Genomic DNA, 71,201 nt, shown 5'->3' on the forward strand with positions numbered 1-71,201 from the left:
TAATGTGGATTTTTACAATGACATCAGATCATGATGATCACATTTATTATCATTATTTTATTTTACATTTCCATGCTCATTTTCAAATTCATTTTTTAATGGTTGTTACTCAAAATTATTAAATCTTATTTGAGGAACTCTATGTCACAAACTCGGCTATCGAATCTAAGTATTTTAAGTATAGAACAAGCTACTGCTCGTATTTTAGACATCGATTCGTTAATAATTGATAATTTTGCACATGCAAATTCACAACTTGCTAAACTTAATACTGTGTTTGCTGAACTTGCTAAATGTAATACTACAAAAAATGTAAATGGAAAATAAATATTCTATATATAACTTTTTATTATTACTTTGCTAAACATATTTTAGTAATTATAATTCTTTTAATATTTGCTTATTGTTGTGTTTATAGTACATGCCCACAAAATTTGTGGCGGTGGGAGGACGCCCCAATGATCAGCTACACCACTGAAAATTATACGAGAATGATCTGGTAAATAGATTTTTTATGCAAGGGTGGAAATAGTGTGAACGTCGGACCTAAATTGAATTAAAATTTTCTTATACCATATATACACCTTAAACAAGCCCTCTGGACTCTCAAATTGAATTGAATTCATTAAAATTGTTAACTTTATTAGCCAAAATTATATCACTTTCTCAATCTCTATTTTTTATATTAAAAAAAAATTATTTCCATTTATCAGAGTAGGGACTTTTTATTGCTGGCTACCGTTTTTGATACTTTTATTTTTGGTTTAATTTTTTAGTGTGGCTTATAGTGGCAGAGTAAAAAGGTTAAACAATTTTACATAAAAGTTTTCATATGTAAAATATGACGAATGAATGTTATCTCGAAAAAATTATATATAATATTGATAAACACCCTTGTAAAATAAGAAAAAATTTAAACGTAATATGTTTTTTAATAAAATTATTAAAAACAGAGAAATTATTACTAGATTTAACCATATATTTAATTTAAATTCCAGTCTAAACCTAAACCCAAAATTGTAATTTATGCCTGTCTACCCTCGCTGACAAGTTGATAACTATGTTTATGAAACACTTAAGATAATCACACACACACACACAGACTAAAGAAAGTACATAAATTATTGATTTAAAATGTTAATTAGATCGACTTATCTTAATTACTTATCGGGAGGCTATCCGGAACACAAAGAAATATAAAGGATATGCACGTGTGCGGCGTTTCCGGATGTTAGGCCCAATTCTGTTTCCGTGTTTGAACCAAGTTTGCTTGGTCAGTTTTTAAGGGGCCTTAATTAATTATTTGATAATGATAACTAATTGACAACAGATTAAATTCATTAGTGGCGATCATATGATTACGTAAGCCTTATGCAATTAAAGTGCAATGCTCAATGGATTTGAAAAAAAAGGCGGTAATTATAGAAAGCATGGTGATGTCTATAGGCAACCCGCTGCGCTTGACCAGGTTGGAAATTCTATTAATACAGTCCTCAAACTATTTCTATAATAAAAGTTAAAATTTTAATGTTTTGTAAATGAGAAATGCTACAATAGTATTAAAATAAGTTTAGGAAAAAACGCTCCACTTAAGCCTGTGAGAGTTTTTTCTCATTTCTTTTAAAATAGCGTAAGGAAATGAACGTATATATTGTGCAATTTTCCTATATTTTAATGTAATTGCTTTGAGATTTAATATAGTTTTCCTACAACCAATTCGGACTAAAATTACACTCTATATACAGACACCTACATTTAGTAAAGTGGGTTGCCTATAAAACAACACGCGAACTTATAGTGGCCTTCACCTCTTTTGACAATTGCCTTAAGCAGTCATGTGTCACTGTGAAATCAAACATAACCTAAAATAACAGTTTGTTTATATTTTGTTATTTGTTTCTTTTATTCATCCTTATCACTTTATATTCTGTAAAATTGAAAAAAACTCTTTATTATTTTTACTCTTTAATAACATACCTTCAATAAAATGACATACTTGAATTAATTTTTGTGATATACATAAGAAATATATGCCCCAAACTTTGTAAATTAATAACCCTAAATAAGTGTACCTAGTTTAAAATGTACCTCTCAACATCCTCCTGTACTTTATGTAAGGAACATATTACGAGTAAAGTGAAATATAACTTAAAAACGTCCACAGCGGAAAAGTCAAATAAACCACTCCTGAATTTTGTCGAAGTGTTCAACAAAAATATAATTTTTTCACACTGCAATATATGTGCCAACTGCTACAAGTTAATCAACGAACTAGACGTTTTACAACAAAGAGAAAAGGAGATTTTGGCTATTTTAAAAAGATATGTTTGTTCTAAAGAAGGTAATTCAGACAACTCAGTCGAAACCACATCAGAAGCAGAGACAAATACAGTTTATGTGAAAGAAGAGATTCAATTACCTGATGTGGATCTTAAAAATCTACCTATTAAAATAAAAAGGGTGCCACCTAAGCAAGAACATACTTCCAGTGATTATGATATGAACAATATTTGTGACTTTGATGAGTATTTATGTGATAGCTTACTTACAAATACAGCTACTGATAATGGGAATGATGCATTTGAAAGAGTAAGATATCTAATAACTAACTTTGTTCTTGAATGAAATATACGCATAATAAATTATTTGTTACTTAATTAATAATACAATAGATATTTCTTATTTTGTAGATCCAGAATTCAATCAAAGAAGATCTTTTCAGACATGCTGCCGAGCAGCAAAACAAAACCAAGCCGTCATCTGCCCTATGTGAAATTTGTGGGCAAAACTTTAAATCGAAAAATGGTTACGAAAATCATATGAAAAAACACAACAGTGCAGATGATGACTTTAAGTTACTTACATTGAATAAGGGAGAAGAAGAGGATTATCAATGTCCAATATGTGGAAAGGAGTTTAATCAGAAGATTTCAAAGAAAAGGCATATGGCCATTCATACAGGTATATACCTACCAATGTTTTTTAAAGGAAATTTCATGTTTGGTTAATGTTTTGTAAACTCATATTTATTTATACAATACAAATATTTGTTTGTACAAACCAGAATTAAAATTGATATTTTGAATAACGTTGCGATCTGGTTAAAAATTAAAAGCATAGTGGTATTTTCAATACAAAATGTCACAATTGGTTTTTATTATGAATTGGATTATACATTTTTCGAACCATAAATGAATGATACTTTAAAAACCTGAACTTCAACAAAACAGATCTAGCAGCAATTACTAATAACATCAGAAGAGATATTTCCTGTTTAAATCTTCTTATGGTATAAGGGATTTTGTTCTCTAAAACCCCATATAAATAATAAGAAACAAACATGTCATATATAAGAAGAGAAAATATTTAAAACATCCAAATACAGTGTACTCCGTCTATAACGTACATGGGATGTAACGTATTCCGGTTATTACGTACTTATAATTCGGAACCCGCCCAAATAGTCTTGTCATTTTACTGGTTATATCCAGTACTAACTAAAATTTTAACTCCGGCTATAACGTTCAATATTTTTGCCCGATTGACAGTAATTTTCCGGTTGTAACGTACAAAGGTACGTTATAAGCAGAGTAATTTTCCACCTCTGTGGGTGATTCCCATTAATCGATACTGAGAAGTTTCTCTGTCGCGCGTTGCACCGAGGCCGCCAGATGTGGATCAAGCTCTTATTCGATGGTTTGAGGTGAGAAGAACCGAAAATATTCCTATAAGTGGACCACTTTTAAAAGCAAAAGCGGAAGGTTTATCTAAGGGATTACACGGTGGAGATTTTAAGTGCTCTACGGGTTGGCTCGAGCGTTTTAAAGTTCGTCACAACATCAATGTCGGCAAAGTGTCCGGTGAAGCAGGAGATGTTAGCAGGGAAGCTGTGGTGAACTGGTTAACCGAGAAATAGCAAGGTATTGCACAAAATTACAGCTGTGAAGATATTTTTAATGGGGATGAGACCGGACTATTTTACAAGATGACTCCAGACCATACACTGAAATTTAGAGGAGGAAAGTGTGTGGTAGGCAAACAATCAAAGCTAAGATACACCGTTTGGGTTTGTGCAAATATGACAAATAGTGAAAAATGTAAACTTCTGGTCATTTGTAAATACGAACGACCGAGGTGCAAGAAAAATATTAAAAACCTGCCTGTTATTTATAGTAAATCGAATAGACGCGCATGGATGACTGCAGACATTTTTTTTCAGACGTCAAAAAAGAAAAATATTGCTTCTAGTGGACAATTGTGCAGCTCATCCAAAGAATGTAGATCTGACAAATATCAGATTAGAATTTTTGCCTCCCAATTGCACTTCTGTCATACAACCAATGGATCGAGGCATAATAAAATGCCTGAAAACCTATTACCGTAGATATTTTATGTATCGCCTAATTCAAGCATTGGATAGTGAGGAAACGTTCAATCTAACAATTCTAGACTCGATAAAAATAATTGCGAAATCTTGAAATGAGGTTTCACAAAAAACGATTCAAAACTGCTTTCGACATGTTGGTCTAGTGAAATCGATCGAGGAGTTTGATGCAGATGATGACTTGCCTCTGAATCAGTGGTACGAGAAATATAAAAGTGTTGATGATGATGATGACTGGGATATTACGCTAAGTTATTGGTTGCAAAATCACTGCCAAGACGAAACTACTGTAGAAAAATATCTTCCTGAACTAGATAATTTTACGACCATCGACGATAATCTGGTAGCAACGGAGACTTTAACGGATTACGACATTATTGTCGAAATTATAGAATCAAACTGTTCAAGGAATGATTTAAGTTCCGATAACGAAAGCGGCGATGATGATGGACCAGTGAACGAATCCATTCCAAGTTATTGTGAAGCACTTTGTGCAATTAAAACTGTTACGAATTTCTTACAATATACTGATTACGGATCTGATGATACAATTTTACAAGCCTCGTTAAAAGTTGAGAAGCACATCGAGAATTTCAAATTGTGTAAAAAAAATCAGCAAACACGTTATTTTTTTGAAAAATCGTAACTAATAAATAGTACAGATTTATTTTGATTACATATGTATATGTATCCTATTTCAATGTTATATTTTACATATTAATATTATATATTTTTTTGTATTTAATACTTAGAATGTATTTTTTATTAATTTAGTCCTTTAATTAAAACAAATAAATCTTTACATATTTATTTTTATGGGTTTCTTTTATAGCGTACCTCCGGTTAGAAAGTACTGATTTTATTCACCCTAGAGGGTACGTTATAACCGGAGTTCACTGTATATCTGCCAAAATGATAGCAGTGTTATTATAATTGCAAACAGGTTTCACTATTTGTACACAAGCAATACACAACACTGAAAAATTAATATCTTATGCCGGGATGTGTAGCCTCATTATTTTCTCACATTTTGAGATCTGATTCATACAATATACCACTAGGTATAAAAAGTATATGGAAGGATCCCAACTCAACATAACCTCTCATAATCCAAGCTATCCCAGCCTCTGATTTTATTAATAAAAATAAGAGCCTAAAAAATAATTTCAAATGTTTCCAAAAAATCGAGAAAAAATTGTTCATCTTCAATTAAATTAAAAAAAAAAAACAAAAAAAGTTTTATTGTCTGAAAAAAAGATAAAAGTAACATAACTTGGAGGCAACCAAATAAATGTCTTACTATCCAGAAGCCAAAAATTGTTCATATTTAAAAAAAATTGAATAAAGACAAAACTGCCTGGAAGAAACAAAAAATGAATTTAACTGCATGGACAAAACAAAACTTTTTCTTTATATAGTTGCCTAAAAAAATTAAAAATTAACTGACTGAATAAAATTTAAAATGGTTTGAATTTGCCTGAAAAAACTAAGAAAATACTTTAATGATTTTAAAAGAAAGAATAGTTTAACTGTACAAAAAAAACAAGACATTATATCTGGTGCCTAGGCAAACCCATATTCATTCATTTCCATAAAAGGAATTGTATAGAAAATTAAAAAAAAATTATTTCAAGTATCTAGAAAAATTTAAAGTGACTTCAAATGCCTGAAAAATAACAAAAAATTGATTCAACTGCCTGATATAAGGAACTTAAAAGAACTTTAAGGAAAATTAAAAAGTATCTAGAAACGTGTAAAATAACTTTCAATTCAACTGCCTGGAAGAAATACAAAAATTCAATTCAACATGTCTTTATTCAGGTAATAATAGAATACCCCATTATTGCCTATGAAGGCGAATATTAGCTAAAGCTACTCTTAAACTCTTCACCTTCTAAAATAGTGACAAAGTACACTTAACAATAACAAGTCTTAACAAGAAGAGATAAAATTTATAAAATGTAAAATATTTTAATGACATATGATTTAATTTTTTTATACAATTTCGTTCACCTATACAATTCCACCAAAAGTAAATTCTTAAAGTTTCTTTTAAAAGTATAAAGCTTAACACAGGCATCTATAAGATCTTCCAAAAAGGGCCATTGAGTCAAGTAGCCTAGTTAAAGTATTATATCTAAGATTGCAAACATGCATTTGCTATATTGGAATAAGTTTTTCAAATAGACATATTAGACTATTTTTAATAAAAAGTCGATATAATAAAGTAGATAGCAGAAATTTATATATATACAGTAACTTTAACCATTTCAAGGAATGAGTAGGTCCATTCTATATAACTTTTCCAAAATCTTTGAGAATAATATTTACAATTCTACATTTCCTCAAGTTTAATCGAAACTATCGATACATTAACGTGGTTTCTTTACCAAAAAATTATATATAACCAATCTTTGTACCTTGTCCTGATTTCTCTTCTGTGCCCTTGATGAAAAAAGTCAGTTTATCAAAAAAGTTAATAGTTCCACCGGGATCCAATCTAGCTACTGCTAATACTACTCTATATCCACTGCTATTTAACCTGTATATCAGTGACCTGATTTTAAGTAGCTCTTGCTGCAAACTAGCCTATGCTGACCATCTGAAAATCTTCTGACGGACGAAATGGATACCATTGCCAATTTCACTTTATCCAGAACGAAATTATTTAAGGATCTAGAAATTATTTTTGACTCAAGACTATTGGGAATTATTATTTGGAATTGCAGGGTTTTTAGCAATTCACTTTCTATTATAATGCTCTATTTCTCTTTGGTTCGATGCAAGCTCGAACAAGAGACATATACTCTTGTTTGGTATCCATCTTACGAATGTCATATTAGCTTCCTTGAATACAAATAAAGGCGCTTTTTGAAATATTTTATATTTAGAAAGGATGATGCCTATCGAGTTAGAGGTTATAATCACAATCATCTGTTTTCCTAGTGAGTCTCTGGCATTCTTGTGGAAACTGCTCAAGAGTAACATAGATTCCTCAACTCTTCTTGGTCGAATTCCCGGCACCTACCTCCCTTTGGTCTTTATCGTGCCAGAACTAACATTATAAATAAAAAGATCCTATTCATAAATGTGCAAAAATTTCAACAATTTTGCTTCCACTTGTGATATTATTAAATGCTCTATGAGGCACCTAGTTTTACAGGTGATTTTGAGGATTGACACTTAGTGTTTTTTTTATTTTACTTTGTATTACCTTTTATAATTTAATTTCAGCTCTGGCTCTATTGGATAATTTAGTTCATAGTTTAGTTTTTAATACTTTGTGTTTTAGATTTTACCATTGCTAATTTTGATTTTCCTGCAATTAGGCTCTGGCCTGTTGGAAATAAATATATATATTGTATTACAGGTAGTGATAAATTAAAACACATGTGCAAGATGGTAATCCTCCCACAATACTTATGACTTTTCTCTGTAGTTTAAAAATTCTGTCAATAACAAGAGCAAATTCAGTATATTATAAAATGTATTATATTGCTTGCACAAGAAAACCTTAATCTTAAAGAATGTTAATGTCCTAAGAATGCCTCTAAATTTTTATTTTACATCCTAAATATCAAAGAGAGAATAGATATTCTTTACATCTTTGGTATAAGGGAAATCTGGAAAGTCTTAATGATGTTCTGTTCTATATTTAAGAAGAGTAGTTTTTGTAAAATAAATTCATTAAAACAGGCATTAACTGTGCCTAGATCTCAGCAGACAGAATGTTCTATTTAAAATTATACCCTATTTTAGGTGAAACTCGTTATCAATGTGAACACTGCGGCAAAAAATTCATACATCATAGCTCTTTTAACATGCACATGAAAATCCATGCAGGTGTGAGAAACTACAAATGTACTCTCTGTCACCGTGAGTTCCTTAACAGCTCTCACCTAAAACGTCATGTGCGTTCATTACACATCGGAGAAAAACGTTATGCTTGCGACATTTGCGGGAAGAAATTCGGCGAACGGTATAATCTCGAAGCACATATACGTGTCCTCCATAAGGAAATTGAGGAAGAGCCGATGGAGAATTATGTAGAGGAGGAAGTTACCGCTGTGAATGAAATGCCCAATGTCAAGACGGAATCTGCTACAGTGATTTATCAATTACAGGATGATGGAACTTTTTTAGGTGGGGTTACTTTGTTGAAAAATGACGCTGAGTTGGTCAACAGTGTGGTAGTGAGTGATCCCAACATTTTGTACTCTTTATAAGTGGATTTTAGAATATAATTGTTTTTTTTTAACTTAATGATACCAAATGATAATTTCGATAGTTATGCATAAGTTTTTATTTATTTTTTTTTAATTAAAGGAAGACATCCAATAAAAGGAAACACAAGTGAAGTGATTTTTTACAAAACAACTCGTCATAAATCCTTAAAAACATTAAGTTGGGAAAACAAAAAATTTCAATCTTTTAAATATTTTATTGAAAAACAGAATCGCTTACAAAATCTGTATTTAAAATAGCAAAATGAGTATAATATGTAGTTTTTCATGGAAAATTAATGAAGAGGTTCATAATCTGGACGCAATATATAAAGTTCTACGAATAAATTATAAATGACAATTCTTTATATAGTTTGAAATACTGAATGCTTAAAATAGCACTTTTGCAGTCTTTTATGGTACGTCTTAAAGATCTTACAGTTCTAAGTGCTGAAACACCACTCAAATAGATGATGAACTCAGCTTGTAATCACTTAAGAACTGGAAGACTGATGCTCGAATAGCCTATCCAAACATCGATCATCCATCCTAAAATGATGCCATTTTTCGTGAATAGTCATATCGACTGCACCCAGCCTCTTATAGAAATCAGCCGCGGGATTCCATGATAGCACGTGGAAATCTAATCTCTTACTTGGTGTTGCATGAGCTATCTTTGCTACAGCGAGGAATAGCTGCATACCAATTCCATTTTTTCTGTAAGCGGTTTGTACATAGAGATCTTCCAAGAATATGGATCTTCCTAGCCAGGTTGAGTATGAGGTGTAATAGAGGGCATAGCCCACTATATAACCGTCAGATAGTTCAGCCACTAGGCAAGTGAATGCCGGATCGTCGCAATCGAAACCGTCGTTTTCTAACGTTTTAAGGTCCAAGGTCATCGTGTGTTCTAGTCGTTCGAATTCTGCCAATGCCTAAAAAATAAAGAATAAATTAGGAATGTGTGCAAGCTTGGCTAATCAGGGATTGGACCTTGACTTAATAATATACAAAATTCGGTTCAAATATTTTAAGAGCGTATTGTTGGAGTTAAAATAAGACTTTTTTCCTATAAATATGTGTCCTTAAATATGTATATTCACTTCTATTTCGAAGTCAAAGTGATCAATTTGGCTTTGAAGTAGAATTCAATGTAAATCCTAATGTGATCAAAGTATTTTTTTTAATTAAACAATTACATTAAATTTCAAACTAAGAGTATATAGAATTTTGGTTTTTGGAAACTATATGCCGAATTGAACGGAAAGTGTCGCAGGTTTAGGAGTTCAAATAAAACTGTGTAAAATATCCTAAGGTAATTTAATATATTTAATAAACGTATATTTTATAAACACCCTGTTTTTCGTTTAAAAGTGTCTCAACCGCCCAAGAATTATCTTACATCCTTGAAAATCTATACCCTAAACATAAATAATAATATAAGCAGAGATTGAGAGAGACCCAAGAAAGTAAAAGAGTCAGTGAGTGCTAGCACTTCGGCTTATAAAGAGCCATGTATGATTGGTCATAGTTGACCAGGTGTAGTGGTGTTTGTCCACTAGGTGGATATCACAACCATTCTATGGTTGTGATTGTTTTGTGCACAGGTTAATCATGTCGACACGTGAGTAATATTTTATATTTTTGTTGTATAAGTCCATGGCTAGAGTTTTATGGGATACCAGAGTTTGTCGCTGTTTAGCGAGGTATTACCAAATTGTCCTCGATTGTGTTGCAACAGACAGGGATGCCCTCTGAGCGCGCATTTCCTTCGAGTTAGTCTTGTGAGTTATAGAGGGCCCTCACTTGTCTTCTCGACTGACACATTTGGATTCTAAGATCTCGGTATATGTTATCTTAGTTTCCGAGTGTTGAGATGCTCACTGCTTAACAGCAGTGGAGCGTCTGGGTTAGCCTTAACTATTTTAGGGGACACTAGCTAGTCGTCGAAGAAAGAAGATATATATATGTAAATTATTAGCAAACATAAAGTAACTATATTGATGGTTGTTGGCATGACTGAATCAAGGGGATTCACCGAGGTTCCCCGGTGAGTAAACTTAATCTTTATTGGATGGGTCAGTACAGTAAATCGTAAACATTTTTGTTTCATGGTACTTGGATGGATCTTCAAGGCTGGAAATGACATGTTACAGTTTACAATTAAATAAATAACTAAATGAATAAATTAAATCATTAAATAAAACTGCATTATTTTTCATTTGGTCACAAGTTCGATTTTTCTAAAGTTGTGATGTTTGATAGCAAAGTATAAAATGTTTTCAAGCGAAATGTCTCTGAACATTCATTTTAACGTCACAGTAAATTTTAGAAAATTTGGCAGCAGTGTTCTGTGACATATCCAAAGAATTTGATTGTGTAGATCACAGAATAGTGTTGTAGAAATATGGGTTTAGAGGTTCTTCCTCGTGCTGGTTTAGATCATAGGTCTCTCAGGTCGGGTTCAGAAAGTGCATTTTAATGGATGTTTCTCAGATGAACAGCAGGTTTCTTGTGGAGTCCCAAAGGGCTCTCGAAACGAAGTCTGTAATTAGTCTAGTCAGGTCCAAAAAATAGTTTTTCCAAAAGATGCAGAATGCAATACGATGATATGCGGTAAAAAGTCAAAAAAGGTACTTTTGACCTTTAAATCGGTATAAATACCACTCAGTGATCCAGAATTCATGGACGATCGCTATGAAAAGATGTCTCCCGTCTGTAATTCGTCTTGTCACGTAAAAAAATAAAATTTTTCCAGATCGTCCATGAATTCTGGAACTCTATCCAATATGGCATGAAAAAATGTTGACCAACTTAAGGTAACCCTAGAATCTGACATAGTAAAGATTAAGGATTGGTGTGATGCACACAACCTTTGCTTCAACACTTTTAAAACTAACTTATTGTGCTTTAAATGTCAGATAGATAATTTTAATAGTTCTGAGACAGATACTTGGGTATAAAAATTGATTCTGACCTTAGGTATCCAGACCATATTAATAGGGTGTGTAATATGGTTTCTTCTGGTTGCTATGCACTGAGAGACATCTCTAAAAACTTCAATTTTTCCATAGCAAAAAATGTATATAATGGGTGAGTCATGTCGTCCCCCTTTTGTTAGGTATAAGATTTAAACATTGTGTTCTTTATGCATTTCGAAAACAGCCATTATGAATTTTGAAAAACACACTGAACATGTTAAAAATTCTTTTGTTTATATAGGTAGCCCCACATTGCCTCAATAGACTTCAAAGAGGTTTTAAAAAATGTAAGTTAGTAAGTGTTATTATACCATTGAGCACTATTTTAGTGATGACCTGACCTGAATAGTTGTTGGCTTTTCTTTATTGCTATGACCAATTTTGTGGTGGGATTGTTAATTTGTATATATTTGTTTAATAGACCTAATTACTTGTCAGCCATATTGAGGCGTTTGATTAAATTATTAATGTTCTCTTTTGAATATATTTTGGGTTTAGAACGGCTTTGATAACTGCCTGAAATAAGAGATAGAAATAATTGAATAATTTTTGGGTTTTGATGGATAGGTACTAACTGTATATAAAACCTTAATTTTATGTGGAAATTAGTGCCAGGGAGAAGAGAGATAACTGAATACAAAAATTGCCTGAAAATTAATTGTTTCAACTAATACGAATTCTGAGTTTTCGAAGCTCTATGGAAGTTTATTTATTAATCTCAATAAATAGGACACATGAATTGAATAAAACATTAAATGTATGGGTGAAAATTTGAATAAACCTTAATCAGATTTTAATACAAAATCTGCGACTCGACGGGATTTAAAATGCTATATAATATTTGTCAAGGACAAAATTAAGTAGCGAGAAACATTGCACGTCGACTTATAAAAAGTGCTTTATTAGCAGAATCAATATAATATATGAATTGTTAGGAAACACATTTGCTATTTTATGCATTATAAATGAAAAAGTGACATTTATTTACTTAAATTATTGTATAAATACCAGCAAAGGGTTGATTATTTTTAAATTTACAAAAATAAATTTGATTATTTCAGATTATTAATTTTTGCTTTAAATAAGATTTGTTGTACGTTTTTGCCATTAAACTTGTTGGTTTTGTAAATAAAAGATATACAATTTTCTGACAAATTTTAAGACGAACCCAATAATAAAAATAAATTGTATAGTTATTTTAAATGTATTAATTTTTTTTTCTAATCCAAAGAATGAATTATCATCATCAAGTAATCATCCCTGATATTGATGACGATGCGATAAAAATTCTTTAAATATTGTTTTTATGGTGTGTACGCATTTGAGACTAATGAATGTTCAACATTTATTTTGTTATCATTGTAGCCAATTTAAAACCAATTAAATTTCATTTGGTAAAAGCGGCAGTCGACTCATTATAAAAAAGCCTTGAAATAGTAAAGTATATTATAATCACCGTTTAAGTTTTTATCAAGATCATAATATATATAAACTTATATTTAATTCTTTAAGTTGTTCGTTAACAGTTTTGTTTTTTTAATGATTAATTAAGTTTGTGATAACAGACATTTGGTTTTCATGACCTCTTAAATAATATACAAAAAAGAAGCGAATAAATAGCTTTGGTCCCTGGGTAAAAAAAAAATTATACCAAATATTGTAAATGTGAAAAAGTACTTTTTCGACGAATCCAAGTAATTTGGTACATCGAGTCGAGTATTCGATGGGCTCATCATAAAAAAATTGCGTCCTTGTATCAAAAATAGGTAAACAGTGGACTGTTCTTAGCTAGTTCAATAAATAGGAGTCAAAAATCACTTTCGACCCTAGGACAGGAAAATAAAATGCGAAAATGCCACTATTCTGTCAGAAAGTTTCATTTTTGTTACGTTAAGCCATATCAGTAGGTGAATTCTTATAAGCAGTTAACTTCGTCCCTGGGGCATAAATAAATTGCCACTTTCGTTTAGAATACTGAAGTGAAGGTTTTTCTCGCGCAGGAACAGGAACGCTACAGGAATAATCATTTTTCGCCCTCAATATTAGTATATATTTAAATGAGCGTCATGATCCAAACTAGAGGAGATATAAACCTTAAAACTTTACATATAACCTCATACTATCACTGCATATCTTGGCTTAGATATGCAGTATGAGAATACACTTAAACTATTACAAATAAATTTATATTTTAAAAATATTATTTGAAAAATATATACGAACATCTTAGATGTAAACTTTTTAATGAAAAAATCCTACCTGTAAGATCAATTTATGTTTTAAGTGTTGTCTTTTTTCATGTATTAAAAACTTGTTAGGAAACTATGCTGATCATTCATATTAAACTAGAACTGTGGATCGAAACTTAAGAATACCAAATATGGTGTGTGAAATTTCAATTTTAAATCAATTGACTATCTTGGTTTGGTTGGTCCTAAGGTGTATAATATTAATATTTTACCTGGTGAAGTAAAAAAATAAATAATAAAAAAACCTTTATCCATAATTACTGTAAGAGATATTTGGAAAAAATTTTAATGTTATTATGGATCCATTTAATCAGTTATATTATATTAGTTATTTGCTTAATACTCAAATAATTATTTACTTTTTTATAGTAACCTTAATTACCTAGTTGTTAGATTGTTGTAATAGCTTATATACAGCTGTTGTGTTAGCTGATTTTACAGGCCGAGATAAATTGAATTTATGTTTTTTTACATGTAAACAATTCTCTTTTGGCACAAACAGAAATTTAGTTTTCTTGGTGCCAAATACAAGAAAAAATTGTCTGGCTCTGTACTGAGTATTGAATATATAAAAGTAATATTTGTAGACAAATACGTCGAATAGGAATAATAGCTTTTTTGATCCGAATTTTTGCTATTTTTCGTTCCACAATTTAAACCATTGAACTGTGGAAAACCCACGAATTAAGAAATCATCGCTTTCATCGCTAATTTGTAATATGTATTTAATATAATTATATTATTTGTAATGTGTATAAAAAAACGATGTCAAATACTCCTATAAAAAATTCGTAATTATGCACATTTTTAAGACATGAAAAAATTAATCCAAAAATTTGGCAATCATGAAACTATACCGATTCAAGATCATTACTAGACCAAAGTTGCTTTTGAATTATAGGTAAGTTTGTAAATTTTTTTGAATGTTATTTTTCCTAAACTTAATAGAGTATATGTACTTTAGCAGGGACATTCTGTAGCGATACTGGATATAATTGAAATTGAATCTCCTTTTTGATCAATTTTACCTACAATATACCTAAAAATGTGCCGCAAGAATTTAAGCAAATCAATTGTATGCGAATGGTCAGTTAAATTTTTAGGATGCATAAGAGACCGACATCTATCTTTTCTTTCTCAAATTGACGAGATGTGCAACAAACTATTCGGCCTCTATTTTTCATTTTTACATTTAAAAGACATCTAAGAAGAAGAGGTCTATTAAATATATACGATATAATAATATATACACTCTCTTAAGCTCATATGTTTTCGTTTGGCGTAATAGATCAGAGTTTAAATTATTGTTGTACATGTATAAAAATCAGAAACATTTCTCCCAGGTAAGTGATTTGAATGAATATAATGTTACATGTGAGGATGCTTATTACTTTCACTTACTAACTAGGAAAAAGTTTATTTATTTATTTAACTAGTACCTGTTACGTTACTTACAATGTACCAGTTGCTCTCTTCCGACTTTTCTTATTCTATTGTATATGTAGTAACAAATTATTTAATAAAAGAGTAAGCAAATTTGGATATAGAACTAGAATTTAAAATGACAACAAAAAAAAACCTTTACTATGATAGGAGTGAGTTTAAATAAATTAACAAATTTAAAATATTGTGCTTGCAAATATATTAGTTTTAGATTTCACCTTAGAGTCTGTACAATTACATTTTTTCCAAAGTGATTTGTTATCTTGCGAGTCACTACAGCTTCATGCGAAAGATCATTAATGAAAGTTTATTATAGTAAATTAAACTTTGACTGGGTAGAACGGACTTACTCATATAATATAGCCCTTTTAAGTATAGAATACAACATTTTCTTCTCTATGGACTTTTACCGAAGTAATTCACCCATTGACCTGACTCTGACCGCGGGTTCTAAATTCCTGTCCTACGGCACTGCTTATTATCATTAAACCAACATTTTTATTGTTTAAGCGTAATTAAAAATTCCAGGTTAAAAATGAAAATATGTAGTATTATTTACTAATTATGTAAATTGCAAAAATTAAAGTCACATTAAGCAAAATGATCATTTTAATACCCAAAAAACGTAACACTTTTTAACATAATATAATACGTGAAATTTCTTAAGCCTATCATAACTTCTAACACACCCTGTACAATTACTGATTAATTAAAGATTATACTGTATAATTAAAGATTTTACGCAACGACCACAAGGGTTGTAATGGTTATCGCAATAAATGGTGATAAAATACTCGCATTCTATATTTAACAATAATTACAATGTTAATGAACTTACCCTTATCATTTTATAAACCTGAGCCATATCTTCTCTTCTGGCCCTTCGTATGGTAACACTAATTTCTCGTTGTTTCATCATTTTCCTTATTATTAGAACTAGTTACCCTATATATAAAAAATTATACTAATATGGTAAAGCCCGTAACGAAATCTCAGTTATTCTTGGCGACTATTCTTAAACTGATAAGATTACATTACCGAGAACAAGAGCAGCATAAATAAATTAATTTTAAATTTACGCAACGATATCTTAATTGACGACACGTGAACATAACTCGGACGTTTTATTGGTCAACAAGCGATAAGCATTTAAGCGAATAAACTATTGATTTTAACATGCGATGTTATCAATTGAATTGTTTTTTTTTGAATTCTTAATGAAAAATAAATATAAATACAAGGCGAAATAAATTGGCTTCTGCATAAAAATGGCGGCAAAACGATGTTTATTATTCCGTTCTACAATTCGATTGTCATGCAAATTGGCCTTAAGCGACGTGTGCGTAGGTTATGTTGTTACGTCACAGAAAACTCAGAAGTTAGGTTATGTCTAATTTTTTTTTATTAGATTAGACAATTATTTTAAAAAATTCATAATTATTAGTAAAAATTGGAAAAATGTGGGCCGATACATTGCTTATTGTGTTTATATCCATTTGTACAGCTTTTATGGGTGAAGGTCTCACTTGGTTATTAGTATATAAAACAGAAAGATATAAAAAACTAAAAGCAGAAGTAGAACGGCAGTGTAAGAAACGTAAGCACTTTTATATTTTAATTCTAATGCCTAAAATATCAGTTTTGTGTGATGCTTTTTTTCAGTTTGCATATGATGTGAGCAATCTATCACTGTATTTATTTTAATAGTTAAAAGTAGGGCTTTAGCCAGGATCATTCATCGGGGGGTGCTCAATATTTTTGATAATTGATTAAACATAATTTGTATTCAGTTTATTGTAGCAAATATATAATATATTATATCTAATCCTACAAATCGAGAACTACAATCATATTACACATTGCTGCAATAAGGCCTTAAAAATGTTGAGATTCTTAAAAAGAAACAAAGAGGTAAATTATCTGATTATTAACATTATTAATTATTGATTAATATTATTAAAGATTTTAATTGAGAGGCAATCAATTAAAACAATTTTGAGATATTCGTGAAAAACTGATGGTGCTAAATCCGAACTGTTTTTTTGGTAATTTAAATTTGCTTTGGGTAGGTGCTATAATAAACATTTTATAATAGAAAATTTTAAGTTTTTCAGTTTATTTATAAAAAAGTTATTGCAATTTAAAAAATGGATTTATCGGTTTTTGCTTGAATGAAACAGATTTGTCTACTTTTGCTTGCCTAGTACTAACCAAAATAAGTCTAATCAAACGTAGATTTTTTATATCATCTTCTAAAAATTATTTAAAAAAAAAAGAAAAAACTGTTGTTCCATTAAATGAATTAAACTTTTTTTCTTCTTGTCAGGAAATGGACGACTCAGCGGAAGTTCATTTAAATTAAATGGATCTGTCTTTCACGCTTTTAATAAAAGTTGAGGAGTTTCATTTAAAAGCACTACTTTGTAATTTTGATGGCATTGAACTTTTACAATATTCTATGCCTTTTTTTTGGTTTTCTATAAGTGTATCCTTTTAAAGTTGGAGATGCCTGTAACTTTTTTCAAACTTCCCTGCAGCTCTTTAATATTATACAACTTCCAATCAATTCCTAGTTGTTTTACACTACCAAACTGGGAATATATCTCACAATATTCTTCTTTTTTCACCACTGTCGTATTTTTTCGCAGACTCTTTTCCACGCGGCCAAAGACCCTATCGGCTGGAAGGAAACTGTGACCTCTGACAGGAAATGTCATCCATATTTCTTTAAGTCCCGGGGGAGATTTAACTTTCAGCCAATAGTAAAGGGCATGAACGATGTGGGAATTCTTATTCTGCCGCCCACATATAACTTATAACACATATACCCGTCGCAGAATAATCTTAATACTTAAAAATATTCTCAAGGTTTAGAGTATCTAGGTATGTCAAAAGTGCAGAACCAATTTCAACTGAACCTTGTCCAGCCTGATCTTCTGTCCAGATATAGAACGTAGGATCCTTAGAAGCCATTCCAACGCAGCAGAATACATAATAGCTAACTTGATGTGAGTAGAAGGCGTCCAAAATGGAGGTCCGGGGTAAAGGTTGCACCTGCTGCATATCGAAGCAAAGGCTAAGAGAATTTTCTGGGTTTTCTTTAGCCAATTGGTAAAAAGCATTTGCTCTTTTTTTTATGAATACGGCGTTATTAAGGTCGGACTTTTTCTTAGAGTCCTTTTCTTTTCTGATATTATGTTTAAGGCGTACACAAAGGGAACAGACATCTGCAGCAGGCGAAGAAAATCGGATGTTAAATTCCCTAGAGAAGATTCTAGCAAACATGGATAAACTTGATTGGTACACTTCGTCATATTTTGAGTTGTATATCTTATGTAGTTTTGCAATACTTAAATTGGATGATAAATAAATCCTTTGGGATTTCTTTCTGTTGTAATGACTTTCGGTCCCCTTTAGCTTACCGATAAATTACCTTATTTTGGTTTTCTTCTCTTCTGATTTTTGCGACACTTTATCACCACCGCGTTTTTCTTTGGGTACTTCTCCCTGGTGTATGACTTTTGCGACAGTGTTAATTCGTCTTTTGTAACAGAACAGTCCGGAATATCATAAAAATTTTGGCGAATTAATTTAATATCAATTAACTTAACATTGTTGCACTTAAAACTTGGCGTATTATGGATTGCATAGAACGCCAAGAATAGAAAACTACCTTTTAAAAATAAAAATATGCTGCACATGGATTTATCGTATTTTGCATGAAACAGGGTAAAAATATCTTTTTTCATGGATTTAACGTGTTTTGCTTGATTTGGTTGCCTTTGATGCCGATTTTAAATAGGATATATCGGGTTTTCGTTGAATCTGATATGGCCAGTCGATGTATCGGACCGAATGTAATAAGATTCGATGGTAAACTCGTTTTAGCCAAAAAATTGATTTATCGGTTTTTGTCTGATTGCTCCTCAATTACCTGTACGTTTCCTTAATAAGATCCTATTTAAAGTTTAGCTGTCTTGTCCCCATATTATGCAGTGCCATTCCTCAGAATAAGTTCAACATAAATTCTAATTACTCAGTTTTGATTTGTTAAGATTTGTGGGTTATAAGTGCATGAATGTGCCTTACAGACATTTTAAATGTTCTGAATGTCCAAACTTTGAGTGCTAGATATAGAACGTGTGAGCAGGTCGTGGTGTAAAAACTTCTTAACAATCAAACTTATTCCCCAGAATTGTTGGAAGAATAGTGAACACATTTAATCTAGAATAACATTTTAATAAAGTATGCAACAGCATAATGCAATGGCGGTAGTTAATTAAATGAATGTAGGTATTTTCAATCCATGTGTCAACCAAATAAAATGAAATGTGTGATTTATGTACTTACTTAGTCTATTAGTCCATTGAGTTTTTAAATAATTATGTGCTTTTTATTGTTTACCTCGTACACCTACTTAGTCTGGGGTGTATGGGTCTATTTGACTTGACCCCTAGTCAAAGTCAAGAATACAACAATAAGTCCAAAAGCATTTAGAACAGATAAAATAGGCAATTAAATTCTAAACTGTATTTTTGATAAGGTAAATATATATTATCAAAGATAAAGTTAATTTAATAAAATAGCAGACAATTAAAATATTACGACAAAACAACAATAAAAATGTATAAAAGATTATAGATCTTAAGGCCTTCAAAGATTATTGACTTTTTAATTAGACTGGATGTAGGAATGGGTAAATATGACCTACTAGTTTTAGTGTTTATATGTTTTATTTTTTTTTTTTTTAATTACAGTATAAGGAATCTTTGTAATGGGCACTGTGCCCATAAATAAATCACAAAACCGTCCTCACATGTAGGCACTTTTGCACAAAAAATAAACTATTAAAGTCATTATTTCTGTGAATAAATAATAGTCTTTTTGAGTTCTTGAATAGGAGTGGGAACTTGTTGGATTATATAAATCACAGGACATTGAGCAAGAGTTCAAATTTGATGAATATTTATTTAAAAAATTATCCAAAGGCTTTCTGCTTAGCTCAGGGGTAGCCAACCCTCCCTTGCACTCACCTGGCTACAGCCCTGAGTAAAAGATTATTTTTAGGAAAAAGCAATGCTGCTAAGCAAATCAATTGAATAGTATAGTAGATTGTAATTTGTATTTATTTGAATTTCCTATATGCATATTATGAAATTATTTGCCATAAGTTATTGTGTAGATCTTGCTCCTTTTTAAAACTTTTGGTTCACATAATATTTTTTATCTTTAGGTGAACTTAGCAATTGCAATAGGGAATTGCTAAGCTGGGAATCTTCTCACTGTTTGTCTACCTGCTGTAAAAAATATTGTAAGATTTATACATAGCTTAGAGCTCCTTGTATAGTTAAATCAATTTTTGTTGCCATATCTGCTCTGGTTTTTCGTACTGTGTTTAAGTAACCAATTCTATGTTTAAATAACCATATTCTCCTACAACAACATTATTATAAAAATGATATTATGATTTCTTCAAGATCCTTTAAAACTAGTTTAAATCAGAAAATAAGCAAAATCTCTCTTATAATGGGTAACTTTGCTTATAAATGACTAATTTTTAGCTCACTAAAAGGAAGGTTCCATTTTAAATGAGCACAACTTCCAACAATCTTAGATTTATTTAATAGTGAACTGATATTAACATTTTCTTTATTGCATGCAAGTTTTCATTTTGTGAATAACAGAGTTATTTAAAGTTAGGGGAAATTTTGGTCCCTAGCATCCCATATTTAGTCACCCTATTTATTTCCAAGTAGAAACATGTTTAATGGGTATGGATACTACACAGAAATATTCCACTTCTTATTCTATATCTGGTATTTCATTTTCTAAACCTAGAGCCTATTCATCTATTATACAGGGTGCGTCATAACTGTCTCCCTATTTTTAACCTTCCCTCGTAATGCCGTGCGGCGTCGCAGAATAGTGGGGGTACCGCCACTAAGAGCAATATGGGAAACAGTTTTGTTTAAACGTATTTTAGTCTGAACGCAAAGCGCGCATTCGCCGTGGAAGTGTACCTCCGCGAAAATCGGTCAGTTATTGCTGCGCAACGAGCGTTCCGGATAAGGTTCCAAATTCCGCGAAATGAAGAAGTCCCGGACCGAAAATCAATTGTGTTGTGGGTCAAGAACTTCAGAGAAACTGGATCTGTTATCAAAAAAGGAGGTGGACGGCCACGGACAGCTCGAACATCCGAAAACATCGAGACTGTGAGACGCTAATTTTTACGGTCACCTAGACGTTCTGCACGGAGACACGCAGCTGCCCTTCGTTTATCTGACCGCACTGTGCGAAGAATTCTTCACAAGGATCTTCGTTTTCATCCATACAAGATGGTTCTGGCACAGGAATTATCAGAACGTGATTGGAACAATCGACGTGCTGCATGTGAAATTATGCTTCAAAATTTACCTCAGGGCGCAGTTTTTTTTAGTGGCGAGGCACATTTTTACTTGTCTGGCTGGGTAAACAAGCAAAACTTTCGGTATTGGGCCGCTGATAATCCGAGAGAGATACACGAGAAGCCTCTACATAGTGAGAAAGTGACAGTTTAGTGCGCCGTGTCTGAAATGGGGATAATCGGCCCTTACTTCTTTGAAGAAGAAAATCACGCTGTTACTGTCAATTCGGAACGCTATATAGCGATGATTCACAATTTTTTCGCCCCAGCCTTTGCAGGACTCAATGTGCAAGATGCCTGGTTTCAGCAAGATGGGGCAACAGCTCACACATCTCGAGCTTCAATGCAAGTATTGAGAGAAATGTTCCCCGGACGTTTGCTCTCCCTGAGAGGCGATATTTCTTGGCCTGCACGGTCGCCCGACTTAATGCCCTGCGACTTCTTTCTGTGGGGTTACCTAAAAGCTGAAGTCTTCAAACATCGTCCAACGACTATTAGACAACTAAAGGATGCAATCCGCCTGGAAATTTGTAGAATACCCCAAGAAATGCTTGCAAGAGTTATGTGAAACTTCAGAAGTCGCTTGCACCAGTGGTTCGATAATGGTGGACGGCACTTGCCAGATATTCTCTTCAAAACCACTTAGGACAAAAATGTTTTAGTTGTACTTTTAAAATAAAAAAAATAAAATCTTTGTATTTCAAATAACATTTCTTTTATTAAGCCTTAAAAACAGGGAGACAATTATGCCGCATCCTGTATAAGACTGGCTTACATGTCCCATGTAGATTTTCCATATACCTCATTAGGCACTTATTATTAACTTTTTTTAAGAACAATGCACCTTTATGACACTCAACAAATACTTATATATTAATTTGTACTTATATATTTAAATATTTAGTTCATATTCATTCACGCATAACAGCTTATGTTCAATTATCACAACTTTTTTGTCATTGCAAAAAAATGCATTTTTTTTAAATTCAATTTTGCTTTAGTTGAAAAAAAGAAGGAGATCCATGGAGACACTCTGGACCGGCAACAGAAAAAAAAGATTGAAAGGGAAGAAGATAAACTAAAGCACAACAACAGGGATCTATCCTTTGTTAAAATGAAATCAATGTTCGCCATTGGTTTTGCATTCACTGCTTTATTAAGCATGTTTAACAACATGTAAGATGATGAAACCTTCATTTAACAATATACATTATTTATTTATACTGTTTTTAGTTTTGATGGAAGAGTGGTTGCTAAACTCCCATTCTTGCCTTTAACCTGGATTCAAGGGCTGAGCCACAGAAACTTGCCTGGTGATAACTATTATGAGTGTTCATTTATATTTTTGTATATTTTATGCACCATGTCCATAAGACAAAATATTCAGAAATTGCTTGGGTTTGCCCCATCGAGGGCGGCTTCTAAGCAAGGAAGCAGCATTTTCGGACCAACTCCAGGACAATTTAAATAAATGTGTGTAGTGAATTGATTAGAACAATAAAAATTAACGTTTTTTTTAACTGTGCTTTATATGAAAGGTTAGGATAGTTTAATAGACCAACACTGTTTAAAAAGAAAACAGCTTTTAAATATTTAAACACTATTTTATTGCAACTTACAACTATTTTTCTTCAAACAAAATGGTGGGTTCTGAAAACTGATGAACATTTTCATCGAAAATATCTTCAGGAATTTCTTCATTATCCTGTTCGAAATAAGTAGGGAAAGGCAACGCGCTCGTTGGCTTCCTCAAAGGCAACTTAGAATCAAAAACATATACAAGAGAGTTCGTCTCCCCAGGTATAGCGAGTCCAGAGACCCAAAGAACATTGTATTTGGTATTTATCCTCCAAATTTTTAACCCTTTGGCAACCCTGTATCTGTTACCCATGTGACCGGGCATTTTAGTACCTGGCCACACTCTACCTTTTTCCCCACCACCTCCAATGTTTCCACCTCTCCTGTGAGTTTTAGTCACACCATGTGAAGCAGGCATACCTTTAAAACCATGCCTTTTCATTACCCCTTGAAAACCTCTGTCAATACTAAAGAAAAGAAAGGATTTTACTCAGTGAAAATTTAAATGAAAGTAATAATTTCTTACGTTTTCCCTCTAACATCAACATAGTTGCCAACCTGGAAATGTTTTGCAGTGATAGTTGTCCCAATGGGGGGTGCAGCACCGGGGCTTACGAAAAATCTACCAAGCCACTTAGTGGGCAACACCCCAGAGTCTTTAAATAAGCCACAATAGTCTTTGGTGAACATGGAAGGATCTGCAATTTCAGCTCCTATGAGGACACAACCTTTTTTGCGGACTACTCTTGGTCTTAGTTGTCTAGTGGGTTCATACTCTTCAGGGGTGAAATATTTAATTACATGATTGTCCAGTACCTAAAAAGTAAATTGATTGTTGATACTTTTTATTGAATTAATAGAGTAAAGGCTAATTTGATTCTTTGCAAAATAATGTTATACCTATTCCATTTTTTATTTATTTAGTATGACAGTAGTATCAGCAGTAAGTATGTGTCAATCGACTAAACTTTTATTTTTTAACTTGACCTAAGATACTATATTTTTATTTAATTTAAAAAAGTGAAAAATATTAATTTTGTTGACAAAGCATGGTAAGTATGTAGATTTAAATAACATTGAGCTCAGCAAATTATTAGAGCTAAAATCTGCTTAAAGACTAAATAAAAAAAATAACAAACTAATCATGAATATGCAAAAAATATCACAATAATAATAATTCTCAAACAAAAAAAAAGTCTTGAAGTCTCCAGTATGAAAGGGGAGGTAAGAATTTTTTTTTTGAGTCAAATGTGGTCTGCATGATTCCCTTCGATTGATATTGACAATACAGCGTACTGCTTTATTGTCAATGTAACTCAGTGCCAACTAAGCAGTTATAAATCTATCAATAGAGAGTGGTTAAGTGACAAAAAGCTAAAAATTGTGGCCTGTACAAAAACATTAGAAAAATGTGTCAATGAAAAGCTTCTTTGTTATTTGTATAATAAAGTTTTTTTTTTGTAAAAATCAATATGGGTTTCTCAAGAATAAGAACACTGAAATTGACCAAGAATTGACGACAAAAAGACGAAATTGCTGCCATTGGCCTCCTGCTAGGCCAAGAGTGCTACCCTATGGTACGAATTATGCAGATTTATGTTTATTGTACTGAACAAACTGTTTATGGCTAAGCAAATATGATTTTAAAGAAAATATGCCAAAAGCCTTGGGGAAGTCAGTTAACCCAACATCCACCTGATCCTTTCTATCCAAAACATCATCAACAATTTGCACAAAACAAGCCAGTTATAATTTTGAAAGATTAAAGATAATTGCAGACCCTTTTCTTAACCAACTTTGCTATGACCTTTAATAAGGTTGGAAGTAAAGAGATTGTTTCGTAATTAGAGGGATTGTTTGGCTTTATTACCCTTGAATATGGGAACTACCAAAGAAGACTTCAAACAAGTAGGAAACAATGTTTCAAACCAAGAAGTGTTGACTTTAAGGGCATCCAAATCTTTAGCAGGTAGCTGCAAGAGCACTCCAGGAGAGACTTAATCCTTCCTTGCAACTTTCAGAAATTGTTTTCCTAGTTTCTTACCGGTTTGTATCACAAAAAAACAAATGTACCATGTATACAATTGTAAGATGAAACAAATGGTCTGAAGTTGATTGCTAGAGTTTTTGTTAAATTATTTGCTACATTACAATAAAAATTATTCAACTGATCTGGGCTGAGTTTTTATGAAATTCATCAATTAAATACCAACTTTCCTTTGGCCTGTTTTTAGCCTTATGAAGTTGTTCCCTATAGTACATTCTCTTAGCAGACTTTAGGTGTTAAATACTATGATAACTATTACAATAATTAATAAATATCTTGTTAACCCTGAATGTTTTTTTAATAGTTTAGACAGTGATGGTTATTCCCTAAAATTTTCAAACCTGTAGTAAACAAGAGCTTCTATTCCTTATTATTTCTAACCTTCTTCTTAACTAATAGGAAAAATGCCTTATTAAATACATCATACAACCTGTAAAAATCACCAATAGGATCCACACTAATATTTAAATTTTGCAAATCTACTCTACAACCTAAAACATATAAGTTATTAAAATTTGCAGTACTGATTATTTAACCAGGACTACCCTTGGATGTTTGCCTTGACATTTCTAAAATAGTACATCAGAGATGCCTGCATTTAAAAGTGAACAGGATACGTTGTCACATTTTGAATGAAAATAATTAAAGTTGAAGAAGTACCAGTAATCCGAGCTAGTGCATTAACATGCATATTTAATCCATTTGTCACAGGCATATTTGCATTGCAAGAATAATTAGTTGACATTGAAGCACGAAAATCAGATGAAAACAATTGTTGAGAAGTAAAAAGTTGGAATTGCTGAAAAATATAGAAACAATCTAATAAAATCCCCCTTAAACAAGGCTAGGTAAAATGCAGCCTCAAAATAGTATTCTTACAGGTTTGTCACCAGAAAGAATGAGAAAATATTAATTTTCTCAAATCCTCAGACCTGGGAAATGGATAGAAAAGTCAGAAAATCAAGACAAGGAAAGCAAAAGAATGTATGTGCATAACAACTTTTATGCACAGACCTTACCTGATGGTCTAACATTCAATCTTTTCTGAATCTTTAAAACTGAGAAAGGGTGCTACAGTAATCTCAGGCAGAAGACCTAAGAAGTCTTAATTTTCTTTTTTACACAGACTAATCATCTAATTTTAAGAGTTTATTGCTGTATTTTTCATTTTATGGATTTATTTTAGAAGTATAAATTAATTAGGGCATGATAAACTTACTTGCAATAATGTCGTTTGGATTTTCTTGCCATTTTTAAACCACAAAGGATAAATACCAATTTTTTTGGCAATAACTCCTGTTCGTTGCATTTGTGGAGTCCACGGTATAGTAGCTGGTACCTGCACAGTTTTACTTGTACATTCTATTATTTTGTCTTTAACAACCTCTCTTAGAAAACCTTTGTTTTCTGGTGTTACTTCGTCTTCTCTGTACTGAAAGCAAAGTAAAGTAAATAATTATAAGCAGGATGAATATACTGATACTTACTGCCAAGTTTTTCTTTGTCAGCCAACTGGGGTTTCTAAGGCGAGGTCTTGGATTTAAATGTTTGTCTCTTTTACTATTTAGGGTAACCAAACTAAAATAAGTTTGAGTGTTGGCAAGCGAAAAGTTGAATAAAGAGAAATTAATAAATCCTATCAGTCTTAGGAGAAAATAATCTTTTTTTTTAAGTTTCTAGTACTAACTTACCTGAGCAATTTAAATTTCTCTTCCAATATTCTTAAAGCACCGATTTTATTGGAAACACACAGGGCCATTTTATTTTTAATATGAAGCTAATTAGTTAAGTTAAATTAGCATAATAATGTTTCTTTTTCTTATTTTTAATAAATTAACGAGATGCAACAAAAAGAGGTTAATGAGAAAATTTGCGTCACGCATGACAGGTTATATTGACGTGACAACGTTGCCAGATATAATAAGCTATAAGGCACATGGGAATGCCCTGAGGAAGGCATAAATAAAATATATCAAAACGTCAATTATTAGGCATTAAAAGGTATGATTTATGATTATTACCTGACAATTTTTTATGAAAATTTACCTCTACGTGGCAACGTTGCAAAACTCTAACCAAACTTCTTATTTTTGACAGAACCACAGCTGAACTGTCTCAGCTTGCTGGTTGATTCTAGTTCTTCTTTTATATCTTGTATCTTGTATTAGTAAACAATTTTTCACAAATCTTCTTTATTTTAATAGAGTCGTAAAAGAGACATGGATTTATTATCCTGATCTTCACACCCAAGGGTAAATACTTGTACTTTTTAATTTATTTATTTTGTAATTGACTTCACTTTAGTGGAAGAGTCTAGGGAAAATTGTTGTTAGTTCAAAATTGTTCAAAAAAACGTTCAAAGGTGCCCTATAAGTTTCCCTAACGTTATTTATAGATTATTATATGTTAAGGTTGATTTGTTTTTCTTAGGGTAGTTTTATGATTTATGCCTTAACCTAAAAGTGCATACCATATAACTAACAGTTTACAGACCTTAGGAAATGGTTTATATCCTTTATTGAATTAAACTTTTTAAGTGTTAACTTACTGAATGTCTGTGGATGTCTTTATGATCTTTATCTATAGGAAAAACTATACAAAAAGCTTATATGCAAAACTTTATTTCTTTTAATTGTATATATTACAAAAGATAAACTTTTTTCATTACAATAAAAATACAAAATTATGCAAAACATACAATGTAACAATGTCATATAATTCATACTTTTGGCCACAAACTAAAAGTATGAATTAGCTGTTCTGCCGTCCTTAGTTAAAACATCCTAACTCGCAATTCGATAAAGCTGAGAAAATTGAGATTTTATGAAAACTAATAGGTATGCAGTCCTCATGTTTTAAAGCAATTCCCTGGTTCTTTTTATATGCTTAGAAATTTGCTTTTTACATTTTATGGGTAGTTTAATAAGGGACTAGATTCATTATTTGGTGAAATTTTCGAAAAAAAAGTTAGATAGGACTTTTTAACTTAGTAAAGTAATTATAATTAAAAAAAAATAATAATATAAATATATATATATATATATATATATTTGGACTGATTTTTATTAAAGACACAGGAGTTTGTTTTCTTTTTAATTTTACACCTCGACATTGTGTTCGGCAAGTAGGTTTTGGTTCTTCCGAAAAGGCATTTTTGTAGTACAACACATTTTATCCCCTTTTAAAGTGCAAATGTATCATATTCTGCAAGTAAGGTTTGAGAACATTTTTTTGAAGCTTAAACTTGGATGAACAATCTTTCCATTCAAAAAAGTTGTTTTGTATGTTCATCTCTTTTACATGGACCTTAGATGAGTTTGCCATTTCTACGGATGATTTAAAATCATTAAAATCGATCACCTTACCGTACCTTTTTAATAATTGTTCTACTTGGTGATGGAACGCGCCCGCTGACATAAAAGTGTGGCCAGATGAAAGTATTTTATTTCCAGATTCTGCAGTTCAGTTTCGATAGAGTTTACAATGTAAACAAAATGAAAATAAAGCCCAATTTTTGTTTTGAGCTGCACAGTCGTCAAGCCAAATCGTAACATAAGTCTCTGTTATATATAAAAAAAAATTAAAAAAAGGTAAATTTAAATCATCCTTATTTCGACCCGCAACCCCTTTGCTTAGCACTTTTCGAATATGCCCCTACTGGCATATTCAAAAGCATTTCATAGAGTTTGAAACCTGGACTATAAATCCAGTCATATTTTCATTTAGGCTCTTTGTTTAAGACTCTTAGAATTTTTCTCCTGACTTTTGTTGGCTCTAAGCAACCCTTCCTGTATACCGATTTTTTCCAAAAACCAAACAGTTCTCAAGCCTCTATTGAACTTTTAGTCCTGGAAATTTTAAGGGGTTTGAAGGTTTCGAATTTGAGTTATTGCGTTCCAAAGAATTTGGCATTATGCCTCCTGTTTTGAACAACTTTTAGATTCTTGTCTTCCAGAGACACCTGAAATCCCTAATTATAAAAAAAAGACTTAAGAGTCAAAAATCTAGGGTAAGAGTAGCCATTGACAGGCTAACCTTATATTATACTTCTGAATGCACAAGGTGTGTCTCTCTCATCTCAACGATGAATATTCTACAAACGGAAAGCTACTTAGGACATTTAAACTTTGAAAAAGATAGATAGGACATTTTAATTTAGGATTATCGTCTTTTCTGCACATCGAACAATATATTTAGGTGAATTTATGGCATAAAAAATGTAGTTAGGACTTTCTAATTTAGCCAAGGAGGCAGATACCATTTGATAGGTCAATAAAATGTAATAAGCCAAAAAAAAAGAATTTTGTAGTTAGGACGTTTTAACTAAGGAGGGCAGTGTTACTCTAGTTAATTCTGTTGATGTTACTTTAGAAAAAAAAACCTACTTACAAACTATATTATCTGGAAAATTTATATTTATTCTTTCATTGTATTACAATGTAATTCATAAACTTCTAAATTAGATTGAGGTATATAAACACAAATCAAAACAATAAAAAACTTATTACTTTTGACTGCAACATACACACACACAATTTGATATACCTATATTAATATCCTCAAGGTCTTTATTCAACCCTATTTCTTAAGAGTGATATATCATTTAATTTAGTCCCACCTACATTTTGATAATAAATGATAGGGTTGGAGGAATTTTTTTTGTGGTGACAATTTTCCTTTCTTTATTTTCATTAAACAATTTTTGTTGACCAGTTGGGTAATCATTCAAAAAAAAATGATTAATTGTTTAAAAAGTCATGATTATCAAAGATAAAAAGTTTGATTTTTGCATTATGCGGTCAGAATTTAGTATCTTTAAGATTAAAGGGAACAATTACTACAAATCTTTTTAATTTTGAAGATTCAGGATGAATTTTTTTCACCAACACATTGAAGGTCTTAAAATTAGGTTTTTTAACAATATATTCCTTGTCCATTTCATACTTGACATTTTCAAGTCTATTAATATAAATCCATGCCCTTCGTTTAGCCATAAATCCATTTGATTGAGTTTTCTGTTGCATTTTTTTTTACTATACATAAATAATACTATAATATTTATAGGTTTTGCCAAAGGCTCTAGGACGGAATGCCACCTAAAAAGAAAAGGGGACCTGTAGTGGTGGGTACAGTTTCTACTCGTTCTACCAGACGTGAAAGTGTTGTAAATATTGAAATACCTAAAGGATCGGTGAAGTCAGGAAAGTCTCCGGTAAGGTCCCCAGTACCTAAAAAGCCTACTAAAAAACCAAAACAAGAAGTTTCAAATACTGAAAATGAAGATGGGGATGCCCAACCTAAGGTGACTGAGACTCCTGCTCCTTCAAATAAAATTGAAATCAGAACTGAAGTAACAGATCTCTCTGATGTCCAAGATTCCATAAATTTTTGTAATATTGAGATTCATGATGAAACTGATAAACTGTGCCAAGAAGAAGTTGTTGCAGAAATAGAAAAAGTAGCAGAAACCAAGACGGAAATAACATCAGATGAAAACAAGGAAAGCGAAAGTGAAATGATGGAATTACAAGCAACCCGTCCAGAGATCCTAGAACTTCTGAAAGATTGGAGTGATGAAGATAACAGTAAAGACAGTGTTAAAATAATTACTGATAAAAATAGGAAAATCATTGCCAAAGATCAGCAATGTCTGATTGATATTCTCGAAGGCACAGGTCCAGAAACTGACCCTACAGCTGAAGGTTTGAAATCAACTAAAAGAATACAAGAGATAAAAGAAGAAGAAAACCCTATAGTGAACATTGAGAGCCCTAAAGTTGAAGAGCCAGATATCATTGAAGAATGTGTGGTTGAAGACAATAGCATTATTATTGAGTTCTCAGATGAAAATTCTCAAGGAAGCAAAGAGGAAAGCAAGATGGAGACTGAAGCAACCAATTCAAAAAGTGATGTAAATTCAGTGGAAAGTAAAGCATCTTCATCTAACCACTCTGAAGACAGTTCCAATAATTATGAAATTGAAGAACATATTATATGTGACGCCTCTAAACCAAGCAATGACTCTAAAATATCAGAGGGATCAGTCATTAATACAGAGCAAGGTGATAAATTTACCTCAAAAGTCATTAAAGTATCTGACACAAGTGTAGAAATTCAATTTATATTATCTGATCAAAATGAGTTAACCACTGTAAGTGAATTGAAAACTGAAATATTAGAACCAAAGAAAGATCCAGAAGAGGCCAATTTGTGCAACAAACTATTGGAATCAATGAATATTTCTCAAGAAGGCCCAAAAGCACAAACATCTGACAAGATAGAAGAAAGCATTTCAAAGATGAGCATTTCGCCAAGAGAAGAATCAAAGGCAAAAATTTTAAAAACTCCACTAGCAAAAGCTAAAAAAAATAGAAAGCCTTGTGATTCAGATAGTGATCTAACATCCACAGAATCTGACAGCAGCCAGAGGAGAAGAAGTTTAAGGAAGAAACCTGAGGTGAACACTGGTTCTATAGAGAAGTCTAGGCAACAGGAGGAAGTGAAGCCTCTTGAAAGTGAAAAACCTGATTTAAAACCGTCTTTAGAACACACCTTTTATACATCAGAAGCACTTACAAAGAAACCCATTAAAATGAAACAAAAAGCCCCACTGGCAAAAGATGATTTTATTCAGGAACCAATGGATTGTCTTTCAGAAAAAGCTACTGTAGTAGATGAAGAAGAGTCTACATCCAATGAAAGTATTAAGGAATTCAAATCCCTTTCACTAATGGATACGAGTACAGCCAAAACCTCAGACATGGACACCAGTATTCCATTTGAAACATCAGTAAACAAAAGGTCTCCTAAAATACCAAAATCAAAACAAAAACAATCAGATGATGCAACCAAACTGGTAATAATATCAGAAATTGATGCCACCATAGATGAAGTGTTGCGTAAATATACGGTCGAAGAGAAAACATTATCCTCAACCTCTTCACAAAAAGACCAAAAACAGAAACCAAAAGAATCAAAGAAGAAGAAAGAAAAACCAAAAAAAGATGACAAAAACGGAGAGTCCTCTGAAGAAAGACGTAGGTCCGATAGAATTAAAACGATTGTTCCGGTCAAGAAAAAATCTCATGGGTTAGTAAAATCCAAATCAGAACCGTGTCTTCCTGACTTAGATACTTCCGACAGTAATTCCAATACAATGGAAGTCGAAAAAACCATCCCATATGCTTCACCGCAACTTTCAAAACCAGATAAAAAATCCAAATCGAAATCAACCGAATCTTTGCAAGTAGTAAAAGTGCTTTCTTCAGATATCCCAAAACCGATGGATATAAAAGCCGACAAGTCTGGCCAGGCGGAAATTGCAGCGCGACTAAAAACATTTCAACACCTTAAAGAAAATCAGTACAAAACAGACAGACAAGTTTGTAAAGAAGCTAAAGAAATGATCTGCGATTGTTATTTAGCAGAGGAGGATATTCAAAAAGACGAATACGGCTGCGGAGAGGACTGCCTAAACAGACTGCTTATGATTGAGTGTGGACACTTGTGCCAAGTAGGTGAAAGATGCACAAACAAGAAATTCCAAAAGAACCAATTTGCTCCTGTGGAAGTGTTCAAAACTGATAAAAAGGGCTTAGGATTGAGGGCCGCAGCCAATATCGCTTATGGCGAGTTTATTTTGGAGTATATCGGAGAAGTGCTGAATCCTGATGAGTTTGATAAGAGGGCTGAAGTATATTCAAAGGATAAGAATATTCACTTTTATTTTATGTCATTGAGGGCCGATGCTATTATAGATGCTACTATGAAAGGTAGGAATTTCTTTATAAGATGTTTTTGATGCCATGGATTGTTTGTTTTGTTTTCTAGGTAACATATCTAGATTTATAAACCATTCTTGTGATCCTAATGCTGAAACTCAAAAATGGACTGTTAACGGGGAATTACGTATAGGCTTTTTTAGTACGAGGACTATTCTAGCCGGAGAGGAGATCACTTTTGATTATCACTTTCAGAGATACGGGTACAGTTCAGATTTCATTACACATTTGCTTTGCTAATGAATCATTTTAGGAAAGAAGCTCAGAAGTGCTACTGTGAGGCGTCAATATGCAGAGGCTGGCTTGGAGAAAGACCTGATGAATCAGAGGATGAAGAGGAGGAAGAAGATGAGGAAGAGGAAGAATCTTCTAAGCAACGCGAACCAGCGAAGGCTGATGTGGTACTTATACCTGACAAGTTAGAACCTGGCAAAGAATTACCAGAGAAAATGGATATAGAAAGTACAGTTACACCAATGGAAGTAGGTGCAGAAGAAAAACCAGCAGCACCAGCCGAGATAAAAGAAACTCCGAAAAAGACGAGTAAAAAGAAAGCTAGAAAGGACATTTTGTATGAAGATTTTGATGTTAGTATAGTAGTCTTTTTATTGCAAGATGATATGCAAACGTTTGTTGTTTTTTTTGCAGCAACTTAATGATGATATTGAGATGCTTCTCACGACTGGTTTAAAGAACCAGGCTCATACATTGAAACTGAGCAGGTTGATGGTGAGAGCTAAAGATTTGGAACATCGTAAGAAGTTACTGCGCGTTTTAAGGAGAGGAGAAGTCGCTTGTCGAAGGTTGTTTTTGGATTATCATGGATTAAGGTAAATGAATATCATTTAGTTTTTATTTTTTACTAGATGTGGTATTTTTTGGGTAAAGTGCTGAAGGAAACTATTTGTTTATTAGCGTTTCAAATTACATTTAATTTATTTTCACGGCTCTATGCTGAGAAAATTATAATTTTCAAAGTCTGTTTGCTGAATTCCTGTATTATTACATTTTTGCCTAAACCGTTCTTGGGTCAACAAAAATATGTTAAATTAATGAAGTTAAATTATTATAATTATTTTAAATTAAATTCCTTTATTTCCACGTTAGGTCGTACATTAGGACATTGTGGTCATTAATTACTAAATCTAATGCAGAGGTCTTTTATTGATATTAACATAAATCAAGTGAGAAATTAAACACTAAAACATAAACAGACGAAAATTCATAAAATAGTAAGTACTAACATTATAGTAGATAAATACTAATGAACAATCATTTTTGACCGGGTAAAGTTATAAAATTTGAGAATAAAATAGATAAAAACATGGATTAAAGTTAAAATGATTAAAAACATGGATAGGCCTTACAACTCAGAGAAACAGAACAGCCATATAAAAAAGAAATCACAGATTACTATTTAAGCAAAGTATTCCTTAGAATTATAAAATGATTTTTCAGTTAGGCACATTTTAAATTCGCTCTTGGACTGATTAAACAATTTAAGTTCTCTGATTATGATTGGTAGTTGATTGTATATTTTGATACAGGCATAGTGTGCATTTTTATGTCTTAGTAAAACATGAGCATTGGAATTTTTTGTATCGTCGTTGTGCAGCTCATTGTTCTTAGTGAATTTAAATACATTAAGCGAACACTTGTAAATGTTGATAGATTTTAACGGCAGTATTTTATACTCCTTAATAAATTCGCGACAGGATTCTTGTGATTTTAAGTCATACAGTAGTCGACTGATTTTTGGGATGCAAATACTCTATCTAAGTTGATGGCTTGTTCCTATAACATGATGTTATAAGATAGGTGATAGTGATATGCGATCGCATAGTAAACATAAAGTAAAATAAAAGAATGTATATTTTTTCCCAATCAAGCAAATATAGTCAGCTCTGCTTCCCAATATATATGTGCCCAAGAACTTAGAACTAGTTATTAGATTAGCCCTAGAAACATTTTTGTAGAAATGTATTTGGACAGTGTTTTCTTCATTTAGGATAAGTTCGTTAGTTAAGCACCATGATTCATGCAGTCATACTGCATTCAATTTCTACATGAGAGTCTGTTCGGGGTTTCCTTTTGAGAGTAATATGCCTTTCCTATCAACATGGCCTTCATTACGTTTTTAATTTTCTGATGCTTAAATTTTTAAAGCTGCTTAATAAATTATTTGACAGTTTTGCTGGCATCTATGTAATGCTTTTTTGAATGCTATATGCCATCAGTTGAGACACCCTAGAACAGAATTCTATATTTAAGGTGAGATTCAAAGCATGGATTGTACACAATTTTCAATATACCAGTTTGCATTTGTCTCATTCGAAGAATTCTTAAGCAGTAACATATCCAAACCAGTTTTTTATTGAGGTCTACAATATGATTTTTTCAGTTTACCTGATTATCCAAAATATACCCTAACAGTGTTATATTATTTTTTACTTCTACAAGGTGTTTCAGAACTATAGGATCAAACTTCTTGGCGTTATTCAGTGCAATAGTAGAAAACATTTGAGTATAGAACCCATATCCAGAAAAGTGTCCTAAGAGGGGTTAAAATTTAGAAAGACGATGAATTGCCTAAATAGGATTTATTGGATTTAATTTTTGCTTTTTGCCCTTGATATCATCACAACAATTGTTTAAAATGTCAATGTTTAAAAATTTCATAGCTGATTTAAGCAATTTACCGGCGCTTGTGTGTTGTTATCTTTAAAAACGATAACAAATATTGTTTTTTGTAGGTACATTCCATATCGCCTTAGTCATGCTATCTTATTTGTGAAGTTTGTAAGAATTAAAAAAAAAAATTAATTGTTGCTAATGGAAAACTTTTATGAATCAAAAATTGGCGGATATGCATTTGGCATATGTTGTATCAAGAACCTTATCTCGAACGACAGCATTCGGGATACAAAAGCAATTGAAGAAGAGGTCTTTCTTCAAAATTGATTAAATCGGTTTATTCAGGTTGGCGGATATTTTGAACACTTGTGATGATATCATGTACAAAAGGCAAAAATGAAATGCATTAAATCCTATTTAGGCAATTCATCGTATTTCTAAATTTTAACGCGTCTTAGTGCTGTAGTGACACTTTTCCGGACATGGGTCCCTATACTTAAATGTTTCTACTATTGCACTGAATAACCCCTAGAAGTTTGATTTCATAGTTCTGAAACACCCTGTATTGGACTCTAATACTAAATCTTCTGGGGGTTGTATTTTGTTTTTGAAAAGCAATGCATTTGGTTTTTTAAAAGTTTATTTGTATTCTATTGTATATGTACCATCTGTTAATTTCTGAAATCACTGGTTTTATTTGTTCTTTTTGTTTTACAAGGAAAAATGTGTCCTCTGCAAACATAATGACAGCTGCAGCTGTGATGAATAAAGGTAAATCGTTTATATCCAAGAGGAATAGAGTTCGTCTTAGGACTGACCCTTGGGATACCCCTGAGTGTGTTCCCTCCCATTCTGCACAGACGAGTTCACCATTCTCGTTGCACAATTTTATTTTGCTCTTTGCTTGCGATTTTTTTAAATATGTTGGAAGCCAGGTATGTGCGACACCCCTTATCCCGTATTTAAGAGCTTTCTGAAGTAGTACCTTAAGATTAACACTATTGGAAGCTTTTCTAAATTCACCATATAGTCTATAGATGATTTTGTTTTGTTCTACTGATTGGGTGATGTCAGATATTACTTTTTGAACTGCAATGGATGTAGACTTATTCTTTGTAAAGCTGAAGTGACTTTTACAAGAAGTTGTCTCAAAATTGTTTTATTTATATGGGCAAGGAAAAGATCAATTCATTTTTCTTCTAATAAGAAAACATTACTGGGTTATTATAAAGTAAAAAGGTGTAAAAAAACGATTAGTAGCTAAAGAATATTATTCTAGGGAGATAAAATCTTTATTTAATTATATTTATTCAGTTATCAATCTTTTGAATTGAATTATCAAGTTTATTTATTTAAATTAACCTGTAATATATCTTTTCTTTAAAGATTAATGCATGGCTACATGATCGACGCCCAGTCTTCAACAGGAGACACCAAAACGACTTTCACCAAACTTGACGTGATTCAGACCAAACTAGAGTTGCTTCAAACATTGGCGGTTTTACCAATTCAAAATAAAACTATGCTCATCGAAAGTAAAGTACTGCCCGCGGTGGAAAAATGGTCCAAAAACGAAGATATTTTTGAAGACGGCGATCAAAGCGACGTGAAAAATTCACCGGAGTCCGACGATCCCGCCGTAAAAGAAAAGATCGACGAAATTAAGTTTTTAGCGGCGAATCTATTACAAGAATGGGTAAATCTCAAAGAAATTTTCCGCATTCCCAAAAAACAAAGAATCGAACAGATGAAGGAGCACGAGAAAGAAGCAAATAGGAAATTCTTGGAGAGCAGTTATGCCCAAGAAAAAGAACCGTCGAGAAAGAACGATCAGCGCTACAGGACTTGGTCCCGGTACAAATCGGAGAGAGAATCCAGCAGGAAAACTAGGCACGAGGACAAAGACAGACCCTCGGCGGAATTTTTAAAAATAAGCAAACATGAGAGACGTAAACTGTTCGCTCTACAAATGGAATTAAAAGAGGAGGAGCGTAGGTTAAAGCAGCGAGAGATTTGGCGTCAGCACGAGATGAACTGTATGATGATCGGGGCGGATCCGAGGTTCACCGCACCTTTCGACCCCAGTAAAGGGTTTCAGTACATTTGGAATCCGACACTTGGGCAATGGCAAGCTTTGCCAGTACCACAATCTAACAGTTCGCAAGGTAACGATAGTTTTATAAACCTATTTTCCACTCTACAAGCAAAGATTTTTTTTAGGGAGTTCTAATTTTAATCTGCCAAATCACAAGCCCTCCATATCATTGCAACCGTTTCCGTTTGGTGGAACGTCTACCCCCCAGTTTCCAGGTAAGGAATTGTCTGTTTTGGTTTTTATGTGTTAATTGTTTTAATCTGAAATTCAATATTAAAATCTTAATTCAGCTTTTCCCGTGATCACATCAGCACCGATTCCCAGTCAAATACCGGGTATCGCTTCATCGGTGAACTCGACAGCCCATCCCGCTATTCCCGGACCGGTGCACGGTTTGCCTGTCATTCCTGGATCCTTACCTGGAATTAATCAACCGCCGGTAAGTGTAGATTTGGATTTTAACAAAAAGTGAACGGTGCTTTTCTCGAAACGGAAATTCCCTGGACCGTCAATTTTCATCCATTCCTATATTACAGTTTACAGAAATTTCTCATCTTATCGCACGCCCTCTATACTTGGGTTACCGAACAGATGGAGTGGTCACGTGTTCGTTCTGCGCCGGAGGTGCGGCCTAGAGCCTCGATAGGGTTCATGACTTGGGGTTTCATTTAATTTTATTAGTCGAACGGCTTTAGATCGTTTTACACGAAATACATACATTTAAAATATTTGAATTTATTTTAACGAAGAAGTGTATTATAAAAAAGATTATTCTGACCATGGTTATAAGATACCGAGTAATACAAATAATTTGACCAAAAAAAGCACTTAGCTTACTTAGCTATCTGAATCATTTTCAGAATAACTTGAATCACTATCATCTAAATTAATAATAAGCGGTTGAATATTCAGCCTCTCAAGTACATGTTCTCTTTCATACCATTTTCTCATTTCTTCTTCCGTATATCTTACTGAGTTCTTCCACATTTTTGGAGTAATAGTGCTTAAAGTTATTCCTTACACATATTCAAACAAGCAATCTCTGTAGCACCATCTCGACCAATATGCATAAAATTATTTGAGATGTAAAAAAAGTTTTTTTTTTGTTTGTGCTAGCACTTAGAAATTTGGCTTTTAACAATGTGTGATTAAATTCAATTTCATTATTGATTTACTATTACTTACGACTTATTCCATGAAAAATTGGGTTTTTTTTTTCTAACAGCATGCTGTGATATGGGGCATTATCCACCACAAATACTGAAGGCTGGGTAAGATTCTTTAACAATTTGGTTTTCAAACCAATTCAAGAAATTTTGCTGATTCATTTCTCCATGTTAATCACTTAATTGAGTTTTCGAAGAAAAATTAGCCTCAGCACCCTCAATGAGTCCCTGTCAATTAACAACAAATTAGGGTTGCTTTTTTAGAGTTTTCTCGAACAGCTGAAAATCGAATTAATGTTGATTTCTCCGATTTTTGGAACTATGTGCAGAATAAGAAAGGGATTTCGCCTATTCCCGGAGTAATGCTGTTTCAGGATCGTACAATAAAAGATCCACAGCAAATTGTTGATGCATTTGGAACTTTCTTTCAAAGCGTATATATTGAGTTGGACCCATCTGGTATTAATGTTGGTATTGAATCGAGCCAGACTATTAACAATTCTCTAAATTGCTCTTATAATTTTTCGGAAGATGAAATTGTCACCGCCTCTAATAAACTAAAAAGTAAGTTGACCTCCGGTACCGATGGAGTACCAAGTCTTGTCGGTAAAGATTGTATTCGCATCTTGTCAGGGCCTATTGCCCACATATTTAATCTTATCGTGTTTTCAAGTTACACAAGTGGTTCCAAATGGATGAGACCGAAATTGGGTTACCGTCAACTATCCAAGATGATTTGTCAAGGAACTCTAACTAACCAAAGACACACATCCGCCAAAGGATGTCCAGCTTTGGTCCAAACCAGGTCGAGATAACTATGGATTAATTATGGACAGCATATAAACCGATCTGAGTCCCATGAATCTTGATGATCGCGATGAAATTATCTCTCCTGTCTATAAAGTTCATAAATACGTTAGAAAAGTACAAATTCATAGTGATTCAGTGTTCTTGAGAGGGGAGATGTGGTAGACAGAAAAAAAGTGGACTTTTTACCTCATTTTGAGCATATAAACCGATCGTAGTCCCATGAATCTTGGACGATCGCAATGAAATTATCTCTCCCGTCTGTAAAGTTTATGATTACATTAGAACAGTATAATTTCATAATTATCCAGAGTGTTCTTGAGAGGTGAGATGCGGTAGAAAGTGAAAAAGTTGACTTTTTACCCCGTTTTAGGCATATAAACCAATTTGAGTCCCATGAATCTTAGACGATCGCAATGAAATTATCTCTCCCGTCTGTAAAGTTCATGATTACATTAGAAAAGTATAATTTCATAATTATCCAGAGTGTTCTTGAGAGGTGAGATGCGGTAGAATGTGAAAAAGTTCACTTTTTACCCTCTTTTAGGCATAAAAACCGATCTGAGTCCCATGAATCTTGGACGATCGCAATGAAATTATCTCTCCCGTCTGTAAAGTTCATGATTACATTAAAAAAGTATAATTTCATAATAATCCAGAGTGTTCTTGAGTTCTCAGTATTTCCCGATAAATAGAAAGACTGCAAGAATATCCCCGATACTCAAAAAGGGACCGAAGAACGACATTCAAAATTACAGAGCTATATCGATCTTATGTAATGTTTCTCCAAACTTTTTGAAATAGTTCTTTATAATAGAATATTATGCCCGTGTCAAATTAGACATAGTACCTAATCAATTTGGTTTCATCAAAAATCGCTCCTGTACAGCAAACCTGGCTTGCCTAAATGAGTATTTTGTGTCAGCATTTGGATAATAGAGGTCAAGTTGATGTAATATACCTTGATTTCTGCAAAGCTTTTGACCAAATTGACCACTTTGTACTTCTTCATAAGCTAGCATTTTTTGGTTTTTCTACGGATTTAGTTGCTTTAATAAAATCTTACTTACGAGGTCGTAAACAGTTTGTTGAATATGAAGGCTTTAAGTCTCCTATATATAAAGTGTGTTTGGAAGTTTCGTAAGGATCTAATTTGGGGCCCGCTTCTCTTTTTATTATTTATAAACGATCTTGCCAAATTACTGTCTTGTCAGAGTTTACTGTTTGCGGATGATATAAAATTGTTCACAAAAATAGTGCTGAAGACGATTGCGAATTCCTTCAGGTAGATCTTAATAAAGTAGAGAATTGGTGCAATGTCAATAGACTATATTTAAATGTTAATAAATGCTCTATTCTCTCATTTTCTAGAAAACTGTTGCCAATCAATTTTGACTATAGAGCAAATAATGTTGTGTTAGCCAGAGTGGATAAGGCGATTGATCTGGGAATTACTTATGATGCGAATTAAGTTTCGCCAAGCATGTAGCAAAAATAGATTCTGACTCTGCCAAATTGTTGGGTTTTATTTATCGAAACTGTCGGCACTTTGAAAATATTAATACTTTTCTTCGCTTACATACGCTCAAAAATAGAATACGGATCTCTAATTTGGTACCCAATTTAGATTAGATAGATGATATTGAGCGCATTCAGCGCAAGTTTATGAAGCATATCTGGTTTAGAGAGGAAGGTGTCTTTCCAGCCAGAGGTTTGGATAGTCAATTATGCTTAAATAAATTTAATATTATACCCTTAGTAAAAAGAAGAGAAATTCTTTCCATAAAATTCTTATATAACCTTATTTATAACAAGATTCACTGTCCCACCCTTTTGGCTGGTTTAAATTTTCGAGTACCAAGAATAAACTCTAGGCATTTTAGATTATTTTATGTAAATCCCCCTAGGACTAATATTTTGTTTAAATCCCCTATTAATATAATGTGTCAGAATTATATTAATAATAATTTACATGAACGGTTCGATATTTTTGTTGACAGTTTAAGGTCCATTATAGAAGGTATAAAGTAAATAGGTGATGCAGAGTCTTTCTAGTATGTATATAGATAGTCTGTTTAAGTACATAGAATGGTAAGCATTTTGATTTTTCATTTTTATACATATTTTGGTAATTTTTTTTTATTCTTTCCTGTAATTGGGTAACAAACCTATTGGAAATAAATGCCTCTTTTTTTTTCACGTGTTGTGAACCTTTCTATAAGTAAAATCTGTATTGTTGTGACGAATTCATAATGAGTTACTTATTATATTGGGTATTACGTCACTTATAGCAAAAATCAATTTAGAAATTTTTTATCTCACACGCTCAACAATTATTGAAAAGATGAAGAAAATAGACTTATTCACGTATTTAAAAGAAATATGAACTTAAATCTGTAACGATACCGTTCGATATATTTAATTTAATTTAAGTTCAATAAGTTTTAAATACAATAATTTACTTGAGGTATAATAGATTTTTTTTTTATATACCTAGGAGCTGAGGTTCAATCTATTAATCTCTGAGCTCGTTTCTTCTTTTCAATATCCTACCTAACTTCGTTATGAATATTATAATTAAAAAACGATAAAATACAATAAGAAGACCTACTTTTTTTAAAAAATACCTAATTTGAACCAACGTTTCGGTAGTTATATCTACTACCGTTATCAAGGTAATTAAAGTAAAATTAAATATTTCCATTGTGGATATTCCTCAGGAGGAGTAGGCGTGTATTCTTGCTTCATCCGTATTACTTACTTTTATTTCTTCTCTTCTCCTTTCTTTTAATTCTTTTAAAAAAGTATATAAAGTATTTTCGAATTAGGAAGAAATTTTGATGAGACTGGATTACTGAAAATTTGAAAGATAAGTATATTTTATTTTTAATTTAATTTAATTTTACTTTAATTACCTTGATAACGGTAGTAGATATAACTACCGAAACGTTGGTTCAAATTAGGTATTTTTTAAAAAAAGTAGGTCTTCTTATTGTATTTTATCGTTTTTTAATTATAATATTCATAACGAAGTTAGGTAGGATATTGAAAAGAAGAAACGAGCTCAGAGATTAATAGATTGAACCTCAGCTCCTAGGTATATAAAAAAAAAATCTATTATACCTCAAGTAAATTATTGTATTTAAAACTTATTGAACTTAAATTAAATTAAATATATCGAACGGTATCGTTACAGATTTAAGTTCATATTTCTTTTAAATACGTGAATAAGTCTATTTTCTTCATCTTTTCAATAATTGTTGAGCGTGTGAGATAAAAAATTTCTAAATTGATTTTTGCTATAAGTGACGTAATACCCAATATAATAAGTAACTCATTAACCTTTCTATAGCTCCATTATAAAAACTTTTTAGTTTCCATTCTCTGTATATGTATGAATACATCTCTCCTGTATATTTTCAGGTTAAATTTCCATATCTCCCGTATATTTTCTCACGGTCAACTCGCTGCCATATTATAAATATGAGATAGCTTTCGGATTTAACCTGATGTCCACAATTTTATTGTAGAAGTCACTCAAAGTCTGCAAATCCTTCCCCATCCAAAACGACCTTTCCTATTATTCCCTTAATGCAATCTGTTCCAAGATAAAGATGGTGAAAACTTCTAGATCTAGACTATAAATAAATAAATAATAATAAAAAAAAGAAAAATATTACAAAGTTAAAATTAAACAGGTAAATGAAATAAACAGATAAGACATTGAAGCAACATGGATGCCGCTTGTTAGTGTCGAGAGAGGAAAGAGTCTATTTAGAGCTATAAAGTCAATATCAGGTTCACGACACAATCAGAATTACGTCACTAATCGATTTCTTTACACAAAATAATTTTTCCTATTACGAAATAAGCTATACCTACCTACCATTTAATTATCCATGATTTTTAGAAAAAAACATGAATTTCTTCTCTGCTTATTTGGAATAGCCACATTTTTAATTTATATCGGAATGTTTTCCCATAAACATCTTTTAAGTCATTAGGCAAGGCATTAAAGAATCTTGGCGCCAAATAGTTTTTGGATTTGTGTCCTATTTCTTTTTTTATTAAGAGAACTACCATACAGTTTTTCTTAAACCTAATATTTTTCTAATGCGATATCGCTTGTAGATCTATTTTTCGTTTATTTATAACAATTAAAATTTTAAAAAAATATAGGTGTCTTCTTCTATTTCTTCTTCTTCGTTGTTAGTTGTAATGTGATCTATGTAGGTCTAGGCCTGATGATGCTCCGATAGGAGCGAAACACGTGTAGCTTTTTAAAAAAATATTATGGATTTGATGAGACCGTGACTTTGTGTTTTTACCTTTGTTCTATTTCTTCTTTCTACTTCTAGTTTTCGTAAGTAATTCTGCCGTACCGTTCCCCAACCCACAATACCATAATTTATATGAGAAAGAATTAACGCATAATATAGGTCTTTAAGTTGTGCAGGAATCAAAAAAGAAAAGCGTGATATCAAATATCTTATTTTGGATTTATGACTAATTGAAAACTTTAAACTGGCACCATTTACGTATTTTTCTATTCCCAGTTGGCGAATTTGCCGGTATTCCACGAGATAAAAGAAGAGGACCCATCTCAAGTGAAATTCGCAGGACCGATACCGCCTCCGGCAAAACTGCCACCGAAATGGAAATGCGCCAAAGACAAGTACGGACGTCCATATTACTACCACGTGAAAATCCGAAAAGCCCAATGGGAACCCCCACCTTACATAGAACCCGAATGTAATCAATCATATCACGATAATAGATTTAAATTTTAAATAAATCAAAATTGATTCTAGCAACTGATTCGTCCAGTTCGGAGAGTAGCAGCGTGAGCTCCTCGGATTCCAGCTCGGAATCGGATAGCGACGAAGACCTGGACGACTCTCGTCTATTGCTCGACGTAAAAAAACAATTAGACTCGAGTTCTAAATTGAAATTGACTGTCTCGGATTCTATTAAACAAGAATGCAAGGATTCTGATACCCCCAGTCCTGAAATTAAGGTGCGAGTATTGTAGTTATAAGGTTCACTAATTTATTGTCTTTTTTTTTTTTTTTAAAGATGGAATCTGATAGTGAATATGAGCCCAGAGAACAAATGGAACCTCTCTCCTCTATTGATATCAGACTGAAAGAACAGTTTAATCTTGATGATAGTGAGGATCCGCCTAAGAAGAGAAGGAGGATCGGGTTGTGTCAAGAAATAATTATCAGTGTAAGTAGAATACCATATTTAGTAAACTTACATACCTAATGTCGAATATTATGTTTTTTTGTCTATATTTTACTAGAGCTTGATTGATTGATTGAGGTTAAACTTGTTCTAACAGTTTAAGCATTAATTCACGTAGATTTTCCTTATCTTTCTACTTATATAGTCAAGATGCAAATTGTATTTCAAGTTCCTGTCAATACTCAGTCAAAACTCCCAAGTATTTCACTAAAGTAACAGACTTAAACACTATTGAATTAATTTATTTGAAAAGAAAATTATGATCTTTTGTTGAAAAAACTTAGGGGCTCGGATTAAATCATTTTTTGAGGTGACTGACTAGTTAATTGAAAGAAACTATTAAACTGAAAGAGTGTTAAAAAAACCTTTTTATCACATGATATTTGTTAGAACTACAAGAAACTCAATAAATGTATAAGTAATTAAATCTTAAAGGATATATTCGAAGAATCCTATACTAGATAAATCAGTTTAAACGATACAAATAAATCATTAAGACTTCAGTAAGGTACATAGTAATAGGTATCGTTTGGAGGTCGTTCTCTGTATTAGAAACTTCAGTGTGGTACTAGACAGTAAATTAACATTTGTGCCTCATTCTAATGAGATTGCCAATAATTCGTTTGGATTTATTTACATTTTATCACTTATTAAAGAGAATTTATTGTTTCCCTGGTATTTTAGAAAATATACCACTCAATGTCAATATCAATAATAGATATCAGAATCCTGCTATGTTTGGTCAGCCTTTTTTTATACTATTTACAGTTTCTCTTCTCCAATCAGCAGAATGATGAGGGAGTTTAATGAAGTTAATCGCAGATTTTGTTACTTCAATAAACTGTTAATTCATTTAAATTAAACCTAAAAAACGTGAAGTTATTTGTTAATGTTACGTTTTTCTTAGTTTGTGTTTTTTATTTTTGTTTGCTATATATGGTTCATTTCTGTATCATTGATTATTTGTTATATTCTTTATAGTTGCTACTTATTATTATGTATGTCTTCATTTATATTTTATTCTTGTAAATTGGCTCTGCCGTTGAAATAAATAAAATAAAATAAAAAAGCAAATGTAAAATACAAACACAATACATCGTTGTAACTAAAAGTAATAGAATAAAACTATAAGTACACAAAAGTTTTAAAATGAAGGAGATATAACATAAGCACCTAATACTGTAAAATGAAAAAAATCTACCATGTGACAAAGTAAGACTATTTCTTAGGTATTATTTTCATGAAATAGTGAATGTATAAGCTCAAAAAGGGCCCAGGCTAATAAAACATTTTTATTTTGTTAAACTCGTTTAATAGTTTTATATAAGATTATAAAATCGATTCCCGTCCATAATAGAGCATTTATAAAATTATTTTAATAATGTTATGTTATTGTTTTATTACTTACTTATAAGACTATATAAATACAGTTATAAAATATAAATTTCTAAATATAAAATAATATTCGCATCTCATTTTTGATGCCTCTTCGGAATATTAAAGGTTTTATATGAGTAAAAAGAATTTCTTAAAATTAGGATTTAAAAAATGAGCATTTTCTTGTTTAATTTTGTCCTACATTTATGCTATAAATATAAATAAATTGGACTGAATGTTTTTCTTAAAATTGCATATGCATTTACAATAATTCGTAAAAACCAACATGGCGGAAATAAACCCAAATAAATGTCATTAAAAAATCTATGTGTCATTAGATAAATCTACTTAATTTTATAAGAAATTCTAATAGAACATAATTATTTTATCATTAATAAAAGTTATATATAATTTTATTCTATAAAGAATCCGTTTAAAACATAATTGTTTTATACGCAGATGATATAAATAAACAGATGGCGCTCTTATAGGAGTAAAATAAAGGTCAGGTGTTTTTGGTCAAATATATTTTAGGCGGGGCCAAGAGGAAAGGTTTGCACGACTGTTTTACGTTATGTGGTTTTATTATTAGAGGTCTGAAGAAATAATATTTGGAATTCTGTTATAAAAAAATCTTATATTATAGTTTATTGTCCACATACTTAGTTAGCTCTTTACTGATCTCTGTATTTTTAAGAATGTCAGTAAGTTCCTTAACCTTATTTATATACTAGGGGAGACCGGGGACAATTGAAACAATTTCCAAATATTTATTTTTTTCTCTTAGAGAAAATCATATTTACAGCTAAAAAATTGTTTACAAGGACATTTATTAATTCCTTGTATATTTTAAATCAGGTTATTTTACTTATTATATAATGCCTGTAAGATATTAAAGGAAACATATAGCCTTGTATATTGTTTCAATTGTCCCGGAGACGGGGACAGTTTAAACACATACCAGGGACAGTTGAAACACCATTAAGAATAAACAAAATATTTATTTTAATACTGAAATAACATTCAATTTAGAAATACGAAGAAAAAAACATTGATACATATAATTTTTACACTTAAATAAAACCAAATTTTTTATTCAAAAGTTTTAAACAACATAATAATTATCCTAATGCCGAAATAAAGATAAATTAGCAAAGTAGAATATTTATTCTGACATGCAGTTATGACAGATATACAAATCTTCTTGACGAGTGCATTCTACATGTGACCATTGGTGGCAATCAATGCATTGCACCCATTTTTCCCCTGAACCGCTATTTCTATACGATTCCAAACATACTAGACAAAAACAGTCTTCATTGTCACTGCTGCTATCTAGTTTTTTCTGCTGCTATATAGTTTTTTTGGACACTGGTGTTTTTGATGTATTTTTTGGATCACCAATCTAGCCAAGTAGGTTCTACTTAAAAAACTTACTTACTGACGAATAAAACTGCAATTTTTGTGCATTAACTTAAATCCAAAACCATTTAAGTGCCTTGTTTAAATAATATGTCATTAAAAATTAACACTAGTATACTATCATTTTTGCGTGTTATCTGTCATATTTATTATAATTCTGTAATGAGGCTTTTTATTGGGCCATTCTATTTAAGAAAAAATCAAATTAAGGTAGCTGAAAGCCTTTTCCTGCTTTTAGCCTCGAACTGAAGAAGACCACAAACAATTTAAAGAGGACATAAAAAGATTCAAAGCAACTAAAGAAAAACTGAAGAGACAAAAGGAACAGATGCTGCTCCAAGCCAAGAAGAAACTAAAACTAAAAGAGCGACGACCTTCAAAAACTCGACTTAAGGAAATGAAAGAGTGGAACGACGAGCATGCGAAAAAAATAAAAGAGGTCTTTAGGACTACTATGGCTACCACTGTGGTAGGAGTGCTCAACGCTTACCGAAAACCTGAGTGTAAAGTTGGTAGGATTGCCAATACTGAAGATTTTAAGCATCTTGCTAGAAAGGTATGTTAAACTTTGTTTTTTATTTATTGCTTTCTAAACCAAAACATTTTTTAGTTAACCCATTTCGTGATGCTTAAAGAAATCAAGCATTTAACAACCATTGATGAGCTGGTTTGTACCGACAATGTGAAAGCGAAGGCCAGGGAATATATTCGAAAGTATATGAGTAAATTCGGGGAGGTTTACCAAAAAAGACATGACGAACCGGATTTTAAAGATTAATAAATGTGTTCATTGTTTTTTTTTTGTAAATATTTATGTAGCCAAGGGTTTTAAAGTTTTATGTTAGGTTATCCCCGTGGTTCTTTCCGCAATGTTTTTGTACACTTTAAAAATAGATGTATTGAAACTTACAATTTTGTTTTATTTAGTTGGCACAAAGTCTCAGTCTCAAGGAATTAGTTTAAACAGCTACACGTGATTCAGCCTAAGCAGGTCTTAAAAAAGAACAAGGAACTTTCTTTTGTTATATCTTTTCCTTGATTGTTAAGACCTGATATGATGTCATCTTATCAGATGTTTTCAAGTAATCATTCCCCACAAGTTTGGTTCCCTCGACATGGTGCAGAATTGCAGGTCTATATTCTTATCCGCAATATTATTGGAAAGTGTATTAATTCAAGTCTTAATTATTTTTACCCAAAAATAATTAATAAAACATAATTTGGGAAGAGAATTGGTACAGAGGATGCCCTCGTCAGACTGGTGAACAGCATTGTAGACAGCTTTATCAATCAAATATCAAATAGCCGTCGAGGACCTGTGTAATGGCCAGCTCGCTCGCCAGATTTAACACCTCTAGGCGTTTTTTTTATGAGGCTATTTAAAGCAAAAGGTGTACGAAACTGAACCTGCTTCAGTATTGGATTTACAACAGACAATACCGAATATTTGTAGAAATATCGATAATAGTGTATTTGAAATGTTCGATGTGAAATTTCGGACCGACTGTTCTTGTGTCAAGAATTTCAAGGCAACCATTGCCAGCATCTTCTCAATTGAATTCAATCTATTTATTCGATATATCAAGTTAAATGTTAATGTATTCAGGTAATTATTAAATGTGCCGCCATTTTGTAGTAGGTAAAGATATTGAATTTATATTCTAGGGTTATAAAGTACTTGTCAGGAGCTTCAAAATAATGCGCCACAAGACCACCCTTTCTATTTAATTTTTTTTCCAAGATGGCGCCCAGCAGCTGTCTTGAAATTTTCATTTGTCAATTTTGCTTTAAAACAGTATTTATTCATCAATTACCTCAAGTTTCAATATTTTGAATTGATCCGTTCAAAAAATAAAGAGAGGGAAGGACATTAAAGAAAAGCACTGTATTGAATATACACTGCTTGACAGGATATCCCAATGACAAAGCAGGGAGTAAACAACAAATCACTAAATATATAAATTAGCAAAAAAAACAAAATAAAACTTACATGCTAAAGAAACCCTAAACCTTAAATATTAACACTTCAACAGACAGAAATACCGCCGAACCAATGAACTAAAGCAAAAGTGGTTATACCACGACATAAATTAGATATAATAATGCAATACAAATAAATAATCAGGACAAAATTAAAATAATACAATAATTTTAACAGAAAAATTAGATGGAGAGGGAAATACATACATATTAATTATATACACTACATATAAAAGAGCTCTCTATACCTGCTAGGGGGTCTGTGATAAAATGTTTGGGTATAGAGCAAATACAGGTGTTAAAAATGTCAAAGTTATTACTTAAAGTGTTATATTATGTTAGTACACATAGCATGAATAGGTGAGCTTTTTAGTTTATTGGTTCCTGCTGCACGGTGAGGTACGTGGTATTTTATTTCTTGCAGGAGCTCAGGGCAATCAGTCTGGTGGTTTAACAACTTAAATAAGAAAGTAAGTAAGTTCTTCTTAGGAGTGACTGCATATTAAACATCTTCAGTAAATATTGTTTTGGGAATCCTTGAGGTGGACAATTGCCCTGAGTTTTAAGGAATAGTAACTTAAGAAACCTTCTCTGAACTCTCTCCAGATCCACCTAAGTATGTGAATAGTAGTCTCTAACTAAACAATATAATCATAGTACAGCCTCGAGATAAAGCCATAGGTCTTGGTTGATTCAGATATAATGGTTTTAAAGTGTTTGTTGAAAGAAATTTACTATCAATCAAAAACTACTTCCACGACTCTAAATCTAGTTTATGGAGTAATTGTATATAGTAATAATTTTTTACTGTATATTACGTTACTCGACACTTATTGATATTCGTTGTTGTTTGTATTACAACAGGTGATTAGGGTATCTAAATCTTGTTGCAGTATTAAGCAGTCGCTAATTGTTTAGTTCTCTTGAAGGAGTTTGAAATCTTCGGGGTAAAGCAGTATCAGAGGGACAACCTGGACATACAAATTATTTTTAAATATGTCAAACAGCATTAGGGTACCCCTGAGGTTGATTTAACACCATTAATAAAAACAAACTATGATCATTCTAAAAGCCAAGAATCGAAAAACGTTAGAAAATAGTGAGAGAAACCAAATACTTTCAGTTTATTTAACAGAATCTAGTGATCCAGTTGGTCGAATGCTTTAGAGAGATCAGTATAGACAATATCAAGTTGTGATAATATGTCCAAAGTTTTAGCAATGGTTCACAACAAACTAAGTCGGTTGCGTGGAGCGACCTTTAAGAAATTCATGTTGACAGAACGAAAGTATTTTTTACCTTATTAGAAATTCTGGTATTATAGTTATTTCCATAGACATATAAATAAGTTATTAATAAAAGAAAATATAATAATAAGACAATATAATTGAGATAATATAATTAAGACAATAATAATATTATTATTTATATGTCTATGGATATTTCCAGGGACGTTAGAAAATTGTTGATGATTTTTATGGGTCTGTAATTTGTAATGTCTATCTTGTCATCTTTTTGGTGAATAGGGATTATTTTTATAAACCTTTCCAAGTATTAGGGATAGCGTGCAAAGACAAAGACGTATCTGATAGGTTTGAGAAGAACATAAGAAGATATTAAGGCTGGACCACTTGTTAGTTTGTCTTTAAGAGACTTTAGCGATTTGAGCACCTCCGCTTCAGTAATAGAGACTTAAAGTCTATTAAAGGAAATATGACATTTAGGTCATTATCGTCGGTGATGTCCATGGCGAACGTGGCCTTGGGATTAAATGATTCCTGGAAAAAATCAGAGAATGCTTCAACAGTTTGTTCAGTGTATCAGTAATATTTGTACCATTGTAAATCATGGTGTGTAAATTAATGTATGAGCACAAATGAGTTGGGTCTTCTTTGATTTGCTGTGAGTTTCATTTTCGTGATTATCATGTTTAGTATCAATATCACACTTAATCTTGGTTGGTAGTGTAGAAAATTGAAAATAAACAAAAGAAAATTGAATTAAAGTAGAAAAATATGTTAGTACAGTATCTTTTGGTTTTTTGTACTTCTTGTGTAGTTTGTTCTTCAGTTGAATGTTCCTTTTAATTTCAACAGATACCAAGGTTGATACTTGGTCTTGCATTTGAGATCCTGTTTTGGAACAAATAGGTATCTAGTGTTAAAAATATCACAGGCACTGTTTAAGACTGCTATTTTCATAAAGAGATGACCAGTCTTTGTGGAGCAGCTCGTGGTATAGTTCTAAAGTTTTTTTTTTTTAAAAGTTATACATCAAAGATTGGGTGACTTCAGGGTTGAAGTATGAGAAATGGAGTTGTTATAAGTTATGTTAATAACCAGAGTGGTACTTTGGGTGATGTGATACTACACTGACGAAGTTCATATGTGTTAAAGATTAGTGTATTTATTTTGCAGTTCATCAAGGAATTATCATCATATCATAGCATATCATTAAATTCTCCAAAAACCAAAATATCCTTGATAAATATTCCTATAATACAAAAAAATCGTGCAAAGAGTCGATAGTCAATAAGGGAGACTGGCGAAGGAATATAAACCACAAATGTGTGAACATTCTTATTTTGAATAAGAAAAAAAAAATTTAAGTTGTAGTTTATGGCTAGGATAACACGTCCGCCTCTTACAAGACCTGTAGCGTTTTGATCTCAACCACATGTATAAAAATCAAAAAGATTACTGCTTGCGTTGAAGAATGTAAAAAATTTGTCAGTTTGGTGCGATGCCTCCAGTTTTTTGGTATTAGATGTTAAGAGGGCTCTTGGAAGCGTCGAAGAAGGTATCGCTTTCAAGTTTGGACAGAGTGTTAATACATTTACTGAGTTGGGATATTTGATAGTTAAGCTAATATTGTGCATTATACCTTAAGTTATTGTTTGTATGTAGCTCGATTCCGAAAAAATCTTGAAGAAGTGGGAGCTTGGGTTGGCGCTTTTGTCTGGAACTCTGCTACATAACCACCAGTGGGCCAAAAGTCCTTGCTTATATATTGATCCTTCAGAAATATAGAAACACCCAATCTAAATGCAGCACTCCTTGGTCTCTGGAACGTTGATCTATTTGTTTGGAGCACACCCATATAGTGCTTTGGATCTGGTGAGTATGTATATTCTCCGGTAAAGTGTAAGGATTCAAGTTGGATAAGTCAATATAAGACAGCTTACACCCAAGCCGATGGTGGTATTAGCTATCTGTAAATTGTGTGAGGTGGTCGACACAAATCTTGCCCTGCCAGGGAGTGAATTAATTTTTGTGTTTTTGCGTTGTGTTAATTGGCCTTTTTATCATCAACGTTTTTTGCATGAATTATTAACAAAAACCACAAATAGTTCACACAAACCTTTAATGAAAATATAAAATATAATAAATATTATACAACATGACTGACAACAATAATACGTAAAAGTAATTGACTTATTATTTTTATTCTAAATTAAAAGTCACAGTTTTACTATTTTTAACACTGCCTAATAAGGCTGTTTCGAATTTCTGGAGGGTTTTATTAACCCTTGCGTATAAAAGACTTAAATTATTATCACTTTCGGGTGGTTGCAAATTACCTAAGATTTGATATATCTGATTCATAGAGGACACCATTTCTGATTTACTTAATCCTTTGGTTGGACCAGTATCCTTCCACTTTAAACTCGTCAAAAACTCATTCATATTCTCATAGCCGCTTAGACTTAAGTTATTTAATGGCAGCAGAGTGTGTTTCCTATTTTTATGATCTACGATTTTCAATCGATCGGCGTTATAAGTACAAATCAGTCCGTTTTCGCTACACCAATCTTTGATGCTCTCTACTAAGTCGTCTTCAGGTTGTTCTTCATTGCCATTGGTTAGAACTCCTTCAAGTTCTTGCAAAAAGTTCGTTCTGTAGGGTGACAAAGAGACATCTTCATTAACCGTTTTCAGTATCCTAACTTTCGACTCTAATTCTGCCCTGTACTTTTCAGCCTCCGCTAATTCTTTTAGTTGATTCTGTCTGCTTTCCATAAACCGTTGTTCCCAGATTTGTTGCGCTTCCGTTAACTTGTTTTCAGTTTCAGAGAGTTGCAGTTTAATATCCTCTACTTCTGAATCCCGGCTGCTGTTGATCGATGAGTGTGAACAAGAACTTCGTCTCTCGTAGTCCTGCCTTAAGGCTCTTAAACGTTCCACTTCTGATCTGAGTTCTCTTATTAGACGATCATGGGGGCTTTCATTAATTCTGGCTCTGTTAATAATTGCTCGAGCTTGGCAGGCATATCTTAAAGTTGAGAGGGTTTCATCCAAATGAGTGCTGGATGGAGAAATGGTGGCAAGCATTGAGGTCAGTGAATTTCCACCCAAGCTCTCCTAAAAGTAAAATGGATTTATAGTAGTTTATCTAATAAGTCCAAGGAAAAAAAATAAAATTCATGTAGAAGAAATATATGCATTCATACAATTCCAAAGAATTATATGAGTTGTTAAAGAGTAAGAGTTCAATACAATGATATATGTATTGTGCAATTCTTTACAAAAATCAACAGTTAATTCATTTCAAATTCTTATAAGCTATTTAAATGCTAATATTGCACTTAGATAATTAAATCTTTGTATGTGAACGAACATCCATTATTCTATATTTAAATAAATTCTTAAGTTCAAAATGAAAGTGAAACAAATGCATTTCACAATAAATCAGTTCCGACTGGTTATCATTTTCCATCTCTAATCATTGATAATGGCAATATGTTATACAAATTTGGCGCCAAATAAGGATTTTAAATTTAACGTTTTAAAGGTATTTGGTGATTTATTCTTGTTTGATGGTAGTGTTTACTTATTGCTGTCTTTACTTGTTTAGGCTTTAAAATACAAGTTGCCAAAATAAATTATTTTTTCACACTATTGAAATGGGGTGTCCACCTAAGATTTTGATCCACAACTACACAAAGGTACTTAGTTGGTCACATGATTGTATTGAATCTGTGTGATTAACCCATATACAATCAAAAGGTGGTCCATTTGTATTTTTTTGGGAAAAAAGTTGCATACTGAGTCTTTTAGAGATTTAGGAATAGTTTAAAGTGACCAAGCCATTCACTTTGGTAAACCCAGATATTACCCTTTTTTTTTTATTTATACATTCACTTAAACTTTATAGAAAGAAAGAAAATCTTGTCAATAATGTTACTTAATATATGTTATAAAGAGAATAGATTCAAGAATGGTTCCTTGAGGCCAACATTTATTGTTTCTGGGTTGCTAATTACACTGTTGATTTTGGTGCTTTGGGTTTGGTCTAATAAATAACTATGGAAAATATTCCTCACAATTCATCTAATTCTGTAATGTTCTAAGATATTTATCTGTCCACAAAAAGATTATAAATAATATGTTAAACTAAACAAGCATAAAGCTTACTGCTCAAAACAATATAAGGTGTTATATGAAAATGATGAAATTCTAAACTTTTTCTTTAGTAACTCAATATGTATGAGAAAGAAAATGTGCTATTAAAAGTGCAGCCTACTGAAAAGAATGATCAGCTAGAAAATTCTATGAACAGAAAGGAGGAAATTATTCTCTATTTGCAAGGACAACTTGATAACATGCAAACTAGATGTAATATGTGTCTTTCAATAGAAAGAGAAAGAAAAAAGACTTGGGATTTTGAAATTGAGGTTTTTACCACTGAGAAAGAAATGCAGAATGCTTTAAACACTGAAAGAGAAGAAGTGGTTATACTTCAAGATAAGATAACTAACCTCATTGAGGAAAAAACCTATATAAGTTTGAAAGAAATTTAGATCTTAATAGAGTAAACAGTACTATTAAGTCTTTAGGATAAAATCCAAAAAAATCCTGATACTACTAATAATTTAAACTTACTATAAATTAACCAATATAAATAATATTTAAGTAATATCTACCTAAATACTTAAACAAATTTAATTTTAGCCAGTATTGGCTACAGTATCACAAAACAATTACCTCTGACTTATCTAGTTCTAGAAACTTAAGTTTCAGTCTATTTTTAAATTGTAACAAATCTAGAGTCATTACAATGTCATCCAAAAACATTACAAAGCAAATTAATAGCCTTTAAATAGAGGTACATTAAACATAATTTTAGAAAGAATATTTGGAGAGTTTAATAAGTTGTTAATAATATTTAATAATGCTAAAATGTCATAGTATGTCTCTTTGTGTGTTGTGGTCTACAATTTGGAAGAGTTTTATTCAACATAAAAACTTTTAATTTATCCTGAATTTTCTCGAGTCTGTACTAAATGTTGTTTTTGTATCCAGGGTTCTATATTACATATAACACTTAGGAATAACAAAGTGTAATCATTGTTTGATAATTTTGAAAGTTTTTTGTCATTGTCTTTTTATAAAACCTAAGATTCTATTAGAATAGTTAACCAGCTTGTCAATGTGTAGAGAAAAAGTAATTTTTGAGTCAAATAGAGCTTTGAGATCTTTTATATGAGAAATCCGTTTCAAAAGAATCATTTCCCAATTTGTAGAGAAAAAGAAAATACAGAACATTCATCAAAGCATAATTTACAGTTTCAATGCAGGTCAATATTACCACACATTCTCAGTTCCCTATACTCTACTTTAATCATAAACAAACAAAAATTAATAGCACAGAAAACCTACAATTAGAATTCTATTACCAAAATCACTTACCCTTAATAACCAAGTCAATACCGAGTCCCTATATGGTATAAACTGATTCCTCTTTTGTTCTGCCAATGCGGAAATGCATTTCCCTAATGTCAACAGAGATTTATTAATATAAACTCCTTGTTTCATTTTCTCTTCATTATTAAAAGATGATCCCAGCCTCTCACTTCCAGCCAAATCAACCAGACTAACTTTACTCCTCCTGCTACTATCTGTATCATCTAAACTTTTTGACTGGCCAATTTCTATGGAAAATATACTATGGGATCTCGAAGAAAAGTCATTCATAGATGTGCTTGCGACTGCCCTATTCCTGTTTCCCATTATTAAAAAGTCGCGTAATTCGGCGTAAGATTTTACTGTGTGCGTGGTTAAATCCACAATGTATGGACCTAAAACTGGATGTTCTCGAACTTTTAAGGCCACCCGAGAAGAGTTTTGGGCAGGACTAGCCAAGAGATCATGTATTTTTTCATTGTAAATTTCAAAGTAACTCACATCTATGCTAATAGTGGCCTCCGGTTCTAAGTCGCTCACCCGTCGAAACAGTTCTCTACAGAACCGAGGAGTAATACCAGAGAAATCTTCTGAATCAATATCATTTATATCACACATATTTTTACCCATCATGCTATAACTTTTGCCTGAACCTGTTTGTCCATAAGCAAATAAACATGCGTTAAAACCCTTAAAGGCACTATTTAAAAGAGGAATTCCAATTGTCATAAAAACATCTTCCTGTTTCGAATATATTGGGTTGCTTTCATCCACAGACCAAAAAATTTGATCATATGAAAATGTATGGTCTATGCTAGTACTGTGATGGTTATATTTAGGGGGACACACAATAATCTGCTTGTCTTTGACTCTAATAACATCTTCTGCTCCTATAACGGCAAGTTCTGAGGCATTCATTGGTCGTATCCGAACTGCAACACTTAGGTTACATTCTTCATCAAATTTTTCTTTAGGAACTTTCGATTGGGCTTTTGGAGTTTCCAGTAAAACGTTCGTGAAACATTCAGGAGTCCTGATTAAATTTGGGAGGCATTTTACCAATTTTGGGGTGGAGAATTGACTTGGGGTGGACACGTTTGGGAAAATTCGTTTCCTTGGCGTAAAAGTTTTCTGGGGTGATAAAGACATTGTTGTTTTTTTACATTACGCACTAAGTTACTTAAAAAAATTATAAGAAAATTTATTAAAAGAGTAAATGTATAGCACTTTTTAAGTTTTTGAATTTGCCAATTGTTTACTTATCTGATATTTGTCATCTGTCAGATATACGCAACGGTTATTTTTGACATTTCAGTTTCTTTTGTCTTTCTATTGGCGACACTGGATATGGACAGCATAGTGACGACAAATTTCACAAACTATCGATTTTAGTTCTTTCTATTGGCAGCATTTATTTTTAGTTTTATTTGTTACTGTAGGAAGGAAAATAAGTGACACACGTAACGTTTAAGTGACAAAAAAACAGTAAACAAATAGAAGCAAGGAAAAAATTATCTAAAATAAAAGATATATCGATTAACATCATTTACAGGCATCTAGCACCATGAACTTATAAATGCACCTGGACTGCTAATGCAAATGGCCATCATGACCAAAAATAACCTCTGCCAGTGCCTGGTGGTCGTCATTTTTATAGTGGTTGTGTCCTTTGGATGTTGGCCACTCTGAACGTTTTCAGTATTGCCAACAAAAGATATGTTAAATAAAGGTAATGAAGTTGACGACGCTGACGTTTGACGTGTGATCTGTCAAACGACCAACTGATGAATATTAAATATAACCTGCCAAAAACTTTAATTGTTTTGTTTCCCTACAGTTGGCACCACAGAAATTTATCAGAGTGACCAACATCGAAAGGCCACAATTACGGAAAATGACGGCCATTTAGTAGTGGTAATTTATTTTTGAATGGATTGGCAGTCCAGATATAGTGAGCACCTTACAAAAGATTGCGGCTCATTATGCTACCTACACGCCTCCCTATTTGACAGCTTGACAGACAGCTCAGACAATATAACCTCAAAAATGTTTTGAGGTTACGACTCATTTTGCTAATTCACATATTATTAAATATTTCGTTACTTTAAAAAAATGCTTTCTAGAACCCTTGCGATACGATCAATCCTATCAAATGTAATTACAAAAAGGCAACTTACTGTTACACCACTTCGGTTGCAACAACAACAAGAGACCGAACGTGTTGGACTTCGAGAAATCACCAAGGATAGGACTGAAGTAATCCCTTTAGAAACCAGCATACGATATCTCAAAAGTGCCGCCTATAAACAAACCTACGGTGAAGAGCCCGTCTGGGTGCCGTACAGAAGGAACCATAAGGGAGCAATTCCACCAAGAAAAACCAGAAAAACTTGTATTCGGGGAGGTCAAATATCCACTGGAAGCCCTTGTCCAATTTGCAGGGATGAGTATTTGGTACTGCATGAAGAACATCTTGAGTTATTAAAGCAGTTTATATCTCCTCAAACTGGAGCTATTTTAGAAACCAGTAAAACAGGGTTGTGTAGAAAAAGACAACTGGAGCTTGAGGTTTGCATCCAGAGAGCTCAAGATCAAGGTCTGTTAACATTTGATGTTCCATTTAGAAAATACGATTATTCTTTGTATAACCCACTATTTAAGAAATAATGCAGGGTGATTTTGTTGTTGTTGGTGGTGGAATTGCAGGAGTTTCATGTGCAGAAACTCTTGCTTTTCTACAACCTGAAAAGACTATTATTTTAGTAAGTGAATCATCACTCATTAAGACAGTAACTAATTTACATGCAATTACCAAAACAATAGTATCATTTGATGTTAAAGAAGCTCCTAGTAACTCACTTTGTGAAAAATACAGTAATATTTCAATAGTACATGATACCCTTAAAGAAATACTTGATGATAAGATGGAATTGGTCACGAAGAATGGAGCAAAAATAAAATACACATACTTATGTCTTTGCATGGGGGCAGAGCCAAAGCTAATTGCACAAGCAGAACAGTTTCCTGATTATATTATTGGTATAAGAGATACAGACTCTGTGGATGTTTTTCTGGATAAACTAAAACATTCCAAGAAGATTCTTGTTGTTGGTAATGGGGGAATTGCATCAGAAATAGTGTACAAAGTTCAAGATGTACAAATCAATTGGGTTGTTAAAGATAACCATATTTCAGCAACTTTTGTAGATCCAGGCGCAGCAGAATTTTTCCAGGACTCTATACACAGCAAAACACCTAATGCTGAACCTATCAGTAAGAGAATGAGGTATCAAGAAGATGAATTACATAAATCTGGAGCAGCTTTAGGTCCTGACTGGTATAAGAGCCTAGTTTTATCAGGGAGTTCAGAAAAGCAAGTTACTATTCATTATAAAAGTGAAGTAGCAAATGTGGCAAAGATTGACAACAATGAACACCCTATAGAAGTAACCCTGACTAATGGAGAAAAAATCATTTGTGACCTAATTGTGTCTGCCACTGGGGTGACAGCCAGGAGAAATTTTAAAACAACTGGTATGCTTCATTATTCAGAAGATGGAGGAGTAAAAGTTGATGAGTACATGAGAACCAACCTAACAAATATTTATGCTGCTGGAGATGTATGCACTGCAAACTGGCAGTGGGCAAAGCATTGGTTCCAAATGAAACTGTGGACTCAAGCAAGACAAATGGGAGCTTACGCAGCCAAATCTATGTCAGGACATTTAAATGGAGAGGAAATTTTGCAAGATTTCTGCTTTGAGATTTTTACACATTCTACAAAACTATTTGGATACAAAGTTATTCTGTTGGGATTGTATAATGGTCAGAAATTGGGCAACCAATATGAAATTCTTGTAAGGACCACAAAGAGTGTGGAGTACATCAAATTTGTTATTGAAAACCATAAACTACAGGGAGCTGTTTTAATTGGTGATACCGATTTAGAAGAAATGTGTGAGAATTTAATTTGTAATCAGATTGATTTAGAGCCATATGGAGATGATATACTGAATCCAGATATTGATATAGAAGATTATTTTGATTGATTTCAAAAGTAACTCCAATAGTCTTAAAAATTATGTATTGCTATTTATATTTGTTAATCAATAAATTTATTGTCTTGATGAATATGTAGTTGTTTTTTTATGAAAAATATCAGAATAAACATTTCCAAGACAGCACAAATTTATTTCATGCATATCCCTAGGGTATCTTATTGGCATATTCAGGAGAAATCTATAGTCACCATAAAACAAGCCAGCAATATATTTTTTTATATAATATATGCTATATATATTTAGTTTCTATTACTGCAATATTTTTTCATGTATTAAATTATATCCTGCTTTACCTAAATATTTATATGGGGTGTCAAAGTCAAGTCTTAATGTAAGAATTTTGCAAAATATAAGTTGGAAAAATATGCGACATAGAATAACTGTCAAAGGTCGGAAAAACTAGAACCACCATATTTGTGTCAAAGGGAAATTATCCTTAAGCACCCCCGCCCCAACTTTTTTAAATGATATATTAAGTGCAAAAATAAAATATATATTCGAATCAATGTAGACACTACCCTCCACAAACAGAATTTTGAATATTAAACATCTACTTTAATTAAAATTAAAAAAAGATGTATTTTAATAACTTATGCTACTGGAATATCTCATAAATATGGAAATTGGATATTCTCTGCATATTTGTGGGATATTCCAGGCATATTGCAATATATCCTGCGTGGGTTACTCATTGGGTATTATTACAGAATTATTTAAAAAAATTTACATATTCAGAATTATACATTTAAATCTTATGGTACTTTTTATTACATTTACCTAAGACTAATAATTTATATAAGATATTATAAGACTAATATTTATATATTGAATAATACAATAATTTACCATAAAGCTAAAGTGAATTATTCTATTTAGAATTACTGCATTTTTAACTGAATCATATAATGAAAAGTAAATAAATATTTGGTTCGTAATTCTTTCGAATATATTATGATTCTCAATAAGGCCGGGTTGACACGATCCAAGTATACTTGATTAGTCTACTTGGATTGTCCGCGAGCAGCACTTGGACGTTACTTTGATCGTGTCACCAGTTCATCCAAGTGCGCTTGGATCAGTAGGTTACATCCAAGTTGAGTAGGACAGTACCCAACTTACTTGGATCCAAGTGGTGTTTGTTTGTGAAATAAAATGGCGTCGGTATCTCAAAAAAGAAAACTGGAAATAAGCAAAAGAAGAAAATGGTCCGAAAGGGAGAATATTAGATTCATGGAGTTATACGAAGCTGAGGAATGTTTATGGAATGTGCGTTTAGCGGAATATAAAAACAAAGATGCTAGGTTTAAATCGGTCGTCTAATTCGGCTCTTAAACGAATAAGAATAAATATGAATATTCCTGGTCTTAGTGAAAACATATGGTATTGAAAAAAATCAATACCATGCGAACCACCTATAAACAGGAAACAGAAAAAGTTAAAGCATCAAGTACAACAGGCGCGTGAACTGAAGACATTTATGCACCTAGTATTGCGTGGTTTGAAATCGCAGATAAATTTCTACGTGATGTAATGATGATCAGAAATAAATACACTAATCTGGTAAGTTGTTTTAATAATAATTGTTTATACTGTAACTAATTGTCACTAATTTTAAAAGGCATTTTTTATTTACTGAAATATTTATTTAACAAAAAGTCGAATATTAAGAAAAGTATTTGCGTAAAATCTAGTTAATTTATCATGTCGTTTTGCCAAGGTACGGCACCAGCACCTGAAAAAAATGTGGTATACTTATTACTTAGTACGTTCTGCCATTTGAGAATAATTGTTGCTGCCTTGTTGATGTGTTAAATTAGCCAGGTTCGTGGATATGTCCGTTCTCCATGACCCAGGCCTTATATGTCCATCAAGATGTTCGGTATCAAAAGTACCAGCAGGTGCATAGGACAATCGTGCTTTCACAATTTTGTCTACCTTTTCGGGACACAAGTAAATAGGGCTACGATAGATCCGAAATCTCATTGCCATTATTCTAAATGCATTTTCAACCACTCGTCTAGCCCGAGAGAGCCGAAAAATCTTTTCTTCGGCTTTTAAAGTCATTTTTCGAGAATATGGCTTCATAAGATATTGTTTAAGAGCAAACCCCTCGTCGCCCGGAATTACACCCCAATTTGGAAAATTAAGCGAATTATCCTCTATGGAGGCTTTTAATGTAGATTGGTTAAAAATTGTCATTTATTCTTCCCTGACTCCCAACATCTATAAAAATGAAACTGTAATCACTATCAACAATCTGATAGATCTAGATCTGATACATCAGAACTATCTCCCAGGTCATCAACTTCTGCACAACAAGATGAATCGCTCAGCAACAGCCAACACAGTTTGTCAGAAGAATACATACACGGTGGTTTTGATGAATATGGAAAATAAGTTAAATTTCTTGTCTTGTTCTTTTTAGGTTTAGGAATATTTCGTTTATTTTTTTTTATGCTAAATTACAATAAAAAAGTAACATTTTGCAAGTACATTTGATATTTATATGTACATTTGGTATGTACGTTTGGAATCTATAGCACAACATTTATCATAGTTTTTTTTCAGCATGATTCATAAATTGCTTCAAGTACTGCAGGTAAAAACTTGGATATTGAAGATTTGGGAACTCTATACAAACATTCTAGCGTACGAAAATATCGACTTGCCAAGTAACGAAGGGTAATTTGCAGTTTTAATCTTGCAGGAAATGCAGCTCTCATATTTGTATCAACTTTTTGAATGTTTGGTTTTACACTTTCCAATAGTTGCTCAAACTGTTTTGCAGTTATTCTCAGATGGTTTTTGAATGTGGCTTTATCCTCACCCGCCACTTCTGTAAGGAAATTGGAGGAAGCTCCAAGCGCCTGACGTTTACGTATCCAAGACTTTCGTTTTTCTGCATTTCAAGCTCGTTTATAAGCATATCAGCAACCACTCGCACACCTTCCAATAAATACAGTTCCGCCATATTTGTATGTTTAATTTGACATCCAAGTCATGTCGTGGAAACCAACTTGGTCCAAGTCTACGTGTCCAAGCACACTTGGTCCAAATTGGTATCCAAGTGTACTTAGATCGTGTCAACCCGGCTTAATTGAGCAATAGATATTTCCTTCTAAATAGTAGTCCTATGGTTGGAACTTTTGGTGTGATGCTCAAATTTCGCAAACGATGTTAGCATCTCCGGGAGAAGATTAACTCTTTTTTTGTAATTTACCACTAACCAGAGTTTTGGTTAGTGGTAAAACTGTCTCATAATTTTTTCTAAATAATGTTAATTAATACCCAAAAAGTAACTACTAGCTATGATTTTGTCACAACAGTTTACATTTTACTCAACATTATTGAACAAGAGAAGACCAAATTTTGAACAAACTTTGGTCTGATACTAAAAAGGATCTTAAACAATATTACAACATTACTGCCCGGTGTATAACTTGTGTTTAATAAATAAAAATAAAAAGTTTTTAAAACATTTATTTCCTAAACTAACAATTAAGCTTTAAGAGCAAACATCCTTGGGGGGAAAGCAGAGAGTTTCCTGATCTCCTTGGGAGTCTTAAGCTTCTGTTCGTGGGATGAAAGGGCACGACGGATAGCGCGGGTCTTCTTGGGTCTAAGGTCCAAAGGCTTGTACTTCTTGTTTTTGTACAACTTCCTCAAATTCTCCTTTTGCTTTTGGTGCATAACAATGTACACGCGGGCGATCGCTTTACGCACTACCCGGCTAAAAATTACAATTATCAAATTAATATCATGAATATAAGTTATTCATTTTTGTGTAGGAAGCTAGTTTGTTTCAACAGGAAAAGAGTTCCGTAGAAGAATAACATAAAAGTTATATGGATAATTGTTTGAATAGATCAGTTTAAATAGAGAGTTTAAAAGAAACAGGAATGAGTCGCGCGTCGTTGTGATTGCATTCCTTTGATCAAATCAAACAATTTATTAATACTATGAGCCCTAACAACTATATGTTGCAACAAGTAGTCATTTTATGAATAAAATTCCAGTTTACCGTAATTCTTTTAATTTATTTTTTTTAATTTAAAAATAATAAATTAATAACATTTTTTATGTTTTAGAGAATTATTTTTAAGGTTTAATAAAATTTTGATGTTAAATAATATTTATTTAATTGTTTGATAATCAAAAAATGTTGACAACTAAATGTCGGAACATGGGTTGCTTTTGTTCAAATTTTTCCAGTTTTATTAGCATGACGCGAAGATGGCTTTGAATAAATAAAAGTAAGTAGTGCGTTGTCAACAATAAAAATTTTGATGCGTCACTTGACCATTAATAATCAATTACTGTCATTTTTATTACGAGTAAAATACAATAATGGCTTGTGGAAAACCTACTGATCTAAAAGTGCGAGAAAGTATTATCCAGCAGTACCATAAAGGGAAAACAATGCGAGAAATCTCTAGTGAATTAAATGTTGCAACAACTACTATATTTAATATAATTAAAAAATATGGTGAAACTGCCAGTATTGGTGTTCGCAGCAAAAGTTCAGGACGTCCAAAAGTTGTTTCTCAAAGAAATGTAAGGAACTTGATTAAAATTTGTAAGTCGGGAAGAAGAAATACTCTACGAGAAGTAACTGCAAGGTGGAATAGAGAAAGTGGGATAAATGTTTCCAGAGAATGCTGCCGCAAATATATCCACAACAGTGGTCTTAGTTTTTATAAGGTATGTTTAATAGGCTGTGCTATATTATTTTCATTTTTCAAATTTTTTCGCCTAGGCCAAAGAAAAACCATTGTTAACAGAGACTCAAAAAGGGAATCGTTACATTTAGGCCAAATCAAAACTCTCATGGACCAAAGAAAATTGCAGCAAAGTTATTTATAGCGACGAAAGCAAATTTGATGTCTGTGTCGGAGATTATCGAAAGCGTGTGATTCGGGACAAAACAGAAGCATTCCATAAGGATTGTCTTAAAAGGACTGTAAAGTTTCCACAGGGCATCATGGTGTGGGGTTTTATGTCAGCTAAAGGGTTGGGAACGTTACACTTTATTGATGGCATAGTAAATGCAGAAAAATATCAAGACATTCTTGAACATTTGCTTTTACCAAGTGCAGCAAATTTATATCCATCTGGAGATTTTATCTTTCAACAGGACAGTGCCTCATGTCATACTGCTAACTCTATCAAAAAGTGGATGGGAGAACATAATATTAAAGTTTTGTCACACCCCTCTAGCAGCCCGGATCTCAATCCAATTGAAACACTTTGGCACAAAATGAAGCAACGCCTAAGAAATAGTCCGCAGCATACTTTGCCACAACTACATGCTAAACTACAGGAAATATGGGATAGTTTCACCCCTGAATTTTGTGAAGGTCTAGTTGGTACAATGCCTCATAGAGTTCAGGCTATTATTCAAGTTGAATAGGGCGACGTTACGCCTTACTAATTTGTATTTTCCTTTTTTAAAACTCACTTGTTCCAATATTTAGTTGTCAGCATATTTCAATTATTTACCAAGTAATTAAATATGCTGCTCTTAATGGATTTTGTTGTGTGAAATATTTCTACTTCTTAATGACATATAATCTACTGAATTGGAGCCATTCAGCACATATGACCGAAATATTTGCACTGCAGTGTAGTTATACAGAGACCTGTAACCTGGAGTTCCTACCCTACTCAGTGCTTACAAGTTACATTATTGTGTCTGTTGTTTGGAAGGGAAAATTATTCCAGGTTTGTGGCACATTCTGGTACTCACCAACATTTAGAGGTGGGAACTCTTGGGTGGCACCAATATGCAGCTAAGTTTTTTAATACTCCCTTAAGGAATTACATCTTAATTGTTTAATATTATTTATTATGTTCTACTAAAGTTATAGATAATATTTAATATCAATAGTCTTAAAGGGAGATTTACTAAAATTTTATAAAATATTAAATGGAAATTTTTACTGCCCTGATAGTTTGAAAAAGGTACTATTCAATGTTAAAATCAATTATAGGTATTGGGTGATTTGGGATTCAGTCCGGAATCTGGGTGTGCTTACCATGCATTCTGCTTATATCTTGGAGAGCTTGCTTTATTTCAGGAAAAATCCTCCAGCTTTTTTGACACATGGAGGTGTACATGATTATCAGGTGTATAGTGACATTTGACATAAATAAATTTTGATCTGATAGATGATCCTTGGATATTTCATTTGTATTTTCATCAAGCTAATTACATTATATTTTCTTCAATCACCTGAATGATTGCATTAAGAGCATTTAATGTGTTTTAGAATCTAATTGTATCCAATTTATAGTCTACACATTGACCAGATAGAAAAAGTTCAGACCAAATTCTGCAAATTTTTTACTTTACAAAAATAGGTTCTGGTATGAAATAGTCACTTATGATATTAGTTCTCAGCTAATCAGTCTGCAAACATTGAACAGATGAAGAAACAATACATCAATTTATTTTCTCTTCTCATTGCTGTGTAACTAGAGCTACACAGCAATGAATTCATTTTCATGAACAGTCACCAGACAAATTATGGGTTCAGAGAACAAGTGTAAGAGTAACAGATCAACTAGTTAAACTGTATAATCTGCACTTTAGAAAGAATTACTTGGTTATCAGGGTCTTTTACTAGTTTTAAAAATAAGGTTTTAAAGGGAATAGGAGTATATCTCCAATACTGATTATGTAGTACTACTCTGCTTCTTTATTTTATTTGTTTGTGTGTATCTTTACCTGATGATGTCTGTAAGTTGTAAATAAATAAATAAATTAATCTTGACCCTTTTGTAGATATCTCTTTAAATTCAAACTTAAGGAACTATAAAAGACTGAAAATATCAGAAAGGTTATGTTTTCAATTTTTGTATCTTGACTTTGTTATACAGGGGTCGGCATAAGTCAGTTAACTTCAAAAATAGTGTGAATGCGGCGACGGTGCTTGCCTTACTGAATTTGTGCGATCATTTTTTTTCTTTTTGTTTGGTATGCAAATTGGTTAACTGACTTATGCCGACCTCTGTATTCTATGCCACTTATTATATATCACTCCTTATCTCTTATTTTATTCTTATAAATTAGCTCTGCTGTTAAAATAAATAAATAAAGTTCATGTTCTAGCCAAGAAGAAATTGAGAAGAGAACCTTGTGGCATGGTAGGATAATTCACTAATTAATATGTCATTTAAGAAAATATTCTACTTGCAAATTTGAGTTAAATCGAGTAGCTTGTCAGAATGGACTTCCTGAATATTAGGATTAGTCAGATAAATATTGATAAAAAATGGGAGTGATTAGAATATTAAATATCTAAGGGCTGTTTCAATTTTAATTCAGTCCACACTAAAACAAGAAATGCTATGATTTAAGATGCATTTCAAACAATTCTCTCCATTAAATATCTATTAAAAGATTTGCATTTTGATTTATATATAAATTTATGAAAAAGTACAGTATTATATTAGAAAAAACTGGAATTTTATGGTTGAAACAAAACTAGCAAATTTAAGACAATACTCACATTTTGGACAGTTTGGAAGGGGCACCACCGGTAACTTTCGCCACCCTCAAGCTGGTGAGTTCCTTTTTGAGGTCATCGAGCTGCTTGGTGAGCTCTTTTTTGTCTTTTGTCCGTAAGTCGGAGCACTTTACCTTACCCTAAAAAATACACATAAACATTAAGGGGATACCTAACCTTCAATTAATAAAACAAAGAAAAATCACAGAAAAATGAAAAAATCGAGAAAAATATTTGCGTGGACCACTTTCCGAATTAGTTATTTACACTTTTTCTTGTAAAATTATCGCCGATTTGCATTAAATTTATGAAAAATAAGCAGATTTAAATTTTTCCTACCATTTTTGTTTTTAGCAAAAACTTGAAAGAAGTTTCGGAAGAGGAAAATCCCTAGATTTGACAAATGACAATTTGTTGGTTACTTTTCGGTTTGTTTTGTTGGTACTTGAAAGCACAAAAACTCTATAAAAAGGATAGTGACGGCAAATGCGTTAAGGTCGATTCACATTATAGTTCAGGTCGCGCTCCGCTCACAGTCCACTCGGTGAAATCTTGTTACTTGCTTTTAAACGAAAATATTCATATTTGGAGCTTTGCTCATGGGACGCTTAAGCTTATTGACCGTGGTCTTTCTTTCCGCTTTGAATTCAACTTTCTAAAATAAATACGAAAAAGTTTTGAGCTAAAATTCCAAGGCTGTTTTTCACTTATGGTGAGCTCGACAAGAGACACTATAATTAAAAACACGTTTTTCCATATTGACAATAGTTTGAGGTTCAAGGTATCGTTTCGTAATATTCCTTTTCAAAGGCAATGCCGAATCCCCGATTATTACATATGGTGGCAGCGATTGTCAGTTCCAGGATGCTCCAGAAAAAGGTGCGCTTAATTAAAGAAATTCGATCCACTAGCATATTTGGAGGGGCCATTATTTTGATATGTTTACCGTCTAGCGCCTCTAAACAATTAGGGAAATTCTACAAGTTCCAAAAATCATTGGCAATCGTTTTCCATTTTTCTTTGTCGGTGTCGGTATGCATTCTTGCAGTAAATTTGATATTATTACATTGCAAACATCCCTGACCATTTTCTGGACGGTGAAATGGCCGAGGCAATAATAGTCCGTAGTGAGTCTCCCGTTCCTAAATATCTGAAACGAAATAAGAATAATTGATTCATCGGTTGTTGAGGATAAGAATTTTGAAAATGTTTTTTGATTTAATTAAATTTACTCCAACAAATTTTCCTCTAACAATAATATTACAATTTTAATGTTATATACTATTTTTTGCAGCTGATAAATGCAAGCAAAGATGGGAGTCAAGAAATAGAAAAAGTCCATGATACGAGGATGAAATGGCTTTGTTGTTGCCGCACAAGAAAGATAATGCCCGGGTATCTTCACTACAGATGGACAATAGAACATATTATGAGGAGAACACGGTAACATGACGGATGAAGAGCAGACTGAGGCCAAGACAAATGATGTTCCTGTAGCGCACAGAGAAGTTGTTAAAAAGAATATTAAAAAGGAAAGAATCAATCAATGTATAAGTCAAAAAGGGTTTAAAAAGACTTTGAATATATATTTCTTGACACTATTAAGGCCACTGCACGCTCTTTTTCACCTACAGATTTTAATACGGTAAAAACTAGTATTTTTAATATAGTGTCAGAAATTGTACCGAAATATTTGTTTGCCGCAAGTGCTAATAATCAGCCCTTTAGAAGTCAATATCAACATTTTGAAAACAATTCCGTATCAAACTATAATAATCCTCCTTGAAATTTTCATTGTACTTCAGGTTTCAATGGTAATTATGTAAATCAAAGTTGTCCTCTGTCGCATTCTTTATATACGCAATCACAAAATTCTGTACCCACACTCCTATCCTCCGCATCATCGTCCTATATGAACATTTTTCTCTTGATAGAGCTCTATAAGTAAAACCAACTTTCCAATTATGTTTTTTTTGTTCTTCAAACCTCATAATGTAGGTCGTTTTGTAATAATAACGGTGCATTCATAAATTTATTACTACCAAAATAGAAAATGTTTTTTATGGAAGTCGAAATTAATATTAAAATATCAATAAATATAATCATGCATGTACTTCATGAGGTTATTTTCTAAGAATAATTTTGTGTTTTGATTTACCTTAAGCAAACAGCTAACTTCTCTATTGGTGAAATGCCCTCACGAAATGTTCTATTTTGTTTCGTTAGATCAGTTGAAATTGTATTCAAAATATACTTAAAAGTATGTTTTGTCATACGAAAATATTGATAAAATTTAGTTTCATCATCTACAAGAGCTCTATATAGAGTGAAAAATTCTCCTTCTGTTTTTCGCTTTTTGAAAATGTCGTGTACCCATATTTGCCTGCGTCCTCTTCATCATCCAGACATATCAGGTAAATCAAGGCCGAGCCGTGCCGGGGGTGCGCCGCACCCGGGCAGCAAAATATCCGAAAAATAAAATAAAAAAGCGCCAAGTAATGAAAAAAAAATTATGAATAGCAAAAATTTATAAAATTTAAAACTTATAATTAAGGCGCCAACAGAATACAATGTTTACTGAAACCGAGCATTGTTCCCCGAATCGTTGCTATAATAATAATAATCTATATAGATAAATAAATAGGTACCAGGACTAGGTAATAAAAACAATAGCACCGCAATTATGGTGGGTTCAGCCAGGGCGGCGGTGCTGATGATGGTATAAGGGCGGCGTAATTAAAAGAGCCGCGTAAAGTACCACCAATAGTAATTCCTCGAAATGTATTTCAATACTTTTGGGTAATAAATAATATTTATTTTGGAGCTGCAGAAATAAGCGGGGGTGTAATGTTTTTAATGTTTTTAATTTATTTTAATTTGCGAGTTTTAAAGCGACTTGTCGATTAGTGTTTATTTTTAAAACATTTTATATAAAAATTGTGCTTGTGTTGTTAACGGTAAGTTTAAAATATTTTATTAATATCTTCCAAATATTTAGAACTTCATGCCTTAAGCAATTTTTCATTGAAAAAAGTAATGTCTGATTTTTGTGCCAATTCTAAAAAAAATATTTGTTGATTTAGATGGCTGATGGTCGAAAGAGGCTCTTCTGGTTCCCAATACCGAAAAAGG

At 32.3% G+C, this 71,201-nt stretch overlaps 9 protein-coding genes across 9 annotated transcripts; 5 read left to right on the top strand and 4 right to left on the bottom strand.

The window, feature by feature from the left end:
• The first annotated feature begins 1,845 nt into the window (after positions 1–1,845).
• Positions 1,846–8,742, top strand: LOC126743760 (zinc finger protein 681-like). The gene is made up of 3 exons (XM_050450979.1): positions 1,846–2,589; positions 2,691–2,961; positions 8,144–8,742. The coding sequence occupies exons 1-3, from the start codon at positions 2,083–2,085 to the stop codon at positions 8,608–8,610; spliced, it is 1,245 nt and encodes a 414-aa protein (XP_050306936.1). The 5' UTR covers positions 1,846–2,082; the 3' UTR covers positions 8,611–8,742.
• A 69-nt stretch (positions 8,743–8,811) lies between these two features.
• On the bottom strand, positions 8,812–16,342 carry LOC126743763 (thialysine N-epsilon-acetyltransferase). Its single transcript, XM_050450982.1, has 2 exons — positions 16,119–16,342; positions 8,812–9,542 (listed from the first exon to the last, which is right to left on the bottom strand). The coding sequence occupies exons 1-2, from the start codon at positions 16,197–16,199 to the stop codon at positions 9,102–9,104; spliced, it is 522 nt and encodes a 173-aa protein (XP_050306939.1). The 5' UTR covers positions 16,200–16,342; the 3' UTR covers positions 8,812–9,101.
• Positions 16,343–16,647: 305 nt separating this feature from the next.
• Positions 16,648–23,203, top strand: LOC126743762 (calcium load-activated calcium channel). Its single transcript, XM_050450981.1, has 3 exons — positions 16,648–16,877; positions 22,685–22,859; positions 22,917–23,203. Exons 1-3 carry the CDS (start codon positions 16,739–16,741, stop codon positions 23,152–23,154), a joined length of 552 nt encoding a protein of 183 aa, XP_050306938.1. The 5' UTR covers positions 16,648–16,738; the 3' UTR covers positions 23,155–23,203.
• A 63-nt stretch (positions 23,204–23,266) lies between these two features.
• LOC126743761 (39S ribosomal protein L3, mitochondrial) lies at positions 23,267–27,195 on the bottom strand. Its single transcript, XM_050450980.1, has 5 exons — positions 27,000–27,195; positions 26,796–26,886; positions 26,528–26,740; positions 23,788–24,077; positions 23,267–23,728 (listed from the first exon to the last, which is right to left on the bottom strand). The coding sequence occupies exons 1-5, from the start codon at positions 27,065–27,067 to the stop codon at positions 23,305–23,307; spliced, it is 1,086 nt and encodes a 361-aa protein (XP_050306937.1). The 5' UTR covers positions 27,068–27,195; the 3' UTR covers positions 23,267–23,304.
• A 219-nt stretch (positions 27,196–27,414) lies between these two features.
• On the top strand, positions 27,415–48,749 carry LOC126743802 (probable histone-lysine N-methyltransferase CG1716). Its single transcript, XM_050451026.1, has 13 exons — positions 27,415–27,560; positions 30,373–33,080; positions 33,139–33,292; positions 33,343–33,676; positions 33,738–33,919; positions 37,110–37,888; positions 37,944–38,033; positions 38,109–38,257; positions 44,348–44,543; positions 44,603–44,808; positions 44,868–45,020; positions 48,076–48,393; positions 48,448–48,749. The coding sequence occupies exons 2-13, from the start codon at positions 30,398–30,400 to the stop codon at positions 48,613–48,615; spliced, it is 5,412 nt and encodes a 1,803-aa protein (XP_050306983.1). The 5' UTR covers positions 27,415–27,560; positions 30,373–30,397; the 3' UTR covers positions 48,616–48,749.
• A 4,416-nt stretch (positions 48,750–53,165) lies between these two features.
• LOC126744065 (kinesin-like protein KIF14) lies at positions 53,166–57,783 on the bottom strand. Its single transcript, XM_050451405.1, has 2 exons — positions 56,507–57,783; positions 53,166–54,178 (listed from the first exon to the last, which is right to left on the bottom strand). The coding sequence occupies exons 1-2, from the start codon at positions 57,647–57,649 to the stop codon at positions 53,261–53,263; spliced, it is 2,061 nt and encodes a 686-aa protein (XP_050307362.1). The 5' UTR covers positions 57,650–57,783; the 3' UTR covers positions 53,166–53,260.
• Positions 57,784–58,468: 685 nt separating this feature from the next.
• LOC126743987 (28S ribosomal protein S18b, mitochondrial) lies at positions 58,469–59,167 on the top strand. Its single transcript, XM_050451285.1, has one exon. It carries the CDS (start codon positions 58,613–58,615, stop codon positions 59,165–59,167), a length of 555 nt encoding a protein of 184 aa, XP_050307242.1. The 5' UTR covers positions 58,469–58,612.
• LOC126743986 (pyridine nucleotide-disulfide oxidoreductase domain-containing protein 1) lies at positions 59,167–60,631 on the top strand. The gene has a single exon (XM_050451284.1). The coding sequence runs from the start codon at positions 59,167–59,169 to the stop codon at positions 60,547–60,549; it is 1,383 nt and encodes a 460-aa protein (XP_050307241.1). The 3' UTR covers positions 60,550–60,631.
• A 3,394-nt stretch (positions 60,632–64,025) lies between these two features.
• LOC126743989 (60S ribosomal protein L35) lies at positions 64,026–68,542 on the bottom strand. Its single transcript, XM_050451287.1, has 3 exons — positions 68,409–68,542; positions 68,073–68,209; positions 64,026–64,291 (listed from the first exon to the last, which is right to left on the bottom strand). The coding sequence occupies exons 1-3, from the start codon at positions 68,409–68,411 to the stop codon at positions 64,060–64,062; spliced, it is 372 nt and encodes a 123-aa protein (XP_050307244.1). The 5' UTR covers positions 68,412–68,542; the 3' UTR covers positions 64,026–64,059.
• Between the last annotated feature and the right edge of the window lie 2,659 nt (positions 68,543–71,201).

The sequence above is a fragment of the Anthonomus grandis genome, chromosome 13, assembly GCF_022605725.1.
Source record: "Anthonomus grandis grandis chromosome 13, icAntGran1.3, whole genome shotgun sequence".
Lineage (NCBI taxonomy): Eukaryota > Metazoa > Arthropoda > Insecta > Coleoptera > Curculionidae > Anthonomus > Anthonomus grandis.

Bases quoted from the DNA above. Each gene is read 5' to 3' on its own strand.
- LOC126743989 (XM_050451287.1), bottom strand. The intron at 64,292-68,072 runs GTGAGTATTGTC...TGTAATTTTTAG, and splicing joins CCTTCCAAACTGTCCAAAAT to CCGGGTAGTGCGTAAAGCGA.
- LOC126743986 (XM_050451284.1), top strand. From the start codon at position 59,167: ATGCAGGGTGATTTTGTTGTTGTTGGTGGTGGAATTGCAGGAGTTTCA.
- LOC126743762 (XM_050450981.1), top strand. From the start codon at position 16,739: ATGTGGGCCGATACATTGCTTATTGTGTTTATATCCATTTGTACAGCT. The intron at 16,878-22,684 runs GTAAGCACTTTT...ATTTTGCTTTAG, and splicing joins AGAACGGCAGTGTAAGAAAC to TTGAAAAAAAGAAGGAGATC. The intron at 22,860-22,916 runs GTAAGATGATGA...TACTGTTTTTAG, and splicing joins TTAAGCATGTTTAACAACAT to TTTTGATGGAAGAGTGGTTG.
- LOC126743763 (XM_050450982.1), bottom strand. From the start codon at position 16,199: ATGATGAAACAACGAGAAATTAGTGTTACCATACGAAGGGCCAGAAGA. The intron at 9,543-16,118 runs GTAAGTTCATTA...TTTATTTTTTAG, and splicing joins AGGTTTATAAAATGATAAGG to GCATTGGCAGAATTCGAACG.
- LOC126743760 (XM_050450979.1), top strand. From the start codon at position 2,083: ATGTACCTCTCAACATCCTCCTGTACTTTATGTAAGGAACATATTACG. The intron at 2,590-2,690 runs GTAAGATATCTA...CTTATTTTGTAG, and splicing joins GGAATGATGCATTTGAAAGA to ATCCAGAATTCAATCAAAGA. The intron at 2,962-8,143 runs GTATATACCTAC...ACCCTATTTTAG, and splicing joins GCATATGGCCATTCATACAG to GTGAAACTCGTTATCAATGT.
- LOC126743761 (XM_050450980.1), bottom strand. From the start codon at position 27,067: ATGGCCCTGTGTGTTTCCAATAAAATCGGTGCTTTAAGAATATTGGAA. The intron at 26,887-26,999 runs GTAAGTTAGTAC...AACTTATTTTAG, and splicing joins GAGAAATTTAAATTGCTCAG to TTTGGTTACCCTAAATAGTA. The intron at 24,078-26,527 runs GTAAGTTTATCA...TTTACTTTTTAG, and splicing joins TCCAAACGACATTATTGCAA to GTACTGGACAATCATGTAAT.
- LOC126744065 (XM_050451405.1), bottom strand. From the start codon at position 57,649: ATGTCTTTATCACCCCAGAAAACTTTTACGCCAAGGAAACGAATTTTC. The intron at 54,179-56,506 runs GTAAGTGATTTT...TTTTACTTTTAG, and splicing joins TATTGACTTGGTTATTAAGG to GAGAGCTTGGGTGGAAATTC.
- LOC126743802 (XM_050451026.1), top strand. From the start codon at position 30,398: ATGCCACCTAAAAAGAAAAGGGGACCTGTAGTGGTGGGTACAGTTTCT. The intron at 38,034-38,108 runs GTAAGGAATTGT...ATCTTAATTCAG, and splicing joins GTCTACCCCCCAGTTTCCAG to CTTTTCCCGTGATCACATCA. The intron at 44,809-44,867 runs GTGCGAGTATTG...TTTTTTTTAAAG, and splicing joins CCCCCAGTCCTGAAATTAAG to ATGGAATCTGATAGTGAATA.
- LOC126743987 (XM_050451285.1), top strand. From the start codon at position 58,613: ATGCTTTCTAGAACCCTTGCGATACGATCAATCCTATCAAATGTAATT.